The sequence below is a fragment of the Condylura cristata genome, unplaced genomic scaffold (genome assembly GCF_000260355.1).
Source record: "Condylura cristata isolate star-nosed mole 26May11 unplaced genomic scaffold, ConCri1.0 scaffold00047, whole genome shotgun sequence".
In the NCBI taxonomy this organism is placed as follows: domain Eukaryota; kingdom Metazoa; phylum Chordata; class Mammalia; order Eulipotyphla; family Talpidae; genus Condylura; species Condylura cristata.
Window position 1 is genome coordinate 570,137 of NW_004567148.1, and position 63,389 is coordinate 633,525.

Consider the following 63,389-nt stretch of genomic DNA (forward strand, 5'->3'; position numbering starts at 1 on the left):
CCCCCCCCCGCCAGCTGTCAGCCTCCCATCCAGAGTTGCCTACAAATTTCGTTTCTATTAACTCTGATTGCCCTATATCCTCCTATAAGTGAAACACCCAATATTTTTCTTTTTCCTTCAAATCAGACATTGCTGACATGTATTATTTTATTTGTAAAGTTAGAATGTGGAGCTAGAGATGCTTCTAAGGGATTCCCTTTGAATTCTCTTAAATTATTTAAGATCAAAAGAGCAAGTAATAATTATTTTTAAATAATGATTTATTCTTTTCACTGTGATGGCATTGGGAGTCTTCCATCAAGTATCACCCCTGTAGGGTGCCTGCCATTCCCTCCTGGGGTCCACTGTTCCTACTCTTTCCCCACTTTGGACACTTCAATTCTGCAGTCAGTTTTCAAGAACTCATTCTACTTATTATTATTATTATTATCATCATTGTCATCATCATTTTGCATGCAAGAACTGGGGTGCAGGCCAGAGGTGTGGGTGAGGGTGAGACAGAGTGGGGACCAAGCAGAAATCCACTGTGAAAGGCCAGACTGGAGAGGTCTGCTGCACCATGTGTGTCAGCTCCCTGGCTGAGGATCGAACACATGCTGCTATGGTAATAGTGCTGAGACTCAAGCCATAGGTCACTAGGCATTCAACGATTATCTTTTTTTTTGTTGTTTAAATATTTATTTCTTTATTCATACAGAGGTGTGTGTGTGTGTGTCAGGGGCGCGGACGGAGGATGGTGAAAGGACTCACCTGAGGCAGAGTATGTAGATGTACTGAAGTACACTGCTGAGGGGACCATCAGGGGTAGTGAGGGGGGGGCGGGTTTGGGGTGGAGAGGAGACCTCTGCAAGCCCTGTGGGTCAGCTCCCTGGCCTGGGAGCGAACTCTTACTGAAGCAGCTGCGATAGTTTCATGGTGCTGTGCTTTAACTTGTTGCGCCACCAGGGAGGACCCTCAAGGGTTAACCTTTAGGATTGCTGTTCTCTAGTTATTAGCAAAACAGATATTTTAAAAAGGGAGAAGATTGGCGAGTTATTTTGTCTAGCTATCTTTGATTTCTGTCATTAAACGTGGACATTTTTTAAAAGTTAATTATCTTGGAACAATATATGAACCTAAATGAGAAGCAGCAAATCTTCATTGTTGCAATGTGATGGCTGTCGTGGGTAAAGAAAAAGGCAAATTTTCAGCAATAGATTCAGCAATTATTAATTAATTAGTTTGGATTTCTCTAGGGATAGCTTCAGAAACTGCGTCCTCAGGTGGGAATATTAACTTCAACTTGGGTATCAGTCTGTTAATGTGAATTTTTTTTTAACTGAAAATTTGAAGATGAAACATATTACCATTTATAAATGAACATTCATGTTTTTGATTAAGGAAACAGACTTGTTGAAACAGAGAAACAGAGTCGAATATAATTCTAATAGAACAGAATATTGAGTATAAAAATACTATCATAATTACCATTATAATATGGGCCATTGTGGTTTTAACTTTGCTTTTCCCCAATGACAAATAATATTCAACATTTTTTCATGTGCTGTTTGACCATTTGCATATCTTCTTTGGAAAAGCGTCTGTTTAGATCTCTTCCCTTTTTCTTTTTTTTTTTTTTGGTTGTGTTGTATGCGCAATTTATAGATCTTTGATATCAGCACCTTGAAATATGTATGATGTGTAAATACTTTCTTCCATTCAATAGGGTGTCTTTTTGTTTCAGATTCTTCCACTGTGCAGGAGCTTTTTCATTTGATGTTTCATTTTCAAATTTTCAGTTTTAAAAATTCACATTTTAACAGACTGATACCCAAACTGAAGTTAATATTCTCACCTGAGGACACAGTATCTGTAGTTATCCCTAGAGAAATCCAAACTAGTTAATTTAGCATTGTTGTTCCAATCTATTGCTGAAAATTTGCCTTTTTCTTTAACCACCACAACCATCACTTTTCAACAATTGTTTATGTCCTCTTTCGTTTTTCTTGCTTTGGAGGATGAATCTACAAAGACATTTCTTATAGCTATGTTGTGGAGAATTTTCCTTATCTTCCCCCCTTTGTATTTTATGGTTTTATGTCTTATGTGCCTGCCTTTTATCCATTGTAAGTTGATTTTTGTGTATAGTGTGATAGTTGGCAATAAGACTAGAAGTAAGTGCTGGTGAGGGAATGGAGGTAAAGCAACCCTCTGAGACTGTTGGTGGGGATGAAGCCTGGTTGAGTGTCTATGGAAAACAGTATACAGTTTTCTCACAAGATTAAAAATGGATCTGCCTTAAAAGCCAGCAACTCCACTTTGAAGGTTGTATCTGAAAAACACTAACTGGAAAAGAAACTCTCACTCCCTTGTTACCACACAATCTATGGAACCAACCTAAATGTTCCAAAATAGATGAGTGGATCAAGAACATGTATGTGTTCTATATACACAATCAGAAAATACAAACACAGAACATTTGCAGCAACATGGATGGAGCTGGAAGGGATGACGCACGGTGAAATGAGCCAGAAGGGGAAAGATAAATACAGGATGGTGTCACTTAGACGCGGAATAAAGAGAAGCCAAACAAAGGGTCATAGAAAGACAAACCTTAAATTCAAACCTTGAAAGCAGACCTAGAACTGAGGCATTGGGGGGTTGGGGAGTGGTGGTGAGAACTAGTTGGGGAGTGGACAGTGGTGGGGAACTGTGGGTGCTTTGGTGATGGGTGCCCTACAGTGTCCACACTTGACTGGGTTATGTTCTAAAGTGCGATGTAAAACAGTGGTACTTCAATTTAAAAATGTATAATAATAGCATATAATGATTAATAAAAGGACACCTGTGATGCACACTGGAAGAATTAAAAATATGTGAAGTCTTTCTCCATCATTCTGAAAGAGTACTTCCCTATTGGTAGGCAATATCGACATAGTATCTGACCTGGGTCCTAGGGTCGCTGTTCAATCAGTGTGTTGATAGTTCAGAAGGTCCCATTTCTCTTTCGTGGTCCTTTTTGTTTAGTGACTGCTCAGTGCAAATGTCAGCAGCCAAAAAAGAAATGCCACACCCAACCCAACACCCTACATACTCCTTCACAAAACATTTCCCTAGTTTACCCCTGACCTGGTGTGCATGAAAAATAAATTCTAAGATCTGTGAAGCAGTTCATTCATGTATGATGACTGTTATACCATCTCAATTGGTTAAATGATTAACTGTCAAACTTTGTAAGATAATTATTGGTTGTGTCACTTTTTTGGTGTGTGTGGGGGGGAACCCACAGCTGTCTGGGTGTGCACATGGATATGGCAACATCAAGAATATGTATCTGGGTATCTCTGTTTTGGGTGTTGCCAATGTTTGTAGGAAAGTCACAGAGTCATGAAAAGCATGCAGTGGATTTTACAGCAACATTTTAGGGTTTCACCCGGGTAAGTAAAGCTGACGAAATATGACGCGACACCACAAGATACATGAAGCAGTAGCCATTTACAATGTCAAATGCATGACATATTGGTCCATATGAATCATACAGTATTTTATATCTTCTCTTATATTCTTAAGTTATTTAAAATTGTAAACATCATTTGTTTGACCTTTTTAATTGGTAAATCTTCTTGGACATAATACATCTAATGTAGCTGCTGTAGCCTTTTGTTCTAGTTAGCTGCTGCAGAAGACTACAGCATTATATAGGTAAAGTTGTATTAAATACACATAGATAAGTATATTTAAATAGTGTTTAAATGATTGAATACTATCTACCAAATAACATTTAATTTTTTTTAAGATTTACTTTATTTCTTTAGACATACAGAAGTGGGGTGCAGGAGTGGTGAGAGGATTCACCAGAGACAGAGTGGGGAGCAGAGCAGGCAGGCCTACTGAAATCCACAACTGAGGGGAGCAGCAGGTGAGACAGGAGACGTCTGCTTCGCCATATGGGTCAGCTCTCAGGCCATTGAACTCAGGCTGCAATGATGGTGATAGCTTTATAGACTTAAGCCCTGCACCACCAGAGAGACCCCCAAAAATAAAATTTTCTAAAAGTCCAGAAAGTTCACTTTGGATAATAGAAACCAGAGGACAAATATGCATTCTAATTGCAGCTCTGCTGCAAGCATAACCTACAGTGGATCACCTGACTTCCGAGCTCAGATTTTTCACTTGTAAAATAAAGGAGTTAAACTGAGAGCTCTAAGATCCTTTACAGCTCAAAATCATGCCAACTGAACTCTTCCTGTCTAAAATAAATTTTCCCTTATTCAAAGTTTCAGTTACCCCAAATTAGCCTTCATTCATTTCATTTCATATAGGGAATAAGAAGGAAACTCACTAAAGTTATTCTCCAGTATCTGAATACCATTTGGCTGTGTAGTCTGACTACTTGAATATGAAAATCAGTTGAAAAGTTGAAAGTTGTGAAAAAAGTAGGAGTTAATGGAACATTCCTAACTCCTTTAAGGTCTTTCTTAAAGAATATGTTTTAGATCAGGCAGTTCACTGTCTTAGCCAAAAAACAAAAAAGAGAGAGAGAAAGAAACTGCAGAAAATAACAGCAAATTCTGAAATGAGCACTTCATCATAAATTAGACTTCATTTAATTTTCTTTACTTGAGCACCTGTATTTACTCCAGACGCTTCACTGCTTAATCTAGAAGATACCCCAGTGAGTTTGGGTAGAAAATTACAAATATCTCTCAGGGCTTTGGCCAAAGTTTCTCCCTTAAGTAGCACTGACATTTCTGAAAATCCCCTCAAAATATTATGAGACAGAGAAGTGGCATTTTATTTGGAATTCTGGTTGTGACTTCGGATTATTGGTGAAGCCCCTTTGTTTGGGCTTTATTGAAGCATGTCAACAGCTGTCAGCAGTAATACTTGCCCGGCCTGCTGCACTGTGATGTATTGATATGTATACAACAATATGTTGTAAATTGAAATAAAATATGCATTTTTTCATAATTTATCAGCATTATGATGGCACAGAAAAGGCAGTCTTATGAATAATACAGAGCTCTTCAGCAGGCATTATGTACTGGAGGTAATAAACCTAGTCTCTCCCCTGGACTGCCAGGAGAGTTGTAAAGGAGAATGCATTAGTTCAGCCCTGTGATAATAAATCATTTTAGTATGTCAGTAGGCTCTGGCTAACTTTTACTCCTGAGGTCTGAAAGAATAGTGTGCCATACGGCTCTGGATGGTTTCTGAAGTGTTTAGCCTGGCTCCAATTCTCCTGGGTAATGTTTTGAGTGAGCGATATGGTTAGATAACAAGTGGCTGTATTTCTCAGGTATCGATGTTGTGATGCCTCCTGTTGTTTTACTGCTTGGAGTGACTGATTTTGTCCTAATTGGAGCTGTACTTCTTCTTTGTGTCTCTATTTGCAATATGGTGCAGGATTTCTTGGCAAAAAAAAAAAAAAAAAAAGGGAGTTCTATAATACCGTGAAAATGTCCTGAGTCACATCACCTGGACTCTCAGTTAGCTTGGCCTGGATGAGTAATCACCAGTCCTGACTGTTCTTATTTACCCTCTTAAAAAGTATGTAAGTGTCCTTATTGAGCTGTTTTTCTTAGACTTTCAATGGACATCAGCTCATCATTATTTCATGGTTTTAAAGATGACAACCTAGCCTTGCTAGGAGCAAATCTCAACTTTGCTGTTATGTTGATGCCTTCTGTATATAGTAATGTTTCCCTACCATAACAGCACAGACAATAGTTTGTATGCATGTGAGAAAAGCCCAATTTAAAATATTTTGGCTGAGGGACACCTTGGTGGTGCAGGTTTTAAGTCTCACCACTGTCAAGCTACCTCCGGCCACAACAACATGAGTTTGATTCCTGGTTAGGGAGCTGACCCACATGGCACAGCAGACTTCTCCTATTTTGCCTGCTGCTCCCATCAGCAGTGGATTTCAGTAGATCTACATGCTCTGCCCTCCACTCTGTTTCTGGTGAATCCTCTCACCTCCTCATCCACACCACCATCCTACCCCTCCGTTCTTATGCATAAATAAATACAAATGAATCTTTAAAAATAAAATTATTCTGACTGAGAATATACATGCCTTCTTAAATACATGTTACAATTTCTCATGGAGTAACAAAGATCTAAAAAAAAAAATAGAAGAAACACTACATGGATATTAAGAGCTTTTCTAAATGAATGGAAACATCCATCTCACTTTGTCATTATTTTCTTTTGTTATAACAGTGTAAAGCAATTCTGAAAAATGCTTCAGTCCTTTTGGAAGTGTGAGCTTGCTCACCACGTCTCTGCTCTCTTGATCTAGCCATTCAGCCCTTAAGTTCATGCTGATCTAGTAAACAGTGATTTAATGCATCCGTACATTACCGTAGTGCAATAGCACAGTTTATAATTTAAGTCCATTTTGAAAAGTCAAACTAATTAGTATCATAAAGTTAAAATAACAACATCCTTCAATCCATTCACCTATTAACCAATGTAAGGGGATTGTTTTTCTCACAAAAGATCCTGAACTTGTGCTAAGGAATATTGGAATTGAAACAGGTGGGAAATAGCAGTTCAGGCCCACGGCTCCTGCATGTCCCTGAAATAGAAGTGCAGGGACTATTAGCAGCAACACACATCTGAGCTGCATAAAGATGGCCATTTTCAAAGGAAGCCAGAATTTATGTAATACAGGACCTTTTAGAACACATCAACTCAACTTCATTTGGAAGCAGATATGTGTCTGGTGCAGTTAGCGAGGCACGTCCCGGCTCACATTTCAAATGACTTGCATGGCCTCTGTTTTGCATCAGCGGATCTCTCAAAACTGACTCCCCATAGGATATTGCTGCAGTGCAAGATAGGGACTAAGAAAGCAGTAACAGCAGTTTTGAAGACAGATGCCTCTGTCTGTCTCCAGATTAGGGGGAGAGGAGAAAATCGTGTTGCAGAATCCTTTTCTACCAACTTTTCCTTTTGCTGTGTGAGTATACCTGATAGTCAATAGTGGAATTTTGACTGCATAATGGAAGCTGGATTTCCATAGATTATTATGAAAGAGTTGGAAATCTGGACACAAATTAGGCATGCCTTCAAATAGTAAGCTTAAGAGTATCAACTTATTTTGAAAAGCTTCTATGGTGCAGAGAAAATGCTGATGATAAGTCTTTCCTTTGGGCTCCTCTGTAGCCGGAGATTTATTTGATGTTTCAGATCCATTGTGCTTTGGAATAGAATCCTCTTAGCACCCCTACCCTAAGCTCAGATGAAAGATATTTAAGTGCTGTAGTTGGCTAACATTGTAGTTGGCTAACATGAATTACTATTAAGAGACAGTTTTTTTTTTAACCAAAAAGGTTTCAAAGTGAAATATTAAATATGACTTAATAGGGAGTTTTATACATCTCTGAATGGAGGCTTTCTTTAAAATATTTTCATTCAAAGATATCTTTTGTTTGTAAATGTTCTGTGGCATGAGACTTAAAATAAGTAAGACACTGATTTATCACACTTTGGAGGAAATTCCTTTTTGACATTTTATTTATGAAAATGTAAAAAAATAACAAAATCCACCTTTGTACATACACACACATATGTATATATATACACATGCACACACACATGTTTATATAATGTATACAAGTAAATGTTTGTTTATAATAATTGCTCTTAGGAAAAAACCCACAAAATCACACACATATTGTCGCGCACACCTCATCTTGACATTTACACAAGCACTTTAATGTGAGGAAAGAGCTAAGATATGAAATTTAGTGTTGATATTACTTGATAAACTTTCATGGAATACTCATTCTGAAAACACCCTGACTAAGCATATGAGGAAATATGTCATATATTTATCCTAATCCCAGGAAAATAGGATTTCAGACTCTTTCAGAGAAAAGAAGCTTGTCGCTCCTTCCCGTCTTGCCAGGAAATCCTGACGTTTTCTGGGTCTCGCAAGTGCACTTCCTTTGCTACATGCAGACTTTCCATCTTCCTTTCTAAAGTAGTAATTTTCTATTCTAAATGACTTGATTTACTTCTTTAACCAGATTTTTGAATTCTCTGTTTACCTCCATCTAAATTGGAAAAAGGATAAGTTTAAGTGAGATAATTAATACCTTTTTTTTAAAGAAATAGGGTATATTTTGCATGTTTCCAGATTTGCTGTTTTAAGCATGCTAAACATAATCTTGGATGATACATTCCAAGATGGAATTTACAAAATAAATCCAAGATATCAAAACATCTGCTGCAGATTGCTTCTTAGTGCTGATACTTAAACTTTGCATCACCAGGGTGGCCCCACACATTTTTAAAAAAGATTTATTTTATTTATATATGAATACAAGAGCTGGGGTGTAGAACAGAGTGTGTGGCAGGGGGTGTTTAGAGAGTTTCCCAGAGACAGGGTGGGGAACAGAACAGTCAGATCTACTGAAATATACTGCTGAAGGGAGCAGTAGGCGAGGCAGGAGAGATTTGCTGCACTATGTGGGTTAGCTCCCTGGCAGGGAATTGAACTCATGCAGTGGATAGCTTCATCGTGCTGAGATTTAATCCCTTGTGCCACCAGGAAGGCCCTTTGGATCACAAATATTTTCATGCAAATCTAATATAAAAAGATTAAAATTCTATTTTACTTCATTATGAGGAACATTATGGAACTTAGAATTGTTGAGTGATTTCTGTGATATGGGTGATAAGTATTTCTTCAGTTAGTTCTAATAGGAAAATGTTTTTAAAGCAAAAAAATTAAATAGAAGAAATCACAAAAGTCATAGTTTTGGCCTGATGAAGGACTTGGTGAATATTGCAACATTTCTTGGATGTAGTGGGAACTGCGTTGAACCCTCAGTTTCTCCTTTAGCAGCTATGTAAACTTAAATATATTCTAAATGCTCTGAAACTCAGTTTCATTGGGTACATTAGTGATAATGATTCACAGTTTCGTAAGTCTTGAAAGTACTTGATCAGTCTTTATGTGCTGAGTTCTTTTAAATGTGATTCATCCTGATTCTGCAGAAGCCAAAAGAAAGCCCTTAAATACAGTAGATGCTTGGTACGTGTTGGTCAGTTATTGAAGGAGACCAGAGCTATATGAATCTTAAAGGCTTGTGTGAGCAGGAGTTTTGTGTGGAGTGAGGAGATAAACAATTTCATGTAGACCATGGATAGACAAATCCTGCAATTTCCCTCTCTCTCTCTCTCTCTTTTATATATATTTACTTATTTTTGTATGGAAGAACTGGGGTGTTAGCCAGAGGTGAGAGGAAACACCAGAGTCAGAGTGGGGAGCAGAATTGGCAGATCTATTGAAATCTACTGCTGAGGGGAATGCGAGTGAGACAGGGGAGGTCTGCTGCACTTTGTGGGTCAGCTCCCTGGCCAGGGATCAAACTCAGGCCACAAAGGTGATAGCACTGAGACTCAACCCCTAGGCCACCAGGCATTGATGCTGGCATTGGGGTTGTTTAAATGTTGGGTGCGGTTGTTTTCACGTTCTCTGCTCCTCACATCACCCAGCAGAGTCCTGAAATTTATAAAAGGTAGTGAGCAGAATACAAGCTGAAAGACCTGCTCAGCAGCTTAGTCTGACTGAATCAGTCTGCCTGTCCCCCGTCCAAGTGGCCAGGCGGGGACACTGAAGAGGACAGGGCCTGGTCTGCGTGGATCCCTCAGCTGCATGTTGCCACATGTGTTGGAGATGCGGCCCGTTTTGTAGAAATTTTCCTTGTCACTTGTATAAATGGTCAGCTTTCCAATTTTTATAACATGGGACCCTCTTGTATGTCTTCAATGACTGTTAACCTAAGATTAGTCCAGATTATGTGGCCCTACACTGTGCAGCCCGAAACTGAATAAATGGCTTTTTCTGGCTTGTGGCTGCTGGTGGGGGTTGGAAGCAGACCTGGGGCTGCTGCCACTGACCCCGCCCTGTAGACTAGACCTCTGTGACTCCATTTCCTGTCTGTATAAAGAAACCAGTCTGAGTGTAAGACTGGAAATTACAAACCCTAACATATTAAAATAAAGTTCTCCCCATGGGGGGGGGAATCCTCCTCCTTGTGGGACTTCTTGCTACATCAAACCTCATACAATAGATTTAACCTCTCAACCGGGAACCCTGACAATGAAGCAATGTCATTATGATTGTGATTGTGAAGTTCTGAATTACAGGGAAGCAAGTGGGAATGAAAAATGTGCAGAATAACAGATTTAAAGAACAAGTTACACAGTTAATTCCCACCACAAGCCTCAAAAATCCTTAACCAAAGGAGCAGGAGACTTCCAGAAGAACTTGGCCGCCCTCAGAACCATATGTGCTGAGTTATTTCCACGTTGCAGGAGAGCTTATGTGTGCAAACCAAGAGAACAGCAAACACCCAGGGTCAAGGAGGATAAAGTAAATAGTCAAGGCCCTCCCTGGTGGTGCAGCGGGTTAAGGCACAGCACTGAGAATCTAAAGCCGCTTCCGCATGAGTTCGATTCCCGCCACCTGCCCCAGAGGTGACCACATGGCGTGGCAGACCTCTCCTGACCCGCCCGCTGCTCCCCTCAGCAGTGTACTTCATCGACCTGCCTGTTCTGTTCCCCACTCTTTTTCTGGTGAAGCCTCTCACCGCCCCTGAGCTTCTGGCCTGTACCCCAGTTCTGTATGCACAAATAAATAAATCTTAAAAAAAAAAGTCAAATAAGAGATTTCTACTTGCAAGTTCTCATTATTTATGAAGCCATCATTAAGGATTTTTGTCCTTGATTTGATTGTTTCATTTCAGCATATCTTCTATTTGTGCTTCCTTTTGTCCCTACTTTAATAGAATTAATATCACAAATCCATGATGACCCTGAAATTTACCCTTTAAATGCACCTAGTAGCACTTTGACCATCCTTGGAAGAATGTGAATCCTTTTAAAATTGTAAGATGACTTTTTAAGTATGCTAGTGCATGATCCCAGTCAGTTATTTTTATCCTGACAGAGATTGGAGAAGAATGTGGTAAATTATGTTTGCATTTTAATAGGGTTCACCAACCTCAGAAAGTACATCTCAGAGAGTTACACCTAAGACCGTTAACAAGTAATATTTCAGGCCATCTATGTTTAACAAGATCAGCTAATGAGTGTAATAAGCAACCTCCAAATCTCTGACTTAACCCTGTAAATATTGATTTCTTCCTTATGAAATGGCCAATGTGAAGGTCCCTGGGTAAGCAGCTCTTCTTGTGACTCTTTTCTAGGATCTGACTCTTTTCTGACTCCCTTGCTCCCAGATGCTCATCCAGGTGGGGGTGGAGGTGAATGGGATAGGAGAGATGGTGGACATGAAAGTTCATTGTATTTTATGACCTCCGAAAAATGTTCATTGTTAGTCACATTGTCGGATGTTTTGGAAAATGTAATCTTCTTGATGCTGTCAAGGGAAATAAACCGTTTTGGGTACATGATGTAGTGAGGTGTCCAAAAATAGCCTCTGCAAAGTCTAACTGTCTTCATTCAACTGACAGGTTCTTTCCCCATTCCTGTCTCCCACAATTTCTCCTCTGCTGCTTGTGTGTCTCTTCCAAGGAAGTCTAAAGCCATCATCCTGAATATCTGTAAAGCTTGTGGCTGTTCCCTTACGCTCAACTACAATTTAGAGTGAGTGTCATGGCTAGATGCCAGGATTTGGGGAATTTCCTTAGAATCTTTAAATGTCCCCTCCTGTTTTGAAAAAGTAGACTTAACATTAATGCATATCCCTAATTATGTTGGACTTCGAAGTAGTGGCAGAAATAACTCATACTGGCAAAAGGAAATCACCCTGGAAATTACTAGAGAATGTGACATGGATTATTTAGTGTAATGGCTGAAGGGTTTTCAGTAAAATGCAGTGTATTCTGTGTTCCCTGATCCCATTTGTCCTCTTAAAATTAATTTCTGTAGTGTTTCACAGTTACCTGTTTAATTATTCATTCTGGATGTCATGGAGAATGATACAGTACTGAAAAATAAAGCCAATAAAACAAGTTTCTAATGCTAAATATTAAGGCTAAAAATATGACTGTTTCAAATAAGCACAAATCCATCTTCCTTTTTCATAAGTATTCTACAAAGACATGCCACACAATAAACAATAGTATTATGTAGATCCATCTGAAGATGTGTATATAAACATCACAATTCTATGGTTGTTTTCCCCTATAATCTCTATAGTTTGTTTGGATCACAATATGTGATTAAATATTCACCTTAATCTTTCATGTTATTGAAACTTCCATTTCTCTTGGTAGTGTGTAGTATTATGGAAGATCTTTTAGAGTCAGACAGATCTAGGCACATACTCTGGCTTTATTACATTTGACTTGTGTGTTACTTGCCAGTTCACAAGCTGTTTTCTATTTGTAAAATATATTGATAAAATTGTTATCTATATAAACAAAATTATAGCAAAGTTGAATTCAGCAGTTTTACTAGCCTCTCTCAAAAAATGATCTTTTACTGAATTTAATATGAATTACAAATAACATATTGATTTAAAAGGATAAAATGTAAAGATTAAGATCATTATATGAATTGTTATAACTATATAAAGATCGTTTAAATAACAAAGGTATTAAATCATCTCAAATATTTAACATTAAAAACTATCTTATTTAAAATATATCAGTCTACATTTCAACCAATAGTGTCATTTAATAATCCTCATAAAGTTATAGCTATTAACACTTGTTCTTTATTTATATTGATAGAGTCCCTATGGAAAACACTATAGAATTACCCCAACATGATAAATAGATCTACCATATAATACAGCAATTCCACTCCCAGATTCAGTGCAATCTTTGGGTTGGTGTCATTCTTGTCAGAAATAGAATTTTAAGAATTTCTAAAATTTTTATGGAAGCATGAAAGACTTCCAATAACCAAAATAAGCAATTATAGTAACACTGTGGTTTCTGACTTGAAACCATATTTCAAAGCTACAGTAATGAAGACAGTATGGCATTGCAATAAAAACAGGCATACAGATCAATAAAATAAAATTGAAAGCCCAGAAATAAAACCATACATACTTAGATAGCTAATTTATTTCAAAGGAGGTAAGAGAATAAAGTGGATAAAGGAAAGTCTGGTTAATGAACAGTGTTAAAAAGTTGAAAAGCCATGTGCAAAGAAATTAAAGTATTATCATATATCATATTACAAAGTTTATTCTTATTTGATTTAAGTTCTGAATATAAACCTGAAACTAAACAACATAGAAGAAAGCATAGGTGACAAGCTCTTTGATATTGGATTTAATGTCTTCCTGGATTCATTTTCAACAACAAAGAAAGCAAAAAGAATATAAACAGATGGGACTATATCAAGTTAAAAAAAATTCTACCTGTTGTTAAAACAAAAATCTTAGTGAAGAGGAGAAGATATGTGAATATCATACATGCAGAGGCACTTCACCAAAGAATAATTACATGGAAAGATGTTTCACATTGCTTATCATTAGGGAAGTGTAAATCAAAACCACCCACCATGAGATTTCAGCTCACACCAATTAGAGTATCGGTTATCAAAAAGTGAAGAAACGATATGTGCTGATAAGCATGTAGAGAAAAAGGAGTTCTTGTTCACTATTGATGGGAATGTAAATCAGTATAACCAGTATGGAAAACTATATGGAGCTTCTTCAAAAAATTATAAGTAATCCAGTTCAAACATTTATGTTGCTTCAGTTATAGGTAATCTAGTAATCTGACTTCTAACTATTTACCCAAAAAGACTGAAAACAATAATCCAAAAATATGTGGGCACCCCCATGTTTATTGCAATACTTTACAAAAAATAAAGGGAAATAACCCCACTGCCTGAAAAGATAATGACTGGATAAGAAGATGTGGTATAGATACACAATGGAATATTTCTTAGTCATGAAAAATGAAATCCTGCCATTTGTGATAAAATGAAAAACCTTGAGGGGATTATGCTAAGTGAATTAGTCAGAAGATGAATGGAAAATATTGTATGACCTTATTCTTTTGTGGAATATAAACAAATAGTAGCAAACCAAAAAATCCCAAATGAACAGACACTAAAACTTATAACAAATTGGTTACCACTGGCAATTGGTGCAGGAAGGACTCCTTTGAGAGGCTCCTTTGGTTAGTAATATATGATGGCTGTATACTTGGTAATGGGAATGATATGAAATATACAATTGCTGAAGTGAGAAGTTATATACCTAAAATCTATGTGCTTATTTTTTTTCCTATTGGGAAAATCCTATTATTAAAACAATTAAAAGAATAATAAAAGTAGAAATATTCTTACCATTAAAGTTTATTTTGTAACTTGGTATTTGCATAAATGTCATGCACTATGATCCTATTGTAAACATTTTCAAGTTTAATTTATTTTTGTTTCATGAATTTTTAAAAATGATGATACTCATTTTGTGGGAGGTTTCTTTCAAGGGTGAGAAATGGTTCTAAGTGGAACTAGAATGTAAAACAGAATAAGATCAAAAAATATTAAAATGGGGGCCCACCCTGGTGGTGCAAGGGATTAAAATGCAGCACTATGAAGCTATCTGCAGTCACTGTGGCACAAGTTCAATTCCCAGCCAGGGAGCTGAGAATTTGCCATGTGGCGTGGCAAATCTCTCCTGACCCACCTGCTGCTCCCCTCAGCAGTGTATTTCAGTACATCTGCCTGTTCTGCTCCCCACCATGTCCTGATGAATCCTCTCACCCCCTCTCATCCCTCTGGCCTGTACTCCAGTTCTTGTATGCATAAATAAATAAATATTTAAAGTAATATGTTAAAATGATCCTAGCTAGTTAAATAGACAAGTATATTTCAGAAAGAATCATGAATGTGTCAGCTGATTTCAATCAGCTTCTGAATTTCTATTGTTTATATAATTCAAAAGATAAAATTTTGGGAAAATACTTCCCTGAGAAAGCATTCATAACTCTCTGTCTTTGAACTGGTTTAGTGGGGTAGAGTTTTAAAAGGAAACCTTTCCTGAGTCTTGTTAGAACCCTATAATCTGTCCTGATAAGGAAAATAAGGCAGCCCAACTCTGCCTTGTTTTATAAATCCTATTTTTTCCACTTTTTTTTATTATTATCCAAAAACTCTCTCTGAAGTTAATGGAAGAAGATCAATGCTTACTTCATGAAGAGAAAGCAGGAGTGTTGTGGTATTCTAGGAAAAACTATTACTACAGATAGCTAAGCAGAAGTAGGCATCTTTTATACCTGATTTAATATCTGGTAAGTAATAATTTTGTAAGTAGTCAAAATCTTCCTCTGAAATACACAAGTTTTCACAATGCAAATTTTTTTTTATTTATTTATATTTTAAAGATTTAATTAAAAAAATATTTATACATACAAGAGCTGGCCAGAGGTATGGGGGTAAGAGGATTCACCAGACACAGAGCGAGGAGCAGAACAGGTGGATCTACTGGAATCCACTGCCGATGGGAGCAGTGGGTTAGACAGGAGAGGTCTGCTGTGCCATGTGGGTCAGCAACTTGGCTGGGTATGGAACTTATTCCTCAGTTGCTTGCCGTAGCTTGATGGCACTGAGACTTTAACCCCGGTGCCACCAGGGAGGCCCACAGTGGAAATTTTAAAGAGAGAGAGACTGACATTTCTCCATTTAGATATGGGCATATATTTCACAAGATCTTGCTTTAGAATATCAGCATTTTCTCTTCTTGTACTCTACTAAACTTAATAATTGTTGCATTTCAAGTGCACCTATTGGATACCTTTAAATTGCAAGATTATTTTAATTATCGGTTCCCTCTTCACGTCTAAATAAATTATTTATATTTTCTTTTAACAAATTTATATTGTTATGAAAGTAGCATTATTTAAAGCATTGATAGTAAACATTGCTTTGACAGTTTAGCATAGCCTCCCCCCCCCATGGTGGAGTAACCGTAAACCTCTTTCCAACCAAACCCATAATCTCCTCTATAGTCCATTTTCTTGACCAGAATTCATTTACTTTATAATCCTTAAGTTTTTGAGGTTTAGAAGCTATCCCTATAATCTTTCTTGGTAGTGGATTGTGCTACATTATTCGGGGACAGAATTGCTGTACCCAATACACTTTGATTCTTAAAGAGCAAAACGTCAAGATTTTTTTCTTTTTTCTTTTTTTTTTTTTTTTAGGAAATAAGATTATTTAATTTAATCTTATGAGAGACAACTGTAAATCTGCCTTGCTTTTACATTTCCAGATTGAATTTGTTTTTAAAGTATATTTTACTGTATATTTTTGTTTCATTTTAGCAGACTCAGTAAATTCTGCTACTGAAAGTCATTTAAGTATATTTATACATGGATATCTTAGAAGATTTTTACTTTTGGCTCTCTACAACAAAAATAACACTTGATAGATAATACTATTTAGTACTGCCTTCATGAGTCATGTGTCTTTCAAAACTGGGTACATGTCACCCTACCTTATTAAAAGTGAAATGAGTGCACAGATCTTTGTTTTATCTATTTGACTTCTGCATAACGTCTACCAATATTGTTCCAAGGTAAAGCATGTATTATTGATTAATTTACATGCCCAATGTTTAGTATTTTATGTTTATGTTTATATGCTATATATTACTATATTACTTTTATATGTTACTTATATTATTGAAAGGAAAATGCTATATAACAATAAAAGCAATGCCACATCTATTTTTGCATAGCTCTCTTAACTACTGTTAAAGTGTTTTCTTTTATCTTGTCAAAATTACTAGATTTATAATGATCCACATTCCATTTTAAGAAATTGAGATGCTATGGAAGCAGAGACAGAAAGTGTGATATAGTCAGTACTAGACTTAGCATACAGTTTTTCTGAAACATGCAGTTCAATAATATTCATGTGCATATAGTCAATAGTATAGATTAAGATAACAAAGTCATTTGAAGATATGTGTATTTGTGTATCAAAATATATTATATATAATGTTTTAATGTGAAATGGTTCAATAAACTGCCTGGCACATGCAGAAGTGCCCCTAATTAAAATCAAACATATATTAAAAATATTTCATAATATGTAAGTTTTATTTTTTCCCCTGTGATCATTATCTCTATTTTGAAAAATAGCCTCTAATAAAGATATTTGGCCCCAGAGTATGTGTACATTAAGGAAATAAAAACCTCAAGAGTTCTCCCTTCCCTATTATATCCACAAGATATTTGTCAACTCTCCCCTGGGCCTTTTCACATACTGGTCAGCTGTACATAGATGACATTATGGAAACTTCATGTACTTTTGCAGTATAACTTTGTGATCCTTCAGAGCTATTATATCTTCTCAGACTTTCTTCTGCTTTATTGAAAGCTTCAGGGAAAATAAATATGTCTTTCTGGATCCAGGACTTGTAATGACAGTGCACTCAAGAGATCAAGGTTATTGAGACACAAGTTCTGTGTGATGGCTTCTGTTTATCTGCGGGAAACCTGGCAAGGTGAAAGGGTGGTTGTTACTTTGAAAGTATTGAATTATCTGCACAAGGAATTTCTTATCAGTATAGATTATTTTTGTTTCCACTTCTAAATGTCGACCTCCTTTTTGATATCATCTCTGTCCTTTGACAGTTATTAGCTTATAGATGATTTCTGGAAAAAATACACCTCCAAACTTGAACACACATGAGGCTACCGGAGGTGTTTGACACTGTGTTTGTTTTCAAAGGGCTTGGGGAAATAGCTGAAATGATGAAAAAGAAAACACGACAGATGTATTGTCTTACCTTCCAGATTCCTACTTGCAGGAGTGCTAGCTAGTATTTTATGGTTAGAATTTTTTTTTATGTTCTCAAATATTCAATATTTGAGGATTTCCCTTTGTTCTCCTGTGCAGCAGTAGAGTAACCAGTATCATCCATGAGTATTGATAAAAGGAAAGCCTGACTATATACAGAATTCAGGATTTTATATCATCCTTATACAAAAGTGAAATTGCATTATTGGGATTCTATCCTTTCTGCATAATTCAAACATGTTCAATATCTCACTTAGTCAAGGGTATGAGTGCAATATCAGAATCCATATAGAGATCATAATAAGTGCAACAGATGTGTTCCTTTCAGTGAGGGTTAGCAAAATTCCTTTCTTTTTATTGTTCAAACTTAATTAAAGATAGTGTGATAGTGGTTAGCAGAATTTAGGTATTAGGAATCCTAATATCAAAATGTGGGTGAAAAGACTTGGGATTTATTTTGGAGATTCATTATCTTAGTTTTGAAATCAAGTTTGAATAATCATCAGCAGTGTGGTCTTGGGCAAGTTATTTAGCCTCCTTGAATCTCTCATGGATTATCGCAAAAAAGATGCAGCTGGCAGGGATGATGCTAACTTAAATAAGCCAAGGGGAAAGGCCATACCAGAGGGTGCCCCTTCTCTGTGGAATATTGAGAAACCAACGGGTCAAATAAACACATATTCAAACACTAGCCCTTGAAAGCTCACTATAGAACTGGACCATTTTGAGAGAAAGGGAGGAGTGGGACAAGGACAAAACGGGAAGGGGTGCAATGGAAAATGCTGGACTGGGGTGCTTCTGTGGTGGGAGCACTATGGTAAGTGTGTGTGGGGGGGTGAGATTGTATACTTACTAAATACAAATGACAACTTGAACTTTGTTACCTCAATAAAAATAAAAAATATATAAATCAATAAAATGCCGAACGTAAGACCTTAACACTGTACCACAGTAGCTGCTGGTAATTCTAGTTTCTTGTATCTTTTGCCTTCTTTTTGTATAGATGTGTGTGTTTTAATATGTGTGTATATGTTTAGGCACATAGGTAGTCAAGTTTATGTGTTATATAGATATTTAAGATTTACTTATTTATGCATACAGAACCGGGGTATAGACCAGAGGTGCAGGGGCAGTGCAAGGATTCACCAGAGACAGAGAGGGGAGCAGAACAGGCTGACTGATGAAGTACACTGCTGAGGGGAGCAGTGGACAGGTCAAGAGAGGTCTGCCGTGCCATGTGGATCACCTCTGGGGCAGGGATCCAACTTATGCTCAAGTGGCTTTAACTTCTTAGTGCTGTGCTTTAACCCGCTGTGCCACCAGGGAGGGCCTATTATATATATATTTTTAATTTAACATATTTTGACAGATCTCAAGCACGATTTCTTTGACATTTCTTGTTTGACCTTAAAAACTCATGTACTTTTACTAACCCCTATATTATTATATGCTTAATAGTAAAACAATATCTTCACACTTAAAATTTTACATTTTCAAGTAAAATTGTCCACTCCAAAAGCTACTCAGGTGACAGGAGAGGTTTGCAGCACCCTATGTGAGTCAGCTCCCTGGCCAGTGATTGAACTCAGGCCCTCATGGTGGTAGCACTGAAACTTAACCCCTAGGCCACTAGGAAGATCCTCATACAGTATTTTTAAGTCTTAGTTTTCCAGGTGTGTGTTTTACGTTTCTATTCTTCTCAAAAGGGAGTACGTTGGGTGCCTCAGACCTTAGTGAGCCAGGATGTGAGACCCTAAAGGATCAGCCATGTGTTTAGAATCTATTATAAATCTTCCTGCTCAAGAGAATGTCATGTTAGTGCTGGCCTAATTTCACTTGTCTTATTTATGCAGATCAGCACAACGTGCATATTATTTTGTTTGTTAAACATTTAAAAGTGATCAGTGTTTGGCCAACACTGGTCTTAATATTGACAGTGAGCTGAGAAAATTCTAAATAACTATGTACTGGAGGCAAATGGACTCGCGGCAGGGTACAAACAGTCTTCAGGGAAGTGTCCATGGCATTGCAATGATTGCTACAAGTCTTCTATTTTCATAATATTGTCAGTGTTGGCCCATAAATCAGTAAAACCACCGGCCAGACCAGGCCCTCGGCATAATGACAAAGAAGAAATTTAGAGCAAGCTCCCCAGAGCCCTCTCTGCTAAATGCCTGTGGGTATTTTCCTGTTGGTCTGTGATTTGATCACAGTCTTGCAGGCATCTCATGCTACCAGCTTCCCCAAGTTGTCTTCATCTGTGAACTATAGTCTGAAATGTTACAACTTTATATGAGACAAAGGCTATATCATGTAATGACATAATGCGGCTTATAAATAAATAGTGAAGTGTCTACTGTGTCCTCTGAAATAGTCACATTCTATTAGCTTTCAACATGACTAATATAACTAGCCACTCAATAGATTAATTTCTCCTTAAATAATGGAAACTCTAGGTCTAGTTTGTCATCATACTGAATATAAAGGTAAAGCTCACACTGAGTATTTGAGCATTTGAGTCAAAAGATTATTGTGCAAAAGTCCTGTACATTCAAAGTACTGCTCATTACCACAGGAAGATCTTTACTTTTCCAGATTTGCACAGTGAGCTTAAAGTTCTGGAAAAATTAGGTGGTAGGTTCTTCATTGTCATTCTGGCGTAGCAGCAACCACAGGATTGGGGAGCCTTATTACCATAGATGCGCAAATGCTTGAGCTCACATTCTCTTATCAGCTACTCCTTGGTACCTACTATGGGTAAGACACAAATTCTGTTTTCAAAACTCTTATGCTTGCAGAAAACTCAGAAAGGAGAGGAGAAGGATGAAGTACTGGTTCCATATCATAAACCTGGAAACTAAGCTTTGTCTTGCAAGCAGTGGGAGACAATATCATCAGTTATGTGATGAATAAAGATCACCCAGTATCATCTGGGATTTATATTCCTTGAGTGAGGAAGACCTTAAAAGCCACATGAAAGCCAACTGAAACTTTAAAAGACACCTTTATTATTTATTTCTATTCTCTGTGTATATGGTGTCATCTTTAAGTAATGGTAGCTTTACTTTTTCTTTCCCATTTTGGATTCCTTTAATACCTTTTACTTGTCTAATATTTCTCCGGTTAGAATAGTGGTGGTGAAAGTGGACATTCTTGTCTTGCTCCAATCTTAGTGGAAAAACTTTCAGTTTTTCAACATGGGAATGATATTACCTGTCGGTATGTTGTTAATGCTTTTTCATTATGTTAACATATGTTCCAATTGTCCCCAATTTTTCCAGGGTTTTCATCATAAATGGATATTGAATTTAGCAAATGTTTTCTCAACATCTATTGATATGATATAAAATGTATCTTTTTGTGTGTTAATGTGGTGAATTATGTTTTGGTGTAAAAGTAATATTGACCTCATAAACTGTATTTCAAGTATTCATTTAAAAATATTTGGAAACATTTGAGCAAGATAGGCATTTGTTCATCTTTCAAGATTTGGTAGAATTCATCTTTGAAACCACCTATTTCTATGGTCTTGTTTTGGGGAAGAGTGTTTGTTACTGTTTCATTTTCCTTGTTTGTGATTGGTTTGTTTGAGGCTTCTATTTCTTTACTACTAAGTCTCCAATGATTGTATAATTCAAAGAATATGCCTATCTCTTCAGGTTTTTGAATTTATTAGTGTATAAAAGTTCACAATTGTCTATAATTATCCTCTGAATTTCTGTAGCATCCCATTAAGATGGGATATATTATATTTGGACATCATAAAGTGGCTAATATCCAATATCTATAAATTACTCATACAACTTAATAAAATGTAAATAAAGAGCCAAAGCAACAAATGGATAGAGAAACTGCCTGGTTATTTCTCTAAAGAAATACAGGACCTCTCTGGTGGCATAAGGGTTAAAATTTCAGTGCTATCAATCTATTGTCAACCACTGCAGCATGAGTTCGATACCCGGCCAGGGAGCTGACCTACCTAGGCCACAATAGACTTCCTCTGTCTTGTCCAGTGCTCCCCTCAGCAGTTTTTCAGTAGATCTACCTGTTCTTCCCCACTCTTTCTCTGGTGAGTCCTCTCACCTCCTTTACACATACCTCTGGCTTATACCCCAGCTCTTCTACAAAAGATAAATAAATGTAAGTCTTAAAAAAGAAGAAGAAATACAGATGATCAACAGGTACATGAAAAATATTTAATATAGGGAAATGCAAATCAAAACCACAATGAGCTACCACTTCATCTCATGAAAATGTCCTTTATCAAAACAAGAACAAACAAACAAAAACCAAAAAAAAAAAAATGTTGTCAAGGGTGTGGAGACAGAAGAACGCTTATGTGTTTTTCGTGAGCATGTATACTGGTCCAGGCCCTATGGAAAAGAGTGTGGAGCTTCTGAAAATATTAAGAATAGATCTATACTATGACCCAATAATTCCACTCCTTGTCATTTATCCAGCAAATTTAAAATCAGTAATTAAAGGGATACCTGTTCTACTAAGCAGCACTATTTTTTAAAAGAATAATATAATATTTTATTTTTACATCATTTTGTGCAGCATTTCCAGCTCATTTGCAATCCCCTTGGGCTTCCCATCACCAAATCACCCTGTGCCACCACCATAGTCCAACGTATTTCTCTCCCCACCCCGGCCCCCCCACAGTTTTTGATCCCATTCCCCACTCCACCTCCATAAAATGTCTCTGGTATATAGCTGTTCATTATTCTTATTATTTTCTTGCCTGGTCCGTTATACTCCTGCTATGAGTGAAATGATCCAGTATTTTCCTTTTTTTTTCTGGCTTATTTCACTAAACATGATCTTTTCCAGCTCCATCCATGTTGCTCATTGCACCACTGTTTACAATAGCATGGAAACAGACTAAGTTCCCAATGACAGATAACTAGAATAAAATATATGTACATGTATACAATGTGATACTATTCAGCTATTAGGAAATAAAAAGCTGAAACCCTGCCATTTGTGACAACACAGATAGAATTGGAGGGCATATTGTAAGTGAAATTTGTCAGAGGGATTTCACTCATAAGTGGAATATAGAAAAACAAGACAAAGGAACTAATAGAACTAAACAAAAAAAAATTAGAAATTACTCTAGAATTGAGGCCAGTAGAGAGGGGAGGGGTAAAAAGAAAATGGGGAGTAAGGCATTGGTATACTAAAAGGTGGTCTGGGGTAGGTGGGGTGTGTTGATGAGCAGCTAGACGTGTGGACCCATTCTTCTGAATCACATACAGATTGTCAACCAATATTATATCAAACAAATAAATAATAAAGTGAGACCCTTCCTGGTGGTGCAACAGGTTAGGAACACTGCAAGCCAGTGCAGCCACTTCAGTGTGAGTTCTATTCCCGGCCCCGAGATGATCTACATGGTTGGCAGACCTCTTCTGACCCACTCACTGCTCCCCTCAGCAGTGCACTTCATCAGCCAGCCTGTTCTGCTCCTCACTCTGTCTCTGGTGAGTCTTCTACCACCCCTGCACCTCTGGCCTGTACCCCAGTTCTGTATGCATAAATAAATAAATCTTTAAAAGCAAAAAGAAGAAAACGGTGGGATTTACATGTTAACAATAGTTTGAAATTTTTAAGTAGCATGTCATACTCTTAACTTTATTCTTTCTCCTCAACTTTGACTTTCTATATTAATGTGTTCTAGTCAGTCACTTAACCCTTCCAGACTTGCAAAGAGGATTCAGCCTGGATTCAACTTACATTTACTACTGCCATCCTCAGAGCCTAAGTACATTATAACTGCACTGACGGTTCCATTATCACAGCTTGACCACATCAGGTTTTATATGGTTGTTAAGTAATCAGTGTCAATTGTTGCTCTTAAGGATGTAGGACAAAATATTTCTTAGATAAAAGGAAAGCTTTATGGAAAAGGAAAGGTTACCTTTCCCCCCCTTAATCGTAACCTATTTTGTAGATACTATCATGTTGTAATGTTTTATTCATGAGACAAATTTTTGTAAGTACTCTGTCCCTAACTTGAATAACTTTATCTTGGAAGTCATTTATATTTAGGAAAGTGTTTGTAACAAACATAAGAGGGTTTATCTTTTTTTTTTTTGAAAGTTCATAAATTTAATATAGGATTAAAGAAAATATGCAGATATAATGTTGAATCTCAAGCACATATGAATGTTTTACTACCAAATTCCCCAAAATGTAGAATATGAATTAGGCCTCTGGCAAATAATATACCTATTTCACCACACAAAATAACTATTAAAAATATTTTTGATGAACCTTCCTGGTGGCACAGGGGTTAAAGTCTCAGCACTATCAAGCTATCACCAGCCCCTATGGCCTCAGTTTTATCCCTGTACATGGAGCTGATCCACATAGCTCAGCAGAACTCACCCATCTGGCCCACTGATCCCCTCAACAGTGGGTTTTAGTAGAGTTATCAGTTCTTAACCCCTCTCTGTCCCTGGTGAGTCCTCTCACCCCCTGCTTCTCTGTCCTAGGCCCCAGTTCTTGTATGCATACATAGAAATAAATCTTAAAATATTTTTCATACATACTACAATTTTTTAATATACTAAATTTTAAAAAAAGGTGAAAGCATTGAATATTTTGAATATCTTTGTCAACAACTTAGGGTGCCATATAATTTTGTTTTAAAACTACCTTTCTGATATCACATAATTGTATAGTTTAATTTGGATTCAGTATATGCACTGTGTGTGTGTGTGTATCTTGTACTATGTTATAGGCAATAAGGTATTAAAGCAAAAAAGACAAGACTCCTATTAGGTGGGGAATTATATCCTTCCCTATGAAAGAAATTTAGCAACAGAGAAGACATTGTTGGAGTTTAGATTGAGTGGTGAGGTGATATTGTCTATTGGAATTTTCAGGATGTAAAAACATCTGCTTACCTTTAGGAAGTTCTGTTAGGCTTGAATATATAATTTTAAAAGGTACATGTTAGTTAATTTTGGTATGTCTGGAGTTGGAACTATTTTACTCCAGCATATTAAGACTAAAATGTAGGCATTATTGGGAAAGATTTAGAATAATACATTCAACCTTTATTACATCAGGAACTTGACCTTGAAATTAACTTCCTAGTTTTACACAAGTCATCTTAACAAAATGTCAAAATTCAGTCATCAGTATATTTTCTAAATGTGTATACAGCTCACATTCAGATGTAAAAAACATGAATGAATCTATCCTGAGTTGTTTTGTTTAATGTCCTTTAGAAACACATAGAAACAAATAAATATGCATGAGTTCTAAGTCTGTTCATTTTAAAAATACTCAAATGGTAAAGGGTGAACTTTAAAAAGAAATATATTAGAAAGTGATTATGTTCATTGCCAAAGAAGGCCACATATAATGAAAAACAGGGTTTTTTTTTCTTTTGTACTTTCATCATTTACTTTAAATAAACATCAAAATAAATATTCACTTTTTTTTAAAAGAAGGCAGTTTTGAGAAGTGACAGTAGTGATATATCAGATAAGTCCCTGTGCTTATATATCCCACTTATAATCCAACTAACCAGTCAGCCATAGAGCAGCAGGGGATCCTCTGATCATGGCACCAGTGCACTCGAGGGACCCATGTATTGGTGTTTCTGAAGGTGGGTGATTTGGAGCTCATAGAGTTGATGGACCCCAGAGGATACCAGAGACTGCTGAATGGCCAGTCCTATCTGAGGTTTCTGAGTGAAGTTCAGGGACAGCATAGAGGCCAGTATCCTCAGGTCAAGGGAATCATGGGAGGAGAAGCAGCTCAGGAGCTTGGAGTCCAATAAGGAGACAAACAGAAAGCAGAGACCCAAAGCTTAACTCCCTCTTTTGCTGTAGCATTATTCATGAACAGACATTCAAGATTTGCTATGGGTGCCCAAGTTGAAGAGGAAGAAGAGATGCAGTTCAGGTGACTCAAGCGCCTCATTTCCCACTTTGTCAGAAACTAAGTCCTCCGATGACTTCCCATCACCCCCCAATGCAGTGTTGAGAACTGGGTACAGTGGCTAGTTGGAAAAATAGTGGGTAGGAGCAGAACCATCTATGGCCTACAAGTGGTAAGGACATAGTTGTAGTGGCCTACAACTATGAAGAGACACAGTGACAGCTATGTAGGAACACAGTGACAAGACAGAGATCAAGAACTAGAGCCACAGTGCCCCTATTGGAGCAACAACAAAAAAAAAGTTATTATCAAGTTAGGTGAGCTTGAAACAAGGGGCTAATACCATGAGAACAAATAGTGGTTATCAGAAAAGAAAGAGGGAAATCAGACAGAAGGGGTCAGCTGTCTGCTGGTGGATGCCTCCAAAAGAATCATGGAGGCAAATATTACTGTCTGTAATTACTGGGTAGTAATTTGGGTCCAAAACTGTACAACAACAATGTATATGATATTACAAACCAATGTTACTTTTAGTAAAAAAAAAAAAAGCATAAAGAATATATTGACTGCCACTAGTTTGGTATCTTGCTTTTTTAAAATATTTATTTATTCATACAGAACTGGGGTACAGGCCAGAGATGCGGAGGGTGAGAGGATTCACCAGGGACAGGGTGGGGTGCAAAACAGGCAGATCAAGAAGTACACTGCTGAGGGGAGCAGCGGGCAGGCCAGGAGAGGTCTGCCACACCATGTGGATCTTTTCGGGGCAGGCGGGGATCAAACTCATGCGGAAGTGGCTTAAGCCTCTTAGTGCAGTGCTTTAACCAGCTGCGCCACCAGGGAGGGCCCATATCATGCTTTTTATTGCCACCAGACAACGGAGTGAAGCTTGGCTTGCCCTGATGCTGAGATGAGATCTCCCTTAATAGCATTAGTTTCTTTTTCAACCATGTTTAACTATTAAAATCTTTAACAGTATTATTTTAAAACATTTGTACAGTGCGTTCGATTTTATTCAAAGTGTCTTCATGAACATCATAATTCATTTATCATTTTAACTTTCTTGGTTATTTGCCAATGTGTTTTTATGGAACGCACACAGACAACACACATATTCACATACATTTTACATTTGTCTGCAACAGAAAGGAACTTCCAAAAGCATTGCTCTGATCTCAGAGCTTGGTAAAGGCTAAAAGAATGGTTTCTTTTAACAAATCCAGGTCTTGTGGCAAACTTTATCTGCCACTTGTAAATGTTTTGCTGCCTATCCATGCTCTCTCCATGTGGGCCACACATGTGACCTCCATCTTTCCTTCTCCCCCATTTTTCTCCTCCTGAGCAATTTCATTTCCTCCTACAGTCCCCAAAGATATGTGAGTCCATGTTCACTACTGCTAAATGATGTTACTGTCCTTAGTGTCAGACCCAGAGAGTCTGCTTGCCTAACCAGCTATCTCTAGGTGGGCTTCTCATAGGCAACAACAATTAGAGTATTAAAAATGAAGGTTACTGTATTATTTCTAGGATTTTTTTTCCTACTGTGTTATCTATCTAGGTGAACTAAACTATTATCACACTTACCTCTAAATTAGAAATATGAAATTTATCCTATTAAGGATTCCAATCCTTAAATGCCTAATTTACACCCATATCACTTTTTTAAAAAGATGTATTCATTCATTCATTCATTCATTCATTTATGTGTGGAAGACTGGGGTGTAGGTCAGAAGTTCAGAGGGTGAGAGGATTCACTGTAGATAAAGTGGGGAGAAAAGCAGATGGTTTTACTCAAATCCGCTGCTAAGGGGAGCGGTAGGTAGGACAGGAGAGGTCTGTGCTATGTGGGTCAGCTCCCTGGCTGGGGATTGAACTCAAGCCATAGAAGTGATAGCACTGAGACTTAGCTTTTAGGCCACAGGGAATCCTAACCCTATATCATATGCTAATGCCTAAAGATTTCTTAAATCTCACTGTACTATTGCATGGATTCACCCCACCACCAGGCTTTGTCTGTTACAAAACATTCAAAATTCTCCAGTTTGCAGCCCAAGAAAAATTCTATTGTCAGAATGATTATGGCTAATGTAGATGTGTGTTTGATAATCCCTGATGTTAGAATTCCTTGCTGCTTGAGGCAATGTTCAAACTCTCGATTTGGCATCATGCTGATAGGCATTTATCTTTAGTGGGTATTCAATATTGACAAGACCTGTGTGGATTCTCGACTCTGCCTATACCTTTGTTGATTCTGCTCCCTCTGCCAAAAACAACCCTTGCAGTCTCCTTATTTATCTTTATTAGAAATGAATCCTTTGGGACCACTCATTACTTTTCATTCCAGAAATCGCCATCTATTCACTCTAACTGAAGGCCTTGGAATCAGGAAATTCACTCTATAAAGGACAACACAGCCTAAGTCATATGTGCATAGAATATACTATTGTAACATTGTCAATGGAGTTATTATTCTTGAGCAGAGAGGGGCTTTCAACAAACAGAGGGCATTTGAATCTTGAGTCTTATGTGTTGAGTTAAAGGAGAAAGAAGACATGTATAATCAAAGAGTCAAACATTAGAAAGAATGTGGAACATTTGAGGAGTCTGGAATGTTTGTACAGTTAAGATGCTACACTTTGTAAAGGTTTTGTTTATGAGTTAACAGACCTTGGTCTTATTTTGGATATTTCTTTTGAGTAAGATTATTTTTGTTTATGCTTATCCCACTCAGCCTTTTCCAATATTGGGACATGTACAGACTTTCAGTTGTTTTTATTTCATTTTCTCGTTTATAGTACTGGTCTAGTCACTATCTGTGGGAGCTTGGATTATTCTGTGCCTCAACTATTCAGTGATTTTGCTGCTCTCAGCATAACATTTATCGCTGTTTGCCGCATGTATAGATCCTTGCACACCAGGACTTTTGCCTTCAAAGCTTTCTTATCTCAAACTTTTCCTATTCATATTCTGGGTGAAAAGCACAGAATAGTCAAGGCAGAATAGTCCAAGCTCCCACTTCTACTTTCTGAAAATAAATGAAGTACTTCTTGGGAGATTTTAGAATGTAGGTACCTATGAAACATAGAAAACTGATTTTAAGTCGTTAAGAATAGTAACTCATGCAAGCAGAGTTCATGTGGGAGAAACCATGATTTCAATGCTCTCATTTGCTTGGTACACCGCAGTGTGCTTAGCAGAGCTATATAAGAAGCATTCCAAAGAATTCATCTATGCACAATGCTTTACTCATTTCTGACCCCCACTTTCATATTATCCATATTTTCAATCTGAAAGCATATGAAACTAAACCTACAGCAAACGAATGAGCATATATCTCATTGTGAGATGACATTTTATGCGCTTGGTATGTCCTTGTTCTCGTGTGTGCCTACTTTGTAACAAAGCAAACCACCTCTGTCGGCCAGTTTATTTCTTTCGACTGCCGTGATCATGATAGTGAAAAAGCCAAATGACATTTGATTTTTTCCATTCTTGTTTATTACATTTGCTCCACACCACTGGCATTTGACCTTTGAATTAAATGAAGATGGATATGAGAGATAGGAGAGCAAATCAACTTTCCAACCCCTTTGTTTAAAGTAAAAGACAAGCAATCAAATAAATATGAACATAAATACTTGACTATTATGTTATCATTATCATTGGGTTGTTAGTCTTGGTTAATGAAGAACTACAATTCTTGTGCTATGCTTTATTTAATAAATTGTGAGTGAAGTTTTAATGTGAATAAGCTTGTAATTGGGAAAATTAGGGATCATCTTCTGGGAGGATTTATAATAGTGCTATGCAGTAGTTGTAAAGTACAGTAATTATCCTGGAATCATATGAAGTACTATTTAGGTAGATCGCTCTTACACTAAGTTACTAGACTCATTTATATTGCATTGCAAGTCATTTTTCTTTTGTGGTTGGTCTTGCTTTTCAGATTGAAAAGGTATAAAAGTTCTGGTCAGAACTCACATTTGCAACCTAACATAAATCAAAGCTTCATTCTCCAGTCTGAAAGCTCCTGCCCCCAACTTCTCTCCCAGTGACCCTGTGAATGTAATCTTTTCAGAGTGAACCTTGGCTGTGGTCTAGACAGCAGGTGACTTATGAAGTGAGGTGTGGCGAAGTGTCCAGGGAGAGAGGCAAATCCTTCAGAAATGAGCCACAAAATAATGTATTTTCTTTCTTGGACCCCTAAGAATAGGTAGAACTATAATAGTTTTCCTTTTTCATAGGAAAATTGTTTACTCAGATTTGAATGTTTTCTTTTCCTTTCAATATTCTTGCTTAGGCATATGCATCCATTACTGTATTGTTTCTGGTTTTCAGTTATTGTTCCCTCTGGATTAAAGGACAAGTCAATATAAATAGTAATCTTGGATAAGAGTGAAAAGTATATTAATATCAAGGTAAGATAACAACAAATAAAACAGTCGCTTTCTTTTATTCATATGAATAGTGTTCTCATTTATACATAATCACCAGGAAAATGACCTAGAAAACATTTTTACAAGAAATTCTGAGACCTGTGTAACTATAAGAAGATATATATATCTTCTTATATATATATATACAGTTATATACACAGATATATATAAATGCATATACATATACAGTTGATATATATATATATATATATATATATATATATATATAGCATATATATATCATATTCAATGCAGAGAATAGCCTACAAGGATAGAATATATCCAAATCTCGATGTTAACTTGTGAAAATAATACAAATGTCAATTTCAAGAGTACAACTCTAAAACATCAACTTAAATGTTGGAGTCACAGGACGTCTTGTATCTGTTTGATCCATAAAACTTCTAATAATCTACCTTTATTTAAGTTGTTAGAACTAGGGTGTAAGCCAACGTGGGGGCTAGGTGAGAGGGTTCACCAAAGACACTGCTGAGGGGAGGAGCAGGTGAGACAGGCGAGGCCTGCTGTGCCCTTTGTGGGTCTGCTCCCTGGCTGGGGATTGAACTCAGGCCATAGAAGTGACAGTGCTGGACCAGGGAGGTCCAGTTTTTAGTGTTTTGACTAATTTAATCCAGTTTGTTCCCCCCAAAAAGATTGAAATTTTTCTACATGGCATCCAAGTCTTCAGGTTTGGTATATCATTTGATACATTTAGATATTCATAAAGGTTTATAGAATGTTTACCAGAAACACTGACCTTCATCTCAAAAATTCTCTTTGGAGTCTCCTAACTGTGTGTTCTTTTACACCAACATTTAAGGGCAAAAACAGAAACAATGTCCTAGCTTTGTAAAGTTTTAACATACACTGTTCAGTGTTGTGGGGGCTGGGGGTGGTGCTGGGAATGCTTTGGTAGGGGTTGGAGGTTTTCATTTAAATAGTTAAAAGCAAGCTGGGCCCTCCCTAGTGCCTCCGCTGGTTAAAGCACAGCACTATGAAGCTATCTCTAGTCACTGCAGTAGCAGTTCAATTCCCAGCCAGGGAGGTGACTCACATGGGGCAGCAGACCTCTTCTGACCCGCCCTGTACTCCCCTCAGCAGTGGATTTCAGTAGATCTGCCTGTTCTATTCCCCACTCTGTCTTGAGTGAGTCTTGTCACCCTCTGCTCTGGCCTGTACCCCTGTTCTTGAATGCATCATACATAAATAAATCTTAAAAAAAAGGTAAAAATAAAATAAAAAGTTAAAAGCAAAGCAAAGTTGAAGAAACAAAAGAAAAAAACTCCAAGAATTCTGAGTCTTTTCCCTAGTTGACCAACGAATGCTTTTCTTCAGGTTGAACTTCTGAACAGCAGCATGGGGCCTGGGCTTAGCCTGTGCACCCTACCGCTGTGTCCTCACTTCCACCCACACATAGACCTGACACATTCTCAAAAACAGTGACTCACTCTCAGAGTCACATTCAAATATGTTTCATGTTTATGGTTTCTATCAATCTGAGAAAAGACAATAATAGGTGAAACAAGATGTTCACACAGGTTTACAAGTTGATGAACCTCTGTAGGTGATTTTGTTGTCCATTGATGGTATGATCACCCTTCACCCCTCCTTTTGCCCTGTCCCATAAAACAATAGATGACTTATTTATAAATTTATTTTATTAAAATTACTTGTTTAGGGTATCCCTTGTGGACAAGGGGTACAGTTTCAGCACTACCACCGCTATGACCTGAGTTTGATCCCCGGCCAGGGAGCTGATCTTCATGGCGCAGCAGACCTCTCCTGCCTCACCCACTGCTCCCCTCAGCAGTGGGTTTCAGTGGATCTGCCTGTTCTGCTCCCCACTCTGTCTCTGGGGAATACTCTCATCCCCCCACACCTCTGGCCTACACTCTAGTTCTGCTATAAATACACACATACAAATTTTTTTAAGCTTAAAAAATAAATAAAATAGTATTACTTGTTTAAGAAATTATTATTAAGTACCATATTAGAGACAAATTCTAAAAGAAATCTAACAGCAGGAAAGATTATTGTCATATGGCTTATTTTTAACCTAGATTTGGATACATTTCTAGAGGACAAATCAAATGAACGTGGATTTCTCTATTTTCCTTCATTGTTCCACATCCATGTCATTTCCTGTTTATACTTGTTTACTGCATTTTTTAAGATGACCACTCAACAAAAAGTTCATTTCTCTTATAATATATGTATTAAATATAGAGATTAGACCGCATTTAATAACTGCATATATGATTACACAAAAAATGTAAGTTCATTGTTTACCTTGTAGCAGAAAGAAGGAAATTCAAACTGCCTGTGAAGAGTAATATAAAGCAGCATCTTGATGTCCAGTTGAAGCTGTGTGCGGTCCTATGGAAGTTTGGGGTGACACGAGGGTTCATAGCCACAGGTCCCTGAAGTTCTGCTTGATATCTCAATTTTGATCCCCACATGCTTAGCGCATGTGTATCAAGTTTTTAGTTCTGTGGGATATATGCTGAAGCAATGCATATATTTGTTATGCTTTCTCAAACGATGTAACCCAGATTCCATTGACTTCTTTTATTACCCTCACTTCCACTTGAGAATGCAGGTGTAATTGAGAAAGGGGGGGAGAATAGAAAAAGGTGAAAGCTCTGACTGGGAAGTCTTATTATTATTCTGGTTTCACCACTTACAGTTATGCAATGCTGGGTAGAAATTTTGATCGGTGACATTAATAATCATGCTTTAATAATTTGTAATGTAAGTAGTGAAGATTAAAAGGAAAATGCCAGTTATGCTCCTTGCATGTTGTTTCTGGGGAAATACTAAATAACTTTTTCATGCAGAACCTGGCTATTCCTTACCAAGTATGTCATATAATTAATTCCTCAAAACAACTCAATAGACGAAGCACTGAATTTTTACATAGAACTTGAATTCCTCAGCCTCACCCCCTATGAGATCAAATGAGGTTATATCACATGAATCCCTAAGTGATGACACTTCTTCCCACTTCTACATAAGACTTCAGCCTCCTTCCAAACCTCTTCTAACTGGCCACAGAGAGGTACTGGATAGGCTAACCGTGTATTGCTGCTCCAGCTGTCTTTGATGCCCTCATACCCTTCCATGTGAGGCTACGATGACAAACACCCCGAGTGCCAGTGCCAGGTGGATTGGCCACAGAAGGGGGAGGAGGAGCTGTGATGTGCTCTCTGTACCGAACTAGGCTTGGCTTCTGAGAGATGGTGGCTGAGCCTCACACTCTATCATTGCAGGGGTGCAATGAAGCATGGGGTGGACAGCTTCATCACTGACTCAGGCAAACTGACAAAGGATCTTGGAGCCTTAGGTAGAGCTGACAAGGCTTTAATGCTGAAGCAGAGATCTAGATACACAGACAGACCAGCTGGCAGAGAGCTGGGGGCTGTGAGGCAGGCAGCGACCGGCCGAGCCTCTAACCCCTGTGATCTCTGCACTCCTCGCTTCTCTTTGGCTTTTTTTTTTTTTCTCTTGTCCCTTTATCTCTCTTATAATAATCTCTAAGCCTGGGCAGCTATAGTTTCCAGCTTCTCAGACTGGATATCCAAATTTATAGGTGCACAAGCCCTGTGCTCCTATATGCTCCCAAATGCTTTTTGCAATAATGCATCATCACCATCACGTGTGGGCAATGAAACCTGAGAGGAAAGCAAGGCTGCAGGTCGAGGCCTTAAGGCTGGCAGCAAGAGGTGAAAAAAGACCCAGAGCCATTCCATTTTCTTTGCACCATGGATACTGTTCCTGTTACACAGTACAAAAGAAACTTGGAAACCAGAGCTAAGAAGCAGGTTTAATGCACCAGTGCTGACTCAGCGGATTCACAGCCAAAGGCTGAGCCCTGTTTGCAGGGGGTCAGGGGCTTATATGCACTTTCAGTTTCTACAAGGTTCTGGGTGGGTTTGCATTGGCAGCTGTACGTGGTCAGATATGACGTGGCTGCATACCAAGAGGTGAGTCATATATCTGAATGCCAAGGACTGGCAAAGGGTCAGTAGTCAGGGGATAACTCAGGTCCATTCTGCCTCATGGTGTTACATAGTTGAACATCAAGCAAGATCCACACTGAGTTGCATAGCAGGAACTGAGCAAAAGGTTGTTACTAAGATCACTAGGCTGTTTATCTCAGTTCACCATGCCTCATATTTTTTAAAAACTACTTTATATATATTTGTTTTTACATCATTCTTCATTTTGTACATTTGTTTCATCTCTAGTTGTAATCCTTGTAGACTTCGCACCAATTCACCGATGTGCCATCACCATAGTCCCATGTGCTCTTCCCACACAAGTTTTTTTTTTAAAGATTTATTTATCCGTGCATACAGAGGTGGGGTGCAGGCCAGAGGCTCAGGGGTGGTGAGAGGCTTCAGCAGAGATAGAGCAGGGAACATAACAGGCAGATCGAGGATGTACACTGCTGAGGGGAGCAGCGGGTGGGTCAGGAGAGGTCTACTGCGCCATGTGGTCACCTCCGGGGCAGGCGGGAATCGAACTCATGCTGCAGTGGCTTTAGCTTCTTAGTGCTGTGCTTTAACCCGCTGCACCACCAGGGAGGGCCATATACCAAATCTTTTTAGTCCACTCATCTACTTTTGGGCATTTGAGTTTTTTCCATGTCTTTCTAGTTGTAAATAAAGCAGCAATAAACATGGGGGTGCAGGTGTTGTTTCTAATTTTTTTTTTAAATATATGCCATTCTCACTGGTGTGAGATAGTATCTCATTGTGGATTTGACTTGCATTTCTCTTACTTCAAGTGATGTTGAACACTTTTTCATATGTCTGTTGACCATCTGCACTTCCCCTTTGGAGAAGTGTTTTCTTAGTTCTTTTGCCCATTTTTTGATGGGGTTGTTCATTTAATTTTTTTGAGTTTTATCAGCTCTGTATATCTTGGTGACCAGTCCTTTATTATTAATATTGTGTGCAAAAATTTTCCCCCAATCACAGAGGTATTTTTGTTTTGTGTAATGTCTCTTTTGCTGTACTGAAGCTCTATAATTTGATGTAGTCCCAGCTGTTTATCCTTTTCTTCACTAACCTTGCTTTGGGTGATAATCGTTAAAGATGTTACTGAGATGTATGTCGTGTAGTGTTTCACCAATATTTTCTTCAAGATATTTTATAGTTTTGGGTCTTATGTTTTCATCCATTTGGAATTTTTTTTTGTGTATAGTGTTAGGTAGTAACCTAGCTTCATTTTCTTGCACATAGCAGCCCAGTTTTCCCAACAACATTGTTGAACAAACTTTCTTTGCATATTCTTTGCATATTCTTTGTTTCCTTGTCAAAGATTAGCTATTCATAAAACTGTGAGTTTATACCTGGGTTTTCTGTTCAAATCCATTGGTCTGTATTTCTGTTTTTGTTTCAGTATCATGCAGTTCTTATTATTATTGCTTTGTAGTATAGTTTGATAGCTGGGCATGTGATACCCCCCTTCTCTTTTGTTTTAGTGAGGAGAGCTTTGGCTATTTGAGGTTTTTTTTTGTTGTTGTTCCATACAATTCTCATTAATATTTGTTCTAATTCTTCAAAGAATGTCACTGAATAGATTTTTATTGGAATAGCATTTATTCTGTAAATTGGTTTTGGTAGGATGGCCATTTTAATGATGTTAATTCTTCAATATAAAATCAACCACAAAAGTCAGCAGCCTTCCTATATACAAACAATCATTTGGAAGAAGTGGAAATAAAAAAAAAAATCCCCTTAACAATTGAAACAAAAAAAAAATCAAATTCTTGGGAATAAACCTAACAAAAGCGGTAAAAGAACTATATAACAAAATTATAAAACACTGTTAAAAGAAATGGAAAGACATCCCCTGTTCATGGATCAGAAGAATTAACACTATGCTTCATTCTTTCCTCACCACATTGCACAAACTACTTGCTATACTCACTTGAAGCCAGGCCACTGCACCCTCTCCTTGCCCACAGTGGCTGTCTTTCCCCACCTCCTTCACACAGGAGGTATGAATCCTATGAACATCCAGACCCTCCCATAAACTGCCACCCCATCTTTTCCTCACTCAGGGAGAGTTTAACATGAATTGTTTTATCTCAGATGGGACGTGATGGTTCATTGAGAGAAGAAAACTGAGGCAGATAGTAATTGTTAAATGTGCATACAGGTATAAAAAAAAAAAAACAAAAACAAAATAACCTTACCTGCAATCCTACTGAAGCCTGTAAGTAGTCCCCTGCTTTTCAGTTTTACAACTGCCAGACCTTTTTTTTTTTTTTTTTTTTTTTTTTTTTTTTGCAAAAAAGCTCCTCTCTCCTCTCTCTGATAGTCACTTCAGATCAGTCCCTCCTGTTGCTTCCCAGTCACTGGCAGCTGTGAAGCATGTCTTTGGACTGTACTTTTGCATGTCCTTAGGCATTTATTCTGCCTCCTGGGCTTGCAGGAACCCTGCTTGCCTGCTTGCCTGTCTTGCAGCTGCCTTCCTGGTGCCTGCTGTTAGCCATTTTCCTAACAGTCCCACCTGGGGGCTGAGGTAGAGAGAACATAATTTCAGTGCTAGGGCTTTGGCCACATTCCAGTTACTCCCTGGTGTTTTTTCTGACCTCTTCACACTTCCTGTGGCTCAAAGGAGATCCTGGGGGGGAGGGGGGCGGGCGGCTACTGGATCCTAGACCTGTGTAGATGCTCCCCATTCCTCAGCAGGGTCATTGGAACAAAGGCAGATACAGGTGGGTGCTGCACTGTGGTTGCCCATGGAAGACATTGTTTTTTTTTTTTTTTTTTCACTTCATCTATCAATGAATACTCAGATTTCTTGATGCTGTAAACTCAGTTGTGATTATTAGTTTTGTATCTTAGATATTCAGGGAAAGCTTTGTTTTCAAGGAGATCATTTAGACAAAAAAACGCCACTCACGTACTTGGCCTTGAGGTGTCTCTTTATCAGGCTTTGCTTTCCTTGCAAGCCACCAATGGCTGGGCACCTGGCCAGAAGGGAGTCCTGCTTATTTTCTGCTGACCCCGGGCTGTCCTGAAATCAGAGGCAAGCAGATGTTAACAGGGAGATAGCTGACTCAGTGCCACTTGTAAATACTGAAACTGCAAATTCATTGTGTTAAGTAAGAAGTGACAACACAAAGGAGAGATCTCCTCTCGCCCTTTAAATGACAACCTGTGAATTGAAATTTATTAGGCTATATGAGTAAAGTTCATTAAATTAAATAATTTTGTAATTATAAAGATGTCAAGAAGATACCATATGAAAAATTTTAAATTATCTCTAGGATACAAATTATATGTGATTTTTACTTTCCTGCTTGTCAAGCAATTCTGTAGTCACTATATCACTTCTATAATAAAAAATATATATATATGTATATATGTATATATATATATATTGAACATTTTTTAGTTTGGATTATCATATTCCCCAAACACTTAAGTATAAAAATTCCTTTTTGTTTTGCAGCATGGGTTTCTAAGATTTTTTTTCTCACACACTAGAAAATCCAAATGAACTGAACAAGGAAATCCTTTTCATGGTCACCTTTTCAAAACAAAGGAGTCACTGCTTATTATGTTGCAATGCTGGACTATGCAGATAAACAATAAATTGCCCTCTGGTGTTTGAGTTTTCCATGTGCTTTCTCCCCAAATTAGGTTCTCATCAGAATGAGTGAGCCTGAGTTCTGATTTCGTGGGACATTTCCTGCTCCTAACTTTAGAATCATTTTAAGATTATCGCTGGGTGCAAGTGTACTATAATTTAAAATATTGAAAAAGCTCGTTGTTCTTCACACATGGAAATCTCCTTTATGATCTAATTCCCAGGAGACATTTTCTGGCAATATATTTCATGTATGCTCACTATGAAATCTACCTCATCTGTATTTCCTTTACCTTTATTCTTAGAAATCCAAGTCAAATTCACATTTAGTAGTCTGTTTACTCAGCAAACTTGGAAGCGTTTATTCTTTTGTTATATTTGCCTATTTACTGTTTTAAGGTTTTTATTTGTTATTGTTGGAATCTAATCTGGTTCAATCTGATTAAATAGGTACTCTGTCACATGTGTATAAATGTGACATATTAGCCTTAATTTTCTTGAATTAGGTTGGTCTCACCATCAGGAATATTTTTGCATTATCATAAATTTCTAATTTGAGTAGTTATATTAGGATTTCTGGTTGTGAAGCTTACAATTTTATTTACATGTGTCTGTAAACCAATGGAACTGCTGCTTTATCCTGTAAGGGTATTTGAATTTACATATTTAAAACTGTTTGTTTCTTCATGACACACCATAAAGACAGGTCTACCAATGTTTCCATTTACCAAAAATATTTGCAACTCTATTTTAAGGACTGTCTATTGGGCAATATTAGATTCATATTTTAATTGTACTACAAAATGCATAGCTAGAGTTTATTTTATGCAATGAATACATTCATGGAATGCTTACAATTAATACTGAAAATTTTTACTTAAATCGCTAGAGAAATCCTTAAGGTGGCCATGAATCTGATCATTTTCTTTTTCTTTCCTTGTAAATCATGAAATAAAGGTAAATTTTTAAATCTTGAAAATAGTTATCGGATACTGCATTACCAGGATAATGAAAAATACGGCAGAAGGCAAATAAGGTTGATCCAGTAAAGAAGTGTGTTTCCCAACGGGTGATGAAGGTGACTAGATTAATGGTTGCATTATTTTTGTTTAGGACATTATGCATCTTATCAAAATATTGCATTTCTAATAAGCCCAGCAGGATAAAAGCTCTATATGTTACCCTCAAAGTTCACGATTCAGTTACAGCTTCAGAACAGGAGTGTTTTGCTAGAAGAATCTTCTATGGATGGATAGAGTAAGCCTTAAAGGAAATATCTACATATAATAATTCCTCATTGTTCTTGGAATGAAAGATCAGAGACAATTTTAAAAATACACATATTTTAGCTGCTTGGTATTCTATGAAAGTTTTGACCCCATTCTTGAAATTTACATAAGACCTTTAGTTGAGCTTGATAGGCATCTCAAAAAGCTTATTATAAAAGAACAATAAAATAGAATAAAGTCTAAAAGTAATGAAACTATTGAAATTGAATGTTCCTAAGGTAAACAGAAGATGAAAAAGTAATATTTTTTGTCAGATGAAGAGATAGGTCTTCCTATTGTTCAGATAAATAAAAGCAAAAAAAAAAAAAATCATAACCAAGCTATAGAGTAAGATAAATTTTCATACAAATTGAAAAATTATACTTTAGACTAGTCGTAAAATTACCTGTTGTCCAAAAGTTATGTCACTGATATAGTAAAGAATGATATAGTTTAATCATTTTAATTGTTCTTTTCTAAATGTAGCTTAAATTATTTGTATATTTTATAGTGTTACATATTATGTTGTTTCTCATAAAGATGTGATTTATATTAATTTTCTAAAACTTCATTAATGAGGCCCTCCCTGGTGGCGCAGCAGGTTAAAGCACAGCACTAAGAAGCTTAAGCCACTTCCGCATGAGTTCGATTCCCGCCTACCCCAGAGGAGATCCACATGGCGAGGCAGACCTCTCCTGACCCGCCCACTGCTCCCCTCAGCAGTGTACTTCATCCATCTGCCTGTTCTGTGCCCCACTCTGTCTCTGGTGAATCCTCTCACCCTTCGCATCTCTGGCCTGTACCCCAGTTCTGTACGAATAAATAAATAAATCTTTAAAAAAAAAACAAAACTTCATTAATGCACAGTATGACAAGTTAACCCAGGACATCATATAATAGTATTAATAGTTTCAAACAGAAAACCTGTTACAAAGTGATTGTCTAAAATTTTAGTTACCTCCCTGGTGGCATAAGGGTTAAGGTCTCAGCACTATCAGCACTCTGACCTGCCTTTGATCCCAGGGAACTGATCCACACAGCATAGCAGACCTCTCTGTAGCAGACCTCTTCTGTCTCCCCTGCTGCTCAGCAGTGGATTTTACTAAAATCCATTTATTCTGCTCTCCACTCTGTCTCTGGTGAACCTCCTCACCCCTGACAACTCTGGTCTACACACCAGTTCTTCTATGCAAAAATTTTTTAAAAAATTAGCTGTGTGACTCTAATCAAATTGAATTCTAGATTATTTAGCATTTTTGAATTCTAGATTATTTAGATTTTAGACATTCATATTCTTATAATTGAACTTCCATGAATCATTTATATAAGACTGCACTTTCAGTAATATATGCTAAAGGTTTTTGTTACAGTTGATATTTTCAATGTGGTTTCATAATATACCATGACATAGAAAGATTGCTTGAATAGAAGTTGTTTCTAAATAAAAATGATCTAATTTATCCTTCTTTCATTCTTCTGCATGGGATTTTGCAAGTACCAGCAAGTTCTTAATTATTTCTTTAATTATTATGCTATTTATAGCTCACTACATCTGGAAACAATATATCTATCGCTTAAATAAAATCATTATTAGAATTAATTCTACTTGTTCTTTTTTAATGTGAAAACTAAAAAAAAAGTACCATTGAAATTATATATGTGGCTCTCATCTGTGCTTATGTTATTTCTATTTATTTTTAAAGATTTATTTATGCATATAAGAACTGAGGTGCCAGGCCAGAGTTGTGGGGGTGGGGTGGGAAGATTCACCAGAGACAGTGAAGGGCTAAAACAGGCATATCTACTGAAATCCACAGCTGAGGGGAGCAGTGGATGAGACAGGAAAAGCTTGCTGTGCCATGTGGCTCAGCTCCCTGGCTGGGGATTGAACTCATGCCACAGTGGCTGGTAGTAGACTGCTAGCACTGAGACTTTAACACTTGTGCCACCTGGGAGGCCCATTTTACGTACACACACACACACACACACATACACACACACATATATATCTTTTCTACTGTAGTGTGTGTGTATATATATATATTATATATATATTATATTATATATATATAGCACTGTTCTAGATATTCACCTCCGATATGTCTGTAGTATAAATTACTACAGTAGAAAAGATATCTGCCTTTAAAATGAGGAACAACTGTAAAGTTATTTTAATACATTTCATCAATATTTGCCAGGTAATATCTCAAGAATTACATCAGGATAATTACCTTTGTTTCTCTACTATATATAAATATTACAATTAAATATTTCAATGTTTAGGGTTTCATTTGTGTGACTTACCATTATATGATGACTCAATGGAATTGAAATTATTTTTAAAAAATAGTAAAACTTGTACTAGAAATGAATATTCTCTGAGTTATTTGTATCGGTATCATGGAATAGTTTAGGAATTTTTCTGAAAATTGAATAAACCAAAATTAGTTTGTATGTTAGGGTTTCATTTATGTGACTTACCACTCTATGATGACTCAGTGGCATTGAAATAATTATTTTAAAAAACAGTAAAACTTGTGCTAGAAATTCACATTTTTCTGAGTTATTTGTATTGATGTATGGAGTAGTCATACAAAGTAGTTTGTGTTGTCAATAATTAGAATATCTTCATGCATATTATTTTCATTGACTCCTCAGGAACAGCATAATAATTAAACATATATATAAAACAACAGATATCTGAGAAAATAAGATGAGCTGGACTGCACAATAATGAAGACTAGCACTTGGAAAGTCCTCTCAACAAACTCCAATTAAAAGGGAGAAGGTTGATCAGAGCCTTAGCCAGAGCGCAAGACCCAGAATTTAGAGTTTCTAGTTTCTTTGCTTCCTTCTCTCTCTCTCTTTCTCTCTCTCTCTCTCTCTCTCACTCTTGCTGCCTTCCCGACCCCCACCCCACCTCTTTTGAATAGAAAAGCTGGAGTGTAGGCCAGAAGTAGGAGGGATTAGAGGACAAGCAGATTGACTGAAATCCAATGCCAAGGGGAGGAGTAGGTGAGACAAGAGAAGTCTGCTGTGCCCTAAGTGGGTCACCTCCCCTGTGGGGCATGGGACTTAGGTCTCAGGAGTGATATCGCCGAGACTTCACCCTAGGTCAGAGGGAGATTCACAGTTGAAATTGTTAAAGAAAGGCTAACATAGCATTTGTTAAAATGGATACCCTTATATAATATGCACCTTAAGACAATCAGGCACTAATTAAGTACATGGGCAAATAACCCTGATTAAACTGCAACTATAACTAAGAAAATGAAAATAAAGAAGACTGAATCATGTATTAGTTGACTCTGGGTGTCTGATTTGAATTATTTCTCTCCCCATTTTTTCAATCACTTTTTCTCCAAGATTATTTGGCCACTTACAATTTCTATTTTACTTGAAAGTGCAATGCCACTTTATTTTTATTTTCCTCCTAGGATGGAGATGGCTTTTTCTTCTATCCAATTTGAGTGCATATTCTACTTTGCCAAATTGGGGTGTTAAGGGGCACATAGCTCTTGCATTGTACAGCCATCTTAAATCTCTCTAATTTTAGCATCCCTCTCTCTTCTTCAGCTGGTGATGATTGGCAGAAAACCTCCTACACCCTCTAGTAGGCGACTTCGTCTTGCACTTAATCCACGGTGCTAAGGCACAGCTCGTTTTCTGCACATGTGGTATTACTTCTTCATGAGATTCCCCTCTCTTGGAGACCTCTGAATTACAGCACATTTGTTGGGGGTCTAAATGGCAGCCTTATCCTTGCTAGAACATGCACCTTCATTTCTGCTGCTTTCATCTCAGGGAAGCAGTGGCAACTGGGAACATCAGTCACTGAGAGGCCTGCTCAATTTGAGTAAAACCTTTGTTCAGCTTGTGAAGAAGTGGGATAAACAGGTTAAAAACCTGTGGGTTCTAGCATGTCCCTGAAGCAGGGTATGACAGGTAAGGTCAGGAGTTAAAGTGTGAAGTGGCTAATCTTTTAGCTTCCTGTGGGTACAGTGGTACCACTTTGAAAATGAAAATCACATGGGTTGAAATTGTGATGTAAAATAATGTTAAACTTCATACATCTGCATATTATGTATATTAATATCCCACGTAGATATGCATATGTGCCTATCAGTATATATGATATATTTTACATATTCCTTTCTCCATACATAGTTGTGTTTTATTTTCTGATATTAACAGAAATATACTAAATGAGTCAAATATGAAAAATATCTGGTAAATATGATTATGGATCTACCCTTCACGTAAGCTGGCTCAGATGACAAGACTGATTATCCAGCTGTACTAATTATGCATTTAAAAAAACTGGAAAATAAATCTAAAAGTATATAATATTTCCAATTATAAATAAAGATCTTTTCAATCTTATCAGAGCTATTAATACCGTGCAGAATGCAGAGTAAAATTGCTTTGCATCTCTTGACATGTGGTAGTTTTGTGGGTTTTCATTTTGTTGTTTATTGTTCCTTTCATAGTTCTAAATTTAACTTGGTAATCCAGCTAGACTTAGAAGGGGATAAAGAAAATAGGGAACCCAAATCTGTAAGGAGAGCATAAAACCAATAAGCAGATAGGGACAAAGAGGGGCTCTCTCGAGTTGCAGAAGGCATGTTCTGTAGGCTAAGATAAAACACAAGTCAAATCTGTAAGATTTGTCCACAGTCAGCAATGGTGATTTCTTGCTGGTCTTGCCATTCCTAGACCCAAAACTGCATGGCTTCCACAACATTTCTGCTCACCTTCCTCTTCCAAAGTAGGGAAGGCTTTCCACCCAACCCCTCTGCTTTAACTGTGCAGATGAGAAATTGTGAATAGTTTGTATTGTGCCCAGTATTTGTGATTGACATGATCACAGGACCTGTTTGCTTCAGAATGTAATTTTCACCATCAAATATCTTACCACAGATTTTGTGTGCCAGTGCCATTATGGTGTGTGAAGGCACCCCACTGGCACATAAATCCTGGGGTAAAATCTATGAAAGCAGCAACCATGATAACCAAGACCTTTTCACTCAGTCCTCAGAGAATGAAAGTTTTTTGCTATCTTTGAAACTTTGTCTGTCAGCTCCAAGGAGAGGCAGCTGGGGGGCCCCGGGTGAGAGGTGACTTGGCTCACATTGGCTGCACAAGGCAGGTGGCAGTGTCTGAAGACTTGATGCTTGATGGTTTTTTATGAGCTCAAATGTGTTCAGGAAAATGTATTGAAATGCATCATTTGTATATATCCAAACACATACATAGATAAACAGTTCAAAATATAAAACTATAGATTTGAAGAGTTGTAAAACTACTCAACTCTAAAAGATGAGCTGTCAAAAGTCTGCATAGACCTGTCAGGAGCAACTCTGAAAAGATGTGTTGGTGGTGTTTCTAGGAGCTCAAGCATAGAAAACGGAACAGCTTTCGTTGATAAACTTGCCATTTCCATGTATGTATATTTTCTCTAGGACAGGATAAAATGTAGCCTGAGATCCAGACAGACAAGTCTTAGGGGTCTTGGGAGAGGCAGGAAGACAGAAGATTGCCACGGGAGCACCTCAGCAGCAGCAGCACCAAATGGATTTTATGTGTTACTGGAAGTCAGACTTTTTGGCTTTCTGAACTTGTGTAGTTAGGAGGTGAAGACAGAGTGTCATCATCAATATTCCAAGGAACAACATTCACTAATGGGGTATTTAACACAAGTAAATTTGGATACAGTAAGACAGAATAGAACCAACTTGATGAGTTCGAAGTTATTTTCCTTTTAGCAATTGAACTTGCTCCTTCCCTCTGCTGCTGCTGTTGTTTTAAATTAAAGAATCATACTATTTTGTTAGCTTCTTCTGCTATTTATTTGGTAGTATTTTGATAGTCATCAACTTAGGACATTTCAGAGATGGGACCCTCTTCTTTTTATAAGAGTTATTTTTATTTATTTATGCATATAAAAACTGGGGTGCAGACCAGAGATGGGGAGGTGAGAGGATTCCCCAAAGACAGAGTAGAGAGCAGAACAGGCAGAATGACTGAAATTGACTGCATGAGGGGAGCAGCAGGCGAGACAGGAGAGGTCTACTGTGCCATGATGATCACCTCCCTCTCTGGGCATTGAACTCAGGCCACACTGGCAGGTCATGACTTGATAGCGCTGAGACTTTAACCCCTGCACCACCATGGAGGCCTGAGAACCTCTCTTGGAGGAATCTTGGTTGTTTATGTTTTGTAAATCCATCCTCTCAAAGTATGTTGAACTGTATTTAATAGAGAAATATGTTTCCAATGTCCTCTTCCATAACTAAAACCAACTTTAATATGCACACAATGTGTGCTAAGACTTAACACATGCATATATACTTAATTTTCTTCATATGCATCTAAAAAAATTGATCAAAAGCATGTATTTGTCAGAGCACATGTTTACAAATCCCATGATAGCGAAATTTTCTTCTGCCAAGTTAATTCAGCCATCTTAGTCACTTTTAATCAATCCCCTAATCATGGTTTTTAAAGTCAGTTCAGCATATTGCTCTTGACAATAAATATATCTGTTGTCATTTTTGGTTTGAATGTGTGTAGTAATGTAGTGTTAATGTGCACTGCTTTCCTTTAATGTAATCATGGAATAATGCTAAAATAATGCCTACTAACAACAAGCAAAATGAGATTCTTAATTGCTGATTAAATTCCTTTTCTAGCTTCAAGTAAATGTTGTTTCGTCGGGTGTTTCTTATATTCAACCCCATTAAACTTATGAGAAAATATAACATAAAATCATCATGCAAAGAAAATCCTTTTGTAGATTAAACTATCATTCAAGCCAAACACTATTCTTCCTCCAATATTTCAGCTCTCTTAAAGATGAAACTAAAAAGATGTAATATTTTAGACCTGATTCTATCTTGATAGCAAATGGAAGCCATAACTTGGGTGAATTTTAGATTATATATATATATATATATGCCACACAGAGATATAATATACTCTTTCAGGTTTATTCAGAAGATAAACCATTTAAATATTCTTTGTTATGTGATTTTCAGTAACAATAATTCAAGATTATTATGCATTGTTTCAAAATTATTTTCCTATCATGTTTTTCAACTAGCACTGTGAGTGTTATTCTGGATGACAAAGAATTTTCAGATAAAATTCAAATACTCAACCTCGTAGAACTTACGAGTTAACACTGCTTAAATTTCCCACAATAAGGCAATAAGGGGGGTTGAGGATACACCTTGACAGTTCAAGGGTTGCTAAATAACTTCTAACTTCTGAGTTTTAAGAATTTACAGTTTTGAATCATTTGACCTGGATATGACAACCAACTTAGAGTAAGGAACCTCTCCTCTGTGTACTTCATAAAATTGGGAATAAATATTAAAATTTGGTTTACCATATAAAACTGCCAGTGTATAGGTCAAATGTAGTTAAAAAAATTATAGTTTCTCACAGTTCACTGTCATAATGCCTATTTTATAAATTTGTTGAAAGACGTTAGAAAGCTAATGCTTTAAGCTATTGGCACAATGCCAACTATGTTGGAGTAAGCTTGCATAGATTTTACTTAATACTCATACTGTTATTAGAGTAAGAAATGCCAATAACTATTTATTTGAACTGGGGTGAAGGAAATTACATTAGAAGAAAACCACCCAGCAACACAGAGTAACTCAGAATAAATTGAAGGCTTGCTTACATTTCTCAAAGTCAGAATATTTAAAGCCTTTATTTGCTTTTCTGGGAAAAATTGCTGTTTTTTTTTTTCCTAAGAGTTTATGTCCACAAGACATAGTATGAGTTCAATGTAATAATCATTAAAGAAAATCCTCTGTGAATAAAACTGTATGACTCATTATATGATTTTCTCCAGTTACCTCTAACTATTCAGGAAGGGGTGGTTGTGTTCCTCTGGAATTTTGAGTTTTACAAGGTGAGTAAAATCAAGGAGGACAGAAATAATATAGATGAGGTTATGATGATAGATAGCAATGGCCTCATGCTTGTAATTTGGAGAAGGTAAGTCAGTTGAAGGAGGATGTAGCTTTAGTGCTCTGAGGACCATGTTTTAAAGAAAGTCCTTTTGGAGTCAGAAAGGGAAAAACATAGGAAACTGATTCCAGGATGGAATGTTTACATTTCAGATTTGCAGGTGTTGTAGCTACTGCTGAAGATGAATTCTTGGGTGTGATCCAGAGAAGTATATGTGTTGTGAGGCACAAGATCTTCTGGGAAAAGGAGATCAATCATATGAATGTTGGGTAAATTGGATGGGCCAGCCAGAATGATCAGGATGTTATCAAGGTTAGCTAGAGTTTGTATGGCAAAGATAGGGCTCAGTGCTACACACATTTGTGAATTAAAAAAGAAAAGACTAAGAGGTAGTGAGGATAGAAAAGTAAGTTGTGCAAAAGGCAATCAAAGAAATTATCTAGACATGAAATTCAATAGATAGGGTCATGTGGTAGCTCCATATTTAGTAAGTTGAGGGCCCTCTACACAGCTCTATAGTAGTTGGACCAGTTGAACAACAAAAATTCCAGTAACCTCACCAATGACACACAGCTAACTCTTGAAGCAACTATGGCTCAGATCCTGGTCACCTGACTTGCAGTCTGTACTATATTTCACTGCATGGCACCCTTAGTCCTGAACTGGGATTGCTCTTGGGTTTGAGGTTGCTCTGGGACCATGTGATTATCAAGATCTAAGAGACAGGAGAGTGGGTCGTGGGGATGCATGCTATAGTCCTAGAGGAGCAGTGTGGAGTACCTCCTGAATACGCGTACTGTTATTAGAGTAAGAAATGCCAATAACTATTTATTTGAACTGGGGTGAAGGAAATTACATTAGAAGACCACCCAACAACACGGAGTAACTCAGGCATGTGTTCCTGTTAAACCTTTTCATTATCCTTCACTCTGCCTTCCCACTGTGAGCCCAGGCAGTGCTCATGCCCATCTGAGCCTCTGCATTGCCATATGGAGGAGTGGACACCATGACTGTTCATGACTGGAAAGTTCTCTGCTCCTCTGTGACCCAGCAGCAGGTTCTGCCACTTGGTTCTCAGACCACTGCTTATTTTTATTTTATATTTTTAAATTATCATTTATTTTACTTATGCATGTAAGAACTGGGGTGTAGGCCAGAGATGGGGGTAAGATCATTCACCATAGAGAGAGAGGGGAGCAGAACAGGCAGGTTGACTGAAATACACTCCTGAGGGGAGCAGTGGGCAAGATAGGAGAGGTCTTCTGTGTCATGTGGCTCAATTCCCTGGCCAGGGATGGAACTCCTGTAGCAGTGGCTGGAGATAGCTTGATAGCACTGAAACTTAACCCTGGCACCACCGGGGAAGCCTAGACCATTGCTTATTAGTTGCATACTAGACCTTAAGTTCCAGCCTCCAACTCTGCTCCTTGTCCAGTCTTCATTTGATTAAGATATTATTCACATTCTTACTTCACGACACCCTCCATAGCAACATTCCAGAATGCATTCACTATCTTGCAAGGTTGTATGGAGTATTTGTTGTCCTTTATACCCAAAGTGTCCACCAGAAAAACTGTGTTTCTCATTGACTGTTGAGTGTGAACTATCTCATATGCTATCAAAGATCTTGTGAAGGAACAGTAAAGGAAAGCATATCATGATTGTATTGTTTTGATCCTACTATTGTACTGTTGTGATCTCACTGTTAAGGTTGTCAAAGAATCTTTGTTCATATCTAGTTACATTCATGGTGGGACAAACTTGAGAATCTGGACAATTAAACATTCCATAACCCTTGACCAAAGTGAAATTTCCCCATCTTTCTATTTCCACTGAGCTTCCAAATTGCTAGCAAGGACTCCTGTTACAAACTGTGTTTGCCATTCCATGTGAAGCTTCTTTTCTATAGTTTTCACTTATGCACACCTCTTGAGCAAAGGTCATCCTTTTCTCTGGAAGATTCCTGTAAACCTTTGCCTCTAAATTAGCATTTGAATCTCTGTGATCCTATAACACAACCTTTGCTAGTGTCTCACCCATCCAAGTCTATGAGAATAGAATCTTTTACAAGCCCTCTTGCTGCTGCTTTTTCATTATTCCTAGATCTTTTCCATGTTTTGGTTTTGTTTGGCTTTGTTTGCCCTTGAATACTAAGAGTCTGTCTTTGGTAGCCCACTAAATGTAATGCAGCTTTGGAAGTATTCAGTGAGAAGTTTAAAAAAAAAAAAAAGAAGAAGAAGGAAAGAGAGGACAGATGAAAGAAGGCACATTGATACATTGATGACCATTGTTCTAAATGCAGATGGCACTGATGAGTGTGCTGAGTTCCTTATTTTAAATAAGCTCAGCACCATCACCTTCTTATCTCAGAATCAGCCTTCCTGCCAAAAGTGATGGCTGGGACAATAAGATGACTCTCAGAACCCAGTTCTTATCATGGCTTTGACTGGCAAAGGCTGTCATTCATACTGTCACTCAAAGTGGGTAGACAATGAATCATGTCTGCCTTGCACATCGTAGATAACTATACTCGCTGGGGCTGGATTTAATTCCTTGGTTAAAGAAGAGGAGGAAAGATAAATCATTGATTACAGAAGATCTGATTTTCTTTTAATTCGCTTGTCACTGAAGCTGTAACCTTGCGTTCTAGATCAGTTAAATGGCAGAATTTGCCATCTTATTGAAATTCTTTTTCAAACTATTATATATTACAAAGTCCATATATATGACTTTCTCAACACTGCATTGTATGACAATCTTTCCTTTGAAAAACAGCAATGTGGTCTTGATGTGCTTTGAATTATCATCCTAATATTTTATAATAAAATGAATATTAATGATCTTCATAGAGCATTCCTGAAACAAAATTGGTTAGGTAAAGATAAAAATATGTCAGTGTTAAATATAAAAAGGCATTTTGTGGGAAAATCTACTCTTTATACAGTACTCTGAGTAGTGACAGCAGAGTATTCATTTACACATCTAAAGCAGCTTTGTATATTGACAAAGAAGGTGTTGGAGACAGGATCATCATAATAATCACTATGCCTATTCACCATTTTATGTTATTGTATGTCAAAAATGTACCCTTACAATATGTGAAAATAATCTGATGAAAGAAGCAATAATGTGTAGTTAGGGTAATTATTGAGTTTTTGAAGAACTCATTAATGATGTCTGACCTGATTTGTTTTGCTGTTGAGGAAGGTATTGAAGATTTGAAGATATGCAAACTCTTCTTAGTATACAATAAAATAGTTTTTATAATGTTTGTCCAGGATATTAGTTTTTTTTTTTTCTTCCAGGTTACAAAAATGAGAATGAAGAGGCTAATATTACTTTATGCATCTTTCTTTGCTCAGTGGTGGGAAAATAGCCAGTGTTCAGTGAAACACACAGTGTTTATTGGAGCAATAAAACATTGGATCTGAATCTTGTTAGCCAAACCTATGTGGTTGCTTTACCCATGTATGGTGGTATTTTTATATCCTTACATTTACATTCATTTGTCCACAAAATTTTTATTTTTTAATATATATTTATTTATGCATATAAGAACTGGGGTACAGGCCAGAGATGCAGGAGGTGAGAGGATTCACCAGAGACAGACTGAAGAGCATAACAAATGGACTGACTGAAATCCACTGCTGAGGGAACAGCAGGTGAGACAGGAGAGGTCTGCTGTACCATGTGGGTCAGCTCCCTGGCTGGGCATTGCACTTAAGCCACAGTGGCTTGATGATAGTTGGAGAGCACTGAGACTTGAGCCCTCAGAATTTTTTTAAAAGGACTATATATAACTTATTAAAATGTTGAGACAAATAGTGGAATTCCTTTCACAAACAGAATTCTGAACAACATAGCAGCTACAGGAAACAGTATGTACAGGAAACAGCATGTCAAAAATACTGTTTTGGAAAGAATCATAGTTCTATCTAAGAATTATATATCTGCATATACATTATAAAGATAGTCCTCTTCACTTAACAGTTCTCATTCAAATGTATTTATAGTGTGTCTATAAATGGTAACTATAAAAAGCATATCTATAAATAGTAAGGACAATTGATGGCAAAGATGCCATCGGCCCCCTTGCTGTTCAGCAAATATGACAAGTGATATGCCAATTTCAGTGTATCCTTTAGAACAATGTATGTGTCAGCTAAATACTGATTCATTCTGTCCTGTGAGATACAGAGAGCAGAAAGAAAGAGCAGGGGCTGAGTAGATGTTTGGGATAGATCCCAAACAAACAAGAATCATGCACAGTTCTTATAGTGGCCATAATAGGTCACTGACATCCTCAGGGTTTGGGTGTACTTGAGTCAGATACCACTGCCCCAATCCAATCAGTGGTAGCTCCAGATACACACCAGCCTGGCACTCCTTTCCAGAAAACATTAGTCAAAAGAACAAGTGAAACATCAGTGATGTGACTATGATGTCTAGAATATAATTTCTCTTTATATATGTAAGTATGACTTGGGAAAATTTGAGACTTTGTGAGTATCTGTTCTTAACATTCTGACCAGTTTAACTTGTGTCCAATAACTATCAGTTGAACTCTTTTTTTTTTTTAACGATTTATTTATTCATACAGAACTGGGGTACAGGTCAGAGATGCGGAGGGTGAGAGCATTCACCAGAGACAGAGTGGGGAGCAGAACAGGCAGATCAAAGAAGCACACTGCTGAGGGGAGCAGCGGGCGGGTCAGGAGAGGGCTGCCATGCCACGTGGTCACCTCCGGGGCAGGCAGGGAATCAAACTCATGCAGAAGTGGCTTAAGCTTCTTAGTGTTGTGCTTTAACCCGCTGCACCACCAGGGAGGGCCTCAGTTTAACTCTTACCCAGTACCCAGTGACCAAAGTAAAGGCTGCCCAGTCAGACTGTGTCCCACATGAGGGAATGGCCATATCACCAACAGTGCACAAGGCGGCCCAGTGCTAGGTAGGATGGGGCCTGGCTTTGCCCCATCTCAGCTTTCAGTGTGCCATGGATTTTGGAATGGAAAATGGCTAAGCCAGAAAAACAAAGGAATCCTGCTGTTGGATTTAGTCTTTATTTTGTGAGGTCTGAGGTATTTGTGAAGTCTGTGAGGTCTTCTGAGGAAGTTCAAGTAACTACAGAGCCCATCTTGCCTGTTATACATCTACTATCTCATTTCAGTTTTTACAGTTTTTTCCCTCTTTTGAATGAGCTATGACTTTATCTTCATAAAATTGTGACCTTAATCCCAGGTTTCAGTTTCCTTGGTCAATTGCCAAAAGGAGAATGTTGTCATTCCTTGGAATCTAATAGACTTAAGACTTCTTGTCCCCAATCCTCTCCTAGAACTGACCTTATCAGGACATGAATGATGTTGTGTCAGACTTATGCAGATGACTACATGGAAACCTAGAGCTTCATTCTCGTCCTTTGCATTTTTTTTTAAAGATTTATTTATTTGTGCATACAGAACTGGGGTACAGGCCAGAGGTGCAGGGGCGGCGAGAGGCTTCACCAGAGACAGAGTGGGGAGCAGAACAGGCAGATCAAAGAAGCACACTGCTGAGAGGAGCAGCGGGCGGGTCAGGAGAGGTCTGCCTCGCCATGTGGTCTCCTCTGGGGCAGGCAGAATCGAACTCATGCGGAAGTGGCTTTAGCTTCTCAGTGCTGTGCTTTAACCCGCTGCGCCACCAGGGAGGGCCCATCTCATCCTTTGCATTTAAATAAGTAGCCTCTCTGGTTGACTAGGGTTTGTGTCGCAGCTCTGTCATGTGGTGATGAGTTTGATCCCTGGCCAGGGAGCTGACCCACATGGCGCAGCAGACCACTCCTGTCTCACCTGCTGCTCCCTCGGCAGTGGATTTCAGTCAATCTGCCTGTTCTGCTCTCCACTCTATCTATGGAGAATCCCCTCACACACATAGCCTGTACTTCTGGCCTATATCCCAGTTCTTCTATGCATAAATAAATAAATCATTAAAAAAAGTGAAAATAGAAGAAACAGCTTCTAAATCTTGGTTCTACTAAAATAGACACCATGTCCAGATATATAGTTATAGGATATAATTTTCTTACTTAGAAAGGATTGATTGACATTTATTCCAATTTTTTGTTATAATGTTCTACTTTATTAATGAAATATAAGTTAGAAATACAGTGAATTAGTTACCGTGAAAAGTTCTCTCCATTAAAGGTTTTAGGCACCAGAGTATGTTTTATCTTGATTAGCATATGGCAGAACATATTTAGAGTGTACAGGCTTGGGGGTTCTCGTGTGCCCCTCTGTCTGTCCTTTAATAACCATAGTTCTTTGATTAGCTAAGTCTTGTTTGTTTTTTGTTATTTTAGTTTAAGAAAAAATTAGTTAAAATATTTTATTTATGGATATGAAGATATAAAGGATTTCTAATAGCCTTATAATATGTAGATCTAAAAACTACAAAATATTATCACTGAATTGAATTATTCAGTCCCCACATGACACACAAAATATATAAAACAGTGTACTTGTACATATTGTTAACACACACCTTTCTTATTTAATTTTTCCATGCTCAAGCAACTTCATTGAGTTAGATTCTGAACCAGAAAATAAGAAATATTTTCAAATTGACCTCATTAAATTCTTTTCCTTCTGTTGTCATTGTTAGGCTTACCGTTTTTCATATTTCCTCTTGGCCTCTTTACCATTTAAAAATGATCCTTTAGAAGTAATTCTGACATGAAGAGTTCATTATTTCTAATTGCGACATTTCTAATGCCCTAATGCACTGATTTAATAGTGCCTTGTGACCTACATTTTAAAAAAAATCAGGTAGATTTCCTAATTGCTGATTATTTTTTAGCAAATCATCCGATGTCAAAAGCTATTCTCATGTTTATTAATATTTATTCTCAAACTTATTTTAAACTGTTTTTAGGAGATAAGTTGCTATTGCCTAATAAATGGGGGGAAATCCACTTACTGGCCTACATTTTGTCATTCAGAGTGGAATGATGAGTAAAAATTTAAACCTTATTTTTCTTCTAAGATTTTATCTAAATTTCTATTGCAATGAAACTGATCTAGTTTTAAATACAGTGCCTGTTTCAGAGAGTTTTTTTTGCAATAGCTTATCTATTTTAAACGATCGTCAGTGCAACATGGATATTAATGTATACGTTAGACAGTTCACTCAACATGATATAAGTTTGATTTGAAATTAAGTAAATCATTCTGAGCAAAGTGCAGTTTTTCAACATCCTTTAAGAGGTGGGAGGGAGCTAACTGAAATGTAATCAGATGAGCCAGTGTTATTCCATGCAACTCATAATGAATTAAAAGGGGAAATAAAAAAACATTAAACTGAAGAATTCCAACAACTAAGTGAAGACTTTTCAGGCCCTTGAAGCATCATTGCTGGAATAAATTGTCACACTAAGCATTGATGAAAGGCGGTTCCATTTTTACCAATTTTAATCTGTTTCATTTTTGTGTATAAAGGGTAGGAGTTGCATTAAAATAAAAATTCCATTTGGGTTATTATCTCCCCAGCTGTCTGGACAGACCATGGGGGCTGGCCAGAGAATATTCTCATTACGGGTGTCGAGCAGTTACTGGGTGATTGATGCCCCATTAATGCACCGCACAGACGCGTTCCTTTTGTTACTGAATATTAGACAAATTAGTTCTTACAAATGCATGGCCCCTCCCCCGCCCACTTGGTGTGTTGTCTTCCTCCTCCTCCCTGTCTCAGTTCCCTCCTCACACCCCAGGCCTTCTGCAAATCCCTGGTGATGGGGAGTTCAAATTGCTTAAAAAAAATCCCTTAGGGGGAAAATGCAGGAGGTCTTAGGAGGTAGAGTTTGACAAAGAGGGTCAGAAACAGGCATCTGGGCTTCTAGTCAAAGGAGATATAATGAGGTTCTAGTCATTTTCCAGGATACCTCCATGCGTAATGACAAATGAAGGTTTTATTGTCACAATCCCAAATTAGCTTTCCCTCCCTCACTTTATGAGAGCAACCATTTATCTTCCCAATTGCTTTAAATCTACTTCTGTCAGGATAGGGAGAGATGTATCATAAAATAATTTTATTTAGACAGTTTCTTTATCAATGGAGGAAATTATGGGGATGGCTTTATTGGAATTCTTGCTTGTATTGGAATTCTTTTATTATTATTATTATTATTATTATCTTTTGCATAGAATAACTGGAGTGGGGGAGGAGTGGAGACAGTGAGAGGATTCCCCAAAGACAGAGTGAGGAGCAGAACACAGCAGAATGACTGAAATCTACTGCTGAGAGGAGCTGGCAAGACTCCTGCAGGTCTGCTGTGTCCTATGTGGCTCAGCTCCCTGGCTCTGGCCTGAACTCAGCCATAGCTGTGATAATGCTGAGACTTAGCCCTTAGGCCAGGAGGGAGGTCTCTGTATTGGAATCTCTGGTATCCCTCGAGTACCTCTAGCATCTAAGTAACTCTCTGTATCTAAATTTGTTTTTGTTTTGTTTTGTTGGCTGATTTGTATTGTAGCTTTATGTTCCACATTTGAATGAAATCATATGGTGTTTGTCTCTCTCCAGCTGACTTACTTGACTTAACCAAATACTCTCACATTTATCCTATGAATCTGTGTTATTACGTATGGCAGAATTTCATTTTTTTAATAGTTGAGTAGTATTCTGTTTTATATATATTTGGCTCATTTTTTTCTATCATTGAACACTTAAGTTTTTCCATATCTTAGCTATTTTCAATAATTAATTCAAGAGTGAACATAGGAATGTATATGTCATTTTGAATGACAGTGGTTTTGTGTTCTTTGGTTAAAATGTTGCAGATTTTACTTTCTGGCTCAGTAAATACTGATATCTAATATTGAAATATTTATTGGATACATATTAATATAGTTCATAAAAACATAAATTTAATGGGCACCTGAAAAAAGGTTTTACATATACAATTCAGTAATTTGGGTCTATTGACAGGATTGTATAATAAACACTGCTATCTAATAATAAAACATTTTGTCCCCTCAAAAAAACCCCACACCATAAGTCCCCATTTCCCTCCAAATCCTCTTACTAATTTATTCTCTGCCTCTATGTATTTGCCTGGTATGGACATTTCATAGAAATAGAATCATAAAGCTTATTATTGCGGCTGTTCATATCTGCTTTATAGTGTAATACTTTCAGGGTTCATCCATTTTCTGAACTCTATTAGTATTTGATTTTTTAAACTGCCACCGACAACACAATTGTCTGAGCATACACATATTCTTCATCCTTTGTCAACTGATGAACATTTAGGTTTTCCTACATTCTGTTTGTCACGAATACTGCTACACTGAATGCTCCCATAGCAGCCTTTGTGTGAACATAAGCTTTCATTTCTCTGGGTATGTAGCTAGGAATGGACCTTCCAAGGCATAATGTCCTGTAAATCACTTAACCTTTTGAACAACTGAGATATTGTTTTCTGTAGTAGCTGTTTCATTTTCTAGTTTATAAAGATCCTAATTTCTCCACATTCTTGCCAATACTTGTTATTATGCATCTTTATATTATCTTCATTGTTGGAATGAAGGGTTATCTTATTGAAGTTTGAGTTGCATTTTCCTGATATTTAGTGATATTGAGTATTTGTTCATGTACTTACTCTTACTTACATTTCTCTTTTTTTGGAAAAGTATTTATCCATATTCTTAGCTTACTTTTCCATTAGATTGTCTTGTTACTGAGATCTAAGAGTTCTTTCTATGTTTGGAAAGTAAGGCTGTTATCACATATGTGCTTTTGAAGAATTATCTCTCATTCCATTTGTGTTTTCATTTTCTTGAGGGTATTGCTTGCAGTGCAAAATATCACCTAAATGCCTTAAAGTAGATGAGTGGGTCAAAAACTTGTGGTATATTTATACAATGAATATTACTCAGTGGTCCCAAAACAAAAATAAACAAATAAATGCATGCCATTTGCAGCAACATGGATATAGTGGAGGGAATGATACTCATCAAAATAAGCCATCAGGAAAAAGATAAATACCAAATGGTCTCACTTATATGTGGAATATAGAGAAATCAAACAAAATATCAAGATAAAGTACATTGTATGACAAATATTTATATATGTGCTTTGGTTGTATTGAAATGTTACACGGCAACTGAACCCAATGAATTGGGTTGCCTGTCTGTGGGTCCTTACCTGTGCACTTAAGATTCAACTCTACAGCAGACACACACAAAAAGGTCAATAATGGGTTTATTTCCAAGGGAAAAAAGAAAAGGACCAACCGAGGGAAAGAGAAAGAGATACAAGTTAACTAGAACATCCTACCAGTTCCACTGACCTGGAACCCCAATTGCACACTGAAAGCTGATCAAGATCCAAGCGCTCAGCCACCAGCCATGAGGCCAAGAGAGAGAGAGAGAACCTCAGCCCAACATGTCCAACTTTTTATATCAAATAAACCCCCAAAATGGCTACTTAACTCCTCCCTCAGATCTTAGCAGTCCTCCTATTGTTGTTACTGGTGTCTGTAGTTTTGGTGTCTGGAGTGGAGGTGGAGTCCACAAAACCTGTATCTGTAGAGTTTGTTCAGGACCTCCTTTCCCCCTCCTTTTTATTTTATCCACCATATCAATGTTGGCACAGATTGTAGAGTGCACTCTTAAGAGACAGGCTACTTAAGTTTTCCAGTATATGCAAAAGAAGCAGCAGTCAGTCACCAGCAGTGTCCATGAATGCCCTGTATGATATTCATTACTGGGAAATGGTCCATCAGTACATGTGAAAAGCAAAAAAAAAAAAAAAAAAAAAAAAAAACAAAAACCTTCTGGTATATATATACATCTCACAGGAACAAGCAAAAATCTTTAAAAACTGGTTAAACTTTTCTAAAAACAAGTTCTTTCAACCTTCATTCCAACATTATCCAACAATACACAAACTATTTACAAAAGGCAAGCTACTTTTAACCATTTTTCTATTTTTTCATAAAATCACAGGGCAGAATAACCAAGCAATTTTTAGTTGGCTTTGCTGGAATACTCCATATAGTATCAGGTGATGTTTAGGACATCCTTTCCCCCTAACAGAAATACTGTCTGAAAGACATAGTTCAGTATAGGCCTAATTCTTCTGGTCTTGCCAGTTATATAAAATAATTCAGGGAACAAATATTTGTGAGTCACTATCCAATATATAGGTATATATTATAGTCAGGCTGTTTTCCTAGGATCTGATACGAATATTCCCTAATAAAGGGTAACAGCCAGAATGTAGGGGAGATTGTTGCAAGGCTTAGGAAACAGGACTGACTACTTATATTGGGAATTCAGGAAGAAATATTACCTATGGTTATGGGAAGCAAGATTACTTGTGTTTTCCCTGAATCTTGAAATAAAACCCCAGGTAAAATTTTGGCAGATTTTTCCTGCTTTAATAAAGATAGGCGGGTACCCTAGATTAATCCTATTTGTACTGAAGTTTCTGGAAAGGACAGCGATACTGACCTCTGTGATCCTAGACCATCCTAGAACAGCATTATCAGCAGGCCACCAAAGGTCCCTGAAAATCTTTAGCAGCAGTCTGCTAGGGCAGACAGTTGTTCCAAATATATTTGGCCATTGTGTTGACACTGTGGGTCAGGAAGAAGCAATGGCAGATGAAACTGCTATGCCTTAGCACAGATCAAGGCAGTGCCACTAAACTGCTCATCACTGTGTCCTCACAGACAACAAAAGGGTTGCAGTCACAGTTAAATCTGAATGACTAACTAACCAAATCCATAAATAAGACATTGGTTTTTCTTGCGAATATTTTTGATGAAGGACAAAATTATTAATTTTATCAGACCATGACCACTGCTTACAAATTGTCTCAGGATTCCATGTGATAAATGGAGTCCTATGAGATTTTGCCATATACTCAGATTGCCTTGTGTCCTCCCATGATTAACTGATTAATTACTGTGAGTGCCTTGTAATATGAAGCTATTCTGGAGTTTATTGTCAATGAAACTATAATTGCTAGGACTTTGTGCCTAGGCAAGATGGCACCATTTTTTTATAATTAATTTGGATAAATGTCTACAGGAAAACTAGAGAAAGCATCCTAAATGTTGTTCAAAATAGATTAAATTCAATGAAAAATATTTCAAAAATTCAAAATAACATTAAGCTGCATAAAATCTTTCAAATTTGATAAATGTTAATTAGGAAAACAAAGCTGCATGGTGAGAAAATCAGGACTCTGAAACAACTGAGAATATGTTTTAATTTAAATTGAGCATAAGTGCCTCGTTTCACACTAATAAGTATCCGCCAAACAAGGATTCAAATAAAATATAATGTCCTGTTAAGCATGAAGGAACTATTATTACTTTTACAACATAGTGATAGTAACTTAGGACTTTATAAGCATTTTTTAAAAATATATCCTTCTGTCATCTTAGCTATGTGGTTAGTATATCTACTTTATGAATATAAAGGATAGAAACCAACCCAAAAGGGAGTGTGGATTTGTTAGGCTCAGAAGCTGACATCCTGTTTGGGTAGAAATAGCAGAGATATCTTCTACCTGTGTCTGCAGCACACCTGGTGAGATCCCTGCCATCACCACCGCAATTTGATTGGAGTTAATGGCAAATATCTATACAGATGGTAGGAAGGATTCAGTTTTAACAAAAGTCTTATCTAAAGTCGGTGAAATAGGTGCATTTCTTCTGGAGTTTTGGATCATGGACAAGATTCTGGTTGTCATAAACACATTATGCTCATAAAAGCAGTAGAATATATGATGGGTTTTGGAGACAAATGAACTAGAGATTGGTTTCACTACCTTTTCAGTGATAGTCATTGTGAGATATGATTAATATCAGAAATTCCAAAGGAAGGTTGTTATAACTTTTTTTATTAAAAAAAAAAACAGGTGAAGAATAGTATATGTTAGGTAGAAGGTCTTGTAGGTGTAGAAGGTCTTATATGTAAAATAGTTTCTGCTGTAAAAAAGCAGAAGAGAAGATTCAGACAAATAAATAGATGGAAAGGTAAGAAGAGTATAAGGTGAAGTTCATTATTTGAAGAACATCCCAATATTTTTATTTAACTTTTGTAGCTTTATTGAGATATGATGTGTGAGTTTAAGTTGGATGACATCTTGACTTGATAAATGTTTAAGATTAACAATTCCAGGGCCTCCCTGATGGCTTACAGTTTAAGGCTGAGGGCTGTCACTGCTACAACCTGAATCCGATTCCAGGCCAGGGAGGTGACCCATATATAGGGGACAGCAGATCTTGCCTTCAGCCGTGGATTCAGCAGATCTGCCTGTTCTGCTCTCCAATGCTCTGGGAAATCCTCTCAGCCCACCCCACCCCCCTATTTCTGGCCTATACCCCAGTTTTTATATGCATCAGTAAGTGAAAAAATAAATAAAATTTAAGTAATTAAAATTACTTAAATAATTTTTTAAAATTAAATAATATCTATTTTTAAAAATCTAAAATCTGAAGAGGAGACTTATTTCCAACAGGGAGAGTGGCCATTGTTCCTGTAGACAACTTGATGTACCTTAAGGTCCATTCTGAAAAGGTGTGCTGGAGTTAGCAGCTAAAAGCTAGCAAGCAGCTGAACTCCGTTGTTAGCTCAGTGGAGGGAGCAGTGGTGGGGCCTCTGTGGATACTTAGAACTGGGCACCAGCTCCACCATGACAGGAGCAAAGGAGGAGGGTGTCTTGCTGCAAAGGACAGATTGTCAAGAAAGTGTTTTTGTTGAGTTAGCAGGGACAGACCTTAACACATCAGGCACAGTTACAAGCAGTGACTGGGGCAGTGGGTGATTTATTTGGGTGACTGGCAGCTCCTGTCTTATTCGGGGTAAGAGACCTTGAGTTCTTTTTATTTATCATGACATTTCTGGCCCTGATAAATTTATTGCTATCAGTTATTTTGCTTTGTTTTCCAGAGAAATTTTGTTTAAAGTAAAACACAAATATTAGGTGAAAATGGAGTAAATTATTCTAGAAGCTTATTTTGACAATGCCTTCATTAAAAGAAAAGCAACTAACCTATTTGCCCAAATATTTTGTATGATTTTCCTTTCATATGAAGAGGGAAGTGTGTGAAAGTAGGTGATTAAGGATTTAATTTAAAAACCTACTACAGGGCAGAACAGACAATCAGCAGGCATTTATTACGTGCTTGCTCGCCCAAAGATATGATGATAGGTGCTAGCACTGATATAAAGAATTATAGCATGTGGTCTTTATTGTCATAAAAGTTGCAATCTGAGGATATAAAGCTGCACACATGGGAAGATAGCTAATGGTGTGACAATATAAATGATAAACACAATGAATGATAGGGGTTAAAAACAAACGAATTTTAAAAAGATGTAAACACATAGTATTCAGAGATCACTCTTTGGAAATGAAGGAATTCAAGCAAATCTTTAGAATAAGGCATTGCAGTAGATGCAGAAAGCATGCCTACTCATTATATAAGCACTACTATCTATGAGTTACAAACTAAGTGTTTTAATATGCATAATAATTAATTTAATGATTTGTGAAGGTGAGGAGGAATAGGAATTGTTTCAGGTGGCTGAGTACACTACAGATTAATGGGTTAATGGTTTGGTTAGGATATTAGTTAGCCCACAGGCTCTCTTGTTCCTTTGTTTTTTCTGACATCTAAATCCCCTTCCAGGTCTGAGGAACCCGCATATAAGCCCTGGTAGGAGGCATACCTTACTTCTCACTATAAGTCTTCGACAATGGATATTCTTCATCCTCAGTCCCTTACAATAAAAGACAGGGAAAGTGTGTAAGTCTGACTGAGCAGAAGGCTCGTCTAGTACTTGAAATCATAGTCCTGTTGCCCTTTGCCATGAGGTGTCCGGTCTGCTTGCCAGGCTGGTGACCACATCCATTAATTGGTAACAATGGTGTGTTCCCAATGTTGGTGTTTGCAAAGTTGATGATGGGGGACAAGCCATGGCATCCAGTGGCCAGTCTTCAGCAGAATAGTTCAGCAGCATGATTTCAATATGGTTTGGGCAGTCTAGATTCTCTTCCAGATATTTCTGAGCCAGATTCTTCTGCCTCCTCAACAATTCTGGGAACAACACTATGAAACTCCCAACTCTTCTTTAGCTGATGAGAATTATTTTCTGTTGTTTGAAACTAAAAATTATGATAAGTACAAGATTTTACATGTGATAATGAGAGCTTTTATTATCATTTAAAGGAGATTGAACTTTAATCCATAGGAAATCCTCAATATTAACAAGGTTTTGAGCAATGTGATAAAATTACCTAAGTGATACTTTATGAAGATTAATGCTAGTGCTCTGTAGGATGAATCATTTGAGTGGTATACTACACCAAGAAAGACAAGACAGGTCATATTAACAAGGGATCTGGTTTGAAAAAGCGGAGGTTAAACAAGTTCTCTGAGTAGATGTGACAAATATATAAATCGGCAATAACAATTTGGACTGGGCATAGCTCAGGGAAGTAAGAAATCAAAATTTCTTACTTTTACATTTCTGACAGAGTAAGGGACAGAACAGGTGGATTTAATGCAATCCACTGATAAAGGGAGCAGCAGGTGGGTCAGGAGAAGTCTGCCACACATGTGGGGTGGCTCCCTGGCTGAGGATTGAACTTGTGCTCCAGTGGCTGACGATAGCCTCATAGTGCTGGGCTTTAACACACTGTGCCACCAGGAAGGATGAAGTTGTGTGTTTACTAGTTGTGTGTAGATGGTACTATGGAGCATTAGGTCTCTGTATAACCAGACCTCTGTATAACCACATCCAAGGACAGTAGTTCATTTTGACATCATTCTCTGCTTTTAGCTTGGCATCACTTGAAATACATATATTTGCATCTGAGGGAATAAGGAAGATAAAATAGTCAAAGATTATGAAATAAGCCTCTCTTTTTCCAGCCTCTTACCCCATTCCCAAATGCAGTTACCTAGGAGTCTCTTAGTCAGAGAGTGGGGAAAAAAACAAAACAAAACAAAACAAAAACAGAAACAAATACTAACTACGCTTAGACTAGTAGAAAGGGAATTAATAAAAGAAAGAAACAAAAATCATCCCAGAAATATGAGACTTGCTAGGACTTGGGCAGATGAATTCCACCTCCCTGTTTTAATATCTTGAGGCCCACCCCGCAGTGAGGAAGGATAACAAAGTTGGCATGAAGTATCACTCAGAGCTTTAACCTCATTTAGTCAGACTACTACAGGTTGAGATTGCTGATACAGGGCATTCTTCTGGAGCTCTCTTCTTAAAAAATTCAAAATCTCAACTACTTGAATCTTTCAGAACAAAGGACAAAATTTTGAAATGTAATAAAGTAAACTGAGGAGCCTCCCTGATAGTGCAGGGGTTAAAGTCTCAGCTATCAAGCTATTGCCAGCCACTGCAGCCTAAATTCGAACCCCTGGGAGCTGACCCACATGGCAACACAGACC

General features: G+C 37.4%; 1 pseudogene; it reads right to left on the bottom strand.

Annotated features, from left to right (window-relative positions):
* Window positions 1-43,599: 43,599 nt before the first annotated feature.
* Window positions 43,600-51,847, bottom strand: LOC105854515 (annotated as a pseudogene).
* Between the last annotated feature and the right edge of the window lie 11,542 nt (window positions 51,848-63,389).